Here is a 72,089-nt window from a genome sequence, read left to right as displayed (position 1 = left end):
TACTGTCAGAGGGATTCGTTGTCAATGCATTGATGTTATGTTGTATCAGTTTGGACTGAATTTCTTGGAATCACGAGCCATTCTATTTAATTGCAAATTATAAATCGCAGTGTTGATGGTGTAGTTTTGTTGATTGAGCAAATCCACAATCTAACTCTGGACTTTAAAATTACAAGAGATGAATTTTCAAATAGCATGGGTTCTGGTCTGGAAGAGGTACTCAATTTTATGTGTTCTATGTATTGCAGATAGATTGAACAGTGCCAGCTGTGGGAATGAGTGTCCACCCTACCTGTGTAAATGAATGTCCTGGGTTATTTGTGGGATGTGCTCACGATGAGGTCAAACAGCTTTCGGTACCTGTACATACAGTTCTATATTCACAACACTGAAACCAATTATACCTTCGATCTCTACATTACATGCATACTACCACTAAACAATAATACATGGAAGAAACAGATACTGGAATCTTTTTATGTGATGTGCAGTTACGGACCGAATTCTCTACCGTAACATGAGCTTCTTGTGCACTTTGGTGTTTCAAGTAAATATTTGAATTGAAGTAAGAAAGCAATCCAATACAGGATGATATTATTCGTGCCTCCCAGTGATCTGGACTGAGGGCACAGCTTTTCACTGTATTTCCACATAATTTGAATTAAGGAGCCGAGGTCCATACATCTAGGTTTGCTGACGACTGTAAGTTAAGTGACTCAGTAAATAGTTTCGATGGAAAGAAAATTGTACAAATGGGTTTTCGATAGCTTAAATGATTTGATAAACTGTGGGATATGGAGTTTACTGTGGGGAGGTTTGAGGTCATTCACTGTGCACCAAAGAATGATAAATCAGAATAGTGTTACGATCTGGTGAGAAAGGGGTCTAACTTTCCCTCTCAGCCTTCACCTGATCTTAACGTAACAGGGTTTAATTATAAACACACCCTGTTTAAAGCTCCCCCTTTCTGAATCCTTGTTCACTGCTTTCCAATTATAAGGCAAGGAAACCATCCCAAAACATGTTCTCTTAGGTTTAAAGAAGAAACGTTGAAATTCTATTAAACTTAACGCATAGGGATACAAGATGCGCCCACGCAAGCGTGCATACGCAATACACGCATGCAGCAGAGACAGAAAAGAGCAGAAACAATGAAGTGGAAAAGTTTGAGGCAGTATCTGAACACGAGTTTTTGTTATGGTTCTTCGAGCTCGCTGCAGAGTCCCTGTTTGTAGTTAGACCTTGCTTTTCCTTGGGGCCCAGTATTATTCTTAAACCTTTCTCTGTGCAGGAGACCTTTCTCTCTTGGGGTTCATGTGTCTTCAGTGGAGTTGGAGTTCCATGAGAAAGGGAGTGAGAGCAGGCCAGAAGAGGTGTTTTCAGTCCAGTGCCATTCAATCTCTGTGACTTCAAACGTTTTGCACAATTCAGATAACCCAGGTCGCCAAGCAGGTTAGTCATGAGACTAGTTGGTTTGGCCATGTCTGTTTGTGTATTCGGCCATCTTAGCATTCAACCTGGAATGTCTTTTCGACACCATACCTTGGTGCTCAAAGTCCATTTTCAGATAAATGGATAAGGGAAGCAACCCGTTTGTCCCTCCAAGCACTATCTGTCAGTCTGCAAATGATTCTAAAGGCAAGCGTCTGTTTATTTGCTTTAACAAGCCCTTTTTTCACTCCAGTAACAGTTTAAAATGGCAAATTTAATATGCCTCATTCTTGGCAGGTGGGGGTCTGCTTGACAATAGCTTCTTAATCGTGAGAAGCTCGGAGCTGGGGACAAGCTGGGAAGTTTGCAAGTCAAATACGTATACCATTAGGGGACCAATAAACATTAGAGAACTGAGGTTAATAGACTTTTTGAGGCAATCATATCAAGAATTAAGGAAACAACGCATTGGAATAAATTAATAGGGATAAATGGATTCTGTGTTGGTTTGAAATGCAAGGAAGGAAAAATAAACTGGAGACGTTGGGATTCTCCATGCAATGCAAGTCAGCAAATAGAGCAGTGTTTCTTGAGAGGAACCGGGTATGGGATAGGATAAAGGCAGCAGATTGCTAAATCCTCAAGTGAATGGATGTTGGGGGTGGTGTGGGGGGTCAACCGCGTGACGATTGGTACATTCCAGTCTGGATGAGACAAAGGCATGGATGTACGTTTCAGTATCTGATGAACTGAGACAAGAGTGGAACCAAGCGTAGTGATGCTGTGATGTGGAAGGAGGGGATAACTGTTTCGGCATGACACATGGTGTTATGAACGTGATTTAGTTTTGTTAAAAACATATATTATTAAAAAATATATAGTTACGCTAAACAATGTGACAGTTTTTTTTTAAAACAGGAGGACTGAGGGAGCCGGATTAGCAACAGTGTTGCTGTTTGTTACATGGCTTGGGTTAAAGACAAGCAGAAGCACTGACAATAGGGGCAGAAATGTGACAAGCACTCCTTTGAATGGACAAGCCCAGTGGGAACAGAGAACATCTGGGTGGGCAGAAAACTGTCAAAAGGTTTGGTTGTCAGTCACTGTGTTTGTGTGTTTGTGATACCTTCTGGAAGGAGACGAAAGTCATGTTTGCTGAAGCAGAAGGAAAGTATTCCAAGCACGAACAGAAGACCACTGCCCAGCTCTTTATTTCGCAATTCCCAAAAGAACTCTGTGAAGTTTAATGTGCCTATTCCTCTTGTTTCCTGTCTTTCAAGAAGGCTTGTTAAATTCCTTTTCAACGGCGCCTGTAGACAGCAAATTCTAGAATATTCTAAAGACCTTGCCTTTATGTGCTCGGAGTTTGGACTTTGCGGCCGTTCGTCGCAGCGTGTCTCATCTGCTATTTACTTTTTTCAGGGGTGGGCAAGTACATATATATACACAGGTATATATATTTATATATATATATATATAGATAGATATATAAGTGTGTGTGTGTGTGTGTGTTTCTGGGTGTGCGTATGTGTGTCTATGTGCACGTGCGTGAAGCGTTAAGGTACCAAAGGGGACTTTAAAAAATAATGTTGGATTTTTAATAATTTGAACGATGTGATATTATTTTAATTTATTACTAATTATGAATTGTTCTATAATAAACAGTTAATTTTGCTGCTCAATAAAGAAACATGGTTAGTACATTCTATTCTGGGTAAAATAATTGACTGGGTCCGTAACTGAGAACATTTTAAGAATATGTTGTGACCTGTGGAAAGGAGGGAGTGAATGAACAGTGCACACCTCCAGCCTCGGTCGCAACATGAGTATGAAGCATAACCTGGGGTCATATAGTGTTCTGAGGGTCATTCAAAGACAGCAGCCATCAGGTGGATTGGAATGAATACCTGGGATACAGTTTCTGGATTGGAATAAAGGTGATGGATTCAGTCCTGCCAATGTTAGAGAAACGACAATTATGACCGTTCCATAGACATTATGTTGGATAAGTAAATAAAAGCAAAATATTGCAGATGCTGGAAATCTGAGATAAAAGCAATAAGTGTTGCAAATACACAGTGGATCAGTCAGTATCTGAGGAGTGAGAAAGAAGGTTAAAATTTCAGGTCCGTGACCTTTGATCAGAACATTCTGTGTTGTCCACATGCTGGATTGTGGAGGGTGATTTACCTGAGTTATCATGTTGAGTGAGCATGTGGACGCTTGGATAATCTGGGGAAGCGATTGGACAGGGTACGAGCTGTGGATAGAGAGAGATGTTGAGTGTGAGAGAGAGAGCAAGAGATAATGAATAGGGAAAATGAAATAGAGGGAGAGAAAGAAGGACAGAGGGAGAATGAAGGAAGAAGGAGAAAGAGGGAGAGAGGCCACAGTATGAATAATTCACGAATATGAACTGCTAAATTTTCTGCAGCAATTATAGTGAAACTGTGAGTTGAAGGTATGATTAGGATTTTGCTAGATTGGGTGAGATTTACTGCTGGACTCACTCCCTGTTTGTTACTCCGGTCATATCCTCAACCTGTTTTAGTGAATATTCCTCTGAATTATTTCTGAGCTGAGTAAATAACGTAATGGAAGCAGTTATTTACCGAATCAAATGGTGCTTCACTTTGTTCGCTTTACAAACCCTTCAGGACCTGCCTCCTCCCCTTTCCCAAATGTCATTTTCTTTGTCTCCCTCCAAGCCTCTCTCTGGCTCAGCCTCCATCGGCCTCTTCCCCTGACCTAAAACTGTCTAAAACTCACCACAGCGGCACTCGACATTTTCACTTTTCGGGTCAGCCCACGTTAACTCTCTTAACCAGTAAGTAAAAAACAGCTTCCCTGCTCCTCACTTACTCGGCCATTGGTCTGGAGGCTAAACTGGATTTAAACCATTGGATTCCTTCTTTGAAAAACCCTTCACCCTTCCACCCTGGCAGCGCGCCCTCACCTAGACCTTCCACTGTATCCAATGATCATTTTATTTCACCTTTATTTTTACAAATCAATTATTGATAAATGTGTTCAAAAAATATTCTGAGCGAAATGCTGGATGCTGCAACAAAGCTGTCAATTTAATACCAGATCATGTCAAACTACTGTTTTAATTTGAGGTCCAGTCAGTAATTTCTCTGCATCCCTTTCCATCTCTTTCAGTTAACGTGGTGGCGCTTCTGATCCTGTCCCGAGGAAAGTGCGGTCTCTCCAAATGTATCACTCGCTACCTGATGGGAATGGCAGTGTCTGATCTCCTCGTCGTTATCACAGATCCTATTTTGAGGTGGATTCCAAGTATTTATTTCACAGATTCATTCCTGTCCATTACTCCCATCTGTAGTTCAATTTTTTTCCTGATTTTTGCAACCACAATGATTTCTGTCTGGTTGACAGTCGCTTTCACATTTGATCGATTTGTGACCATTTGTTGTGAGAAACTAAAGACGAAATATTGCACTGAGAAAACAGCAGCTGTGGTTATCGGAACAGTAAGTGCGCTGTGCTCTTTGGAAAGTCTTCCCTGGTACTTTAAAATCGAACCTTTATAGATAATTGATAATGTTCCCTGGTACTGTATCACCCAGGAAATATTCAATACTTCCCCCGCATGGAGCGCGTTTGAGTTGTTTCATCGCGTTTTAACTCCTTGTGTCCCGTTTTGTCTGATTTTGCTACTCAATGCTCTGATTGTGAGACGTATTTTAGTGGCCAGTAGAGGCCGCAGGGAACTCCGGGGCCTCAGCAATGGACAGAATCACAATGACTCAGAGATGGAGAATCGAAAGAAATCCATCATTTTACTGTTTAGTATATCTGGCAGTGTTATACTGTTGTGGGTGACGCAGGTTGTATTTTACATCTATCAGCGAATTACAAAACAATATCCTTCCACCGCCAATGACCCTCTTTATATCACAGAAGACACAGCAGGAATGCTGCAGCTTCTCAGTTCCTGCACCAACATGTGTATTTACGCTGTGACCCAGACTAAATTCCGAGAAGAGCTGAAAAAGATCCTGAAATACCCACTTAATCTAATTGTTAAGTTAGTTAAATCATAGAAAAAGTGAATATTTCGTGTTTTAGCACGAAGATCCGCTCCAGATTCCACAAATCTAAGCCTAATACAGGGTTATAAATTTTCTATTCACAGTCCAGAGCCCGAATATTATTGTAAACTTGATTTTGTAATATTTTATGAAACATTGGACCTACTGAGAGCGGTTATCTTTTTGGAAGGCACAAGAATGGTTTCTCAAAAATGACGGTGCTGAAGAGCACAGCTGACCATTAATTGAAGCAGCTCTCAATCAAAGGGGCTTCTGTTGGATTGATGACAGAGAGAGAAAGTGGTGTACTGATAATATCACTGAGCTGCTAATCCAGATGCCCATGTTAATTACTTGGGAATACAGGCACACCTCACTGCATGGCCGCTGGTGGAATTCAAATTCAATTAATTAATAAAAATCTGCAATTGAAAGGTCGTCTGAGTAATAGTGCCGTGAAATAAAAAGTGGAATAGTCGAACAATGTTCTTATGGAAGATGCGGCGGCAATGGTTATCACCGCAGCCTCACAGCTCCAGCGGCCCGGGTTCAATTCTCGGTACTATCTGTGTGGAGTTTGCAAGTTATCCCTGTGTCTGCGTGGGTTTTCTCCGGGTCTTCCTGTTTCCTCCCACAAGCCAAAAGACTTGCTGGTTGGTAGGTAAATTGGCCATTATGAATTGCCCCTAGTATAGGTAGGTGGTAGGGAAATATAGGTACAGGTGGGGATGTGGCAGGAATATGGGATTAGTGTAGGATTAATATAAATGGGTGGTTGATGGTCGGCACAGACTCGGTGGGCCGATGGGCAAGTTTCAGTGTTTTATCTCTAAACTAAATGCCTGGGATACATGAAGTTCTACTCACTCATGCTGACAGAGAGAGACAGAGGGAGAGATGGTGTGAGGGAGAGAGAGATGGAGTGAGAGACAAAAGGAAGGACAGAGAGAGATGTAGATATTGAAACGTGGAGAGCAAAAGAAAGATTGAAAGATGTAGAGAGAGACAGTGGGAGCTGGATATGTACATACATGACAAATGGAGAGACAGAGGGAGGATGACACAAGTTGCAACAATCAGTAACAATCCCCATTCTCTGCCCAGTCATGTGTTCAGGTTTATTGTGAATGTTTTAGGGGCGAGTGTTGCAAATGTCTTCTGCAAATGCCTATTGATGCTAAATCAGTTGTTCCATTTTAAATCTAAGATTGACCTTATTGAATGCATTTCGGAAATTGAAACATTCTTCTGTCACTCTCTGTCCCTTGGTCCGTGTGTGTGTGTGTGTCTGTCTGTCTGTGTGTCTGTGTGTGTGTGTGTGTGCGTTGTGTGTATGCCTGTGCGTGTTTGTGTGTGTCAATGCCTGTTTCTCTCTCATCTCTTGGAACATCAGTAAAACTCCACTTACGTCTGTTAGTCATTTTATGTTGGCTGCTTTTGGAGAGACCACAGATGCAGTGGGTGCACTTCTTATGCAGGCTGGTCAGAAACCCATATCCCGCTATTTAATGGCATATTCTCCATGCTTTAAACACTTTCATTGATTAATTCATAACAATTGATCAAATCTGACATTAATTACTGGTTGATGGTCTCTCGGTTTTCTTTCCTCCCAGGCTTATTACAACCACTGATATTAGCGTCGAGAGAAGTTCGACTATACCTCAGTGTTTTGAAAATCTCAATCCCTGATTCTACATCCAGCAAAGCACATTATGTGATGCGAGGCAGCAAATGTTGTTACACTCAGTATGCACAGTACTTTCATGTTGCAATAAGTTGTTATAATGTCTGTTCAAACAACTGTCATCCCACGCGGGCAAAATTTCACTGGGTCAACATTCTCAGCAAACACTCATGCATTCAATAAGGTCAATCTTAGATTTAGATGGAGGAAGAGAAAGCGAGGCAGATCTAGAAGCTGCTTTACTCTATATCTAACCCACACTATACATGCCATGGGAGTGTTTGATAGAACAGAGAAGACAGAGATTTACTCTGTAGCTAATTCCGGTCCTCAATCTCTCCATCTCACTACCTCTCTTTCCTCTTTGAAGACGCTCCCTCAATCCAACCTCTCTGTCCAGGTTTTTGGTCGGCGAGGCTAATGGTTCCTTCAGCGGGTTGGTGCCATTATTTTAGTCATTCGTGGGATGTGCGTGTCCCTGGCAATGGCAGCATTGATTGCCCATCCCTAATTTCCCTTTGAAAGGTTGGGGTGAGCCACTGTTTGTACAAGTGCAGTCCATGTGGGGTAGGTGCACCCACTGTGCTGTTATGAAGAGAGTTCGAGGACGTTGACCCAGCGACAATGGAGGGACGGAGACATAGTTCCAAGTTAGGATGGTGTGCGACTTTAGTTGTTGTCTGCAGACAATATTTTCAGTGCGCAGGCTCTATAAATATTTAATTAATATTTTTAACATGGTTAATTGTAAAGTTTCTCTAACATTCTGTCTGTCTTTCCCCGTCTCCCCCTTCCTCTTTCTACACGTCTCTCTCTCCCTCTTTCTGCCCATCTCGCCCTCGCTCTCTCTCCTTGTCTCTCTGATGAAGTCCAAGATCACATATATTTTGCGAATTACTCTCTTGAAATGTCCTGCAGAGTTCAAATATGACTGCAGGTGAGCCTCCGGGCCCCTCTGTACGTGTGCAGTCTTGAGAAATGTGCTATAATAGAATCAAACTAATAACATGGTTTCATGAAAAGTAAATTGTGTATTTTGAGGATGTAACTGGTAGACTAGTTGAAGATCATCCAGTCGGTGTTTCAAACTTGGTTTTCGAAAAGGCGCGACACAAAAGATTAAAATGAAAAATAAGTACACATGGAGTTAGGGGAATTATATTCGCATGGATGGAGAACTTGTTAACGGACGGGAATCAAAGAGCAGAGATGAACAGGACATTTTTAAGTTTTAAGTTGGCAGACTGGGACTCCTGAAGATGAGTTCTCGGGCCTCATCTATTTGTCCTGTGCATATTTGTTCTGAACCCTCACTAACTCTCACTGCCTCTCTCGGTCCTTCGCCCACTCTGTCACTTTATCTATCATCTTCTGTCTCTGAATGCCTGTCTGAATCCTCACTCAGAACTTCAGTCACAAAACACAGTCACAAAATTAGCCATTCATTCATTTAACATTAGTTTACTAACATCCAACAGCGATTTTAGGTTTGTTCACGATGGCCCTGTTGTGTTACCACAGGACGGGGAAATTTATTTCCGAGACTGACTCCACACTAATGTAAGGTTAATGCTTAAAAAGTGATGGTACAGAGACATGGAGACGTTGAGGCATACAGCAGTAGACAGGAGTGAATTATTTTTTGTACCCAGGTGTACTATATGTGCACAAGAGCTGACTCTGTATTAAATTCAGTCACGGGATATGGGGAAAACTGGCAACAACGGAATTTATTGCCTAATTTCCCTTGGAAGGTGGTGATGAGCAGCTACCCTCATCGAGCCTACTTGTTACCCCACGAAAGAATCAATTAAGTTAGTCTGACACGATCTTCACTTAACAAATACACGCTGACTGTGCTTGATTAATCTGCACCTTTCTAAATGACGATTCATATTGTTCACCAGAATGTTTCCCAATGCTTTACCCTCCACTGAGTTTAGGCTGGGTGGCCTGTAATTACTCAGTCTATCCCTTGCTCAATTTTAAAATCAATTTGCAGTCTTCCAGGCCTCTGGCATCATGCCCGCAAGTGGAGAGGATTGGAAAATGATGGTCAGAGCCTTCGCTATTCCCTCCCTTGCACCTGCTAACAGTCTGATGCAGTTCAATTATCAGCTTTCAAATATGCAAAACCGTTTAATATTCCCTATCTCACTGTCTATCCCTTCCAAAATTTCAAACATCTCCTCCTTGACTACAATAACAACATTGTGGCCTCTTTTGTGAAGACTGATTTAAAATATTCACGAAGAACTATGCCGACATCTTGCAGCTCCTCAGGTTAATAGAATGAGGAGAGGCATTATAAACTAGAGGATACAATTATGAAGGAGGTGACGGAGCAAAGAGATCTGGGGGACAAAAGTGCAAACATCATCGAAGGTGGCAAGGAAGGTTGGAGAAAGTGGTTCAAATGTCATACGGATCCTAGGTTTATAAATTGAGGGAGGCGTGGAGTACAAAAGCAAGCAGATTGTGATGAGCCGCTGTAAAACATTAGGTCGGCCTCAACTGGAGTACTGTGTCCAATTCTAGGCACCACAAATTGGGAAGAATGTGAAGGCTGCAGAGAGTGTGAAGAAAAGATTGACAAGAATGTTTTCATAAATCGAGGATTTCAGTTAAGTCTTTAGATAGAGATGCTGGGTTTGTTTTCCTCAGAGAAGAGGTTAAGGAGTTTTCATTGAGGAGTCATCCTTCTTAGCTGAAACGATTCCATGATATGAGAAAAAAGTTGTATTTCTATTATTCCCGCCATAGTGAACACACAGACTTTTCTCCACAGTATATTCCATCAGCAACTTTCTTGCCCACTCAGTGAACCTGCCCATATCCTATCTGTGCCCTCCTCACGGCTTACTGTCCCACTCGAATTTGCGTTATCAGTTAGCTGGATACATTACACTCCATCCCTTCATCCAACAATCAATTAGCCCCACGATTGTCTTCATCTGTTTTAGATCAACACCGTGCTTCAGTTATTACTGCACTATATCCTGCCTCTGTTCTTAAACACTGGACCCTGCCTCCGTTGGTATTGTACTAGACTACATCTTGGTTTGTTCCACTGCGCCAGGTATTTGCTAATGCTGCGTTTCACCCTGTCTCAGTTTACACTGCACAAGACCATTTCTCTGTTTATAATACAATAGGGCCTGTCTCTACTCTATATCTAACCCCATGCTGCCTCTGCCCTGGGAGTGTGAGATTAGACAGTGCAGCTGGGAATTTACTCTGTAGCTGACACGGCACTGTGCTTGGCTTGGGAGCATTTAACGGGACTGTGTAGATGGAGGTTTACTGTGTATCCCTGGAATTTGGGAGGTTAAGGAGTGATTTAATCAACGTTTTCAAGTTAATAATGGAAATTGATAGGGTAAACGGAGAGAAACCATTCCCATAGAATGTGGAGTCTTGGAAATGGAGGCATCGTCTAAAAATCGAAACATATTCTAAATGCTTTTCAGGAGTAAAATGGAGAAACACTTCGACACACCAGGTGTAGTATCAGTTCGAATCTCTCTTCCACAAACGGCAATTGATGCTGCACCACATGTTTACATTTACATTAAATCTAATGTTGTTGAAAAATATAATTAACAACTGACACACTTTAGAGGCAGAGCGAAGGGGAGACAGAGTGCGAGGGGAACTTGACAGAACCTCATTGTTTGCTCAGAACTGCGTTGGGGGCTTAGTGTAAGCGATTTTCGGGGCGAGTGTTGGATCAGTGTTTGATACTTTCAAAATGTAGTGACATTTCCAGCAAGGGCAAGAGTTAAAGGTTCAAAATTAACGAATAAATGGCTGGTATGTCCTGGGAGAGACAGAGAGGGATAGAGAGATGACAAGACTGGGAGTGGGTGAGATGGTGTGAGAGAGATACAAGCAGTCATGTAAAGAGGCAGAGACAGGGAGAGAAGAAGAGACATGGAAAGAGGGAGAGGTCGAGACAGACAGAGATAGAGACAGACAGGGAGAGGGGGAGACAATGGCAGAGGGAGAAGAAGCGACAGAGAGAGAGGGAGAGTCAGAGACAGACGGAGAGAGGGAGAGATATAGACAGTGATCAGGAAAGACAGTGAGAGACACAGAGATAGTGGAGAGACAGAGACAATCGAGAGACAGAGGGAAGGGTTGTGTTCAAATAAATGGAGAAGGAAATGAAGTTCTGTGTAACTCTCATTCTTTGAATATCGTCAGGGGCCCCTGGGGTTACATTACGCAATAGTGAATCTGGGCACATATAGACACACACACACATCACATCAAACACACACACACTTTACAAGTCCCACCACCTTTCACACATGCAACTGAGAAAGCCTAACTTCACTGGTAAATGCACGTGTCTTGATTCTTACAGTTCCATGTGCCATAAGATTGATCTTATCGCCAACCTTGTAAATAAAGCCCAAGCCTTTTGCTCACCATGCAAGCTTGATGCTGAAAAAGGTTGAATCAAAGGCATCCTGCGTGACAATGGCTACCCTGATCAAATCATTTGTTGCTGTATAACGCATAAACTTAAAAACGGGCCTAAGGCCCTCATTTTCTTTCCCAAAATGTGCACAGCCTACCTCGGATTCGCCTGGAATGGTAATGTATCCCAACAATTTGAGCAAGAGGTGAAGCTAGCTGTTTCACGCTGCTACTATGCATCAGCAACTCGTGTGATATTCACAACTAACAGGATGCTGCTGTGAAGCCAAAAAAGACATTCTGCCAATCACACAATGAGTAATGTGATATATGAATTTCAATGCCAGTGTGATGCTCAATACATAGGCCGTACATCCCAAGGAATGGCAGATCGTATTACACAACATGTCCCTTCTGCTGTTCGCAATGGGTAAGGTACAGGACATATCCAAACAACTCGTGCTTGCAGAACTCAAAACACGATGTCCGACATCAGATGTGATTCCATGATTGGGTAGCACTTGTTGAATTATTCTCAGTGTGCTAGGAATTATGCTGACAACTAATTTAAGATTGTCAGCCAGGCCGCAGCGTGGCATATTTAAGCGTACTGGAAGCTGCACATAATAAATCACAGATCCTTGTACTATGCAGACTGAAGGAACATGTGCACATATTGTGCCTGTTTCAAAATAAGTGACAGCCATTCGCTGGTTCATTCCTCAGGGCTACGCCTTGACCAATCATAGTCAAGCTGGCTGATTTAAATTTCAAAGAAAGCTTGGCAGTTAACTGTCAATCATCATAAACTGGTGCATTCTCCATGACAGCACCTCTATCAATCAGAGTCTACTAGCCAACCAATCAACAGTCTCTTCCCATACTGTATTAATTTGGTGGTTTCCCTTACATTGGTATTCTCGCAATTTGTCCTGAAGAGTGCAAGAAGAAAATCGTTGACAAAATGTCTGCATTTTCAGCAATGCTCTATTTCTGTGCTACCAAGCGTTTATTATTAAATGATTCACAGGTACAGATGTGATCCAGTTTGCATTGTTGTTAAATGCTTCACGTTTACCAGATTAGGTCCGGTTTGCCTTATTAGCAAATCGTTCACAAATACTAGATGTGCTTCAGTGTGCATTATCAATAAATGCTTCCCATTTACTTGATGTGGTCCAATCTTTATGAAATTCTTCACTATTACTAGATGTGCTTCAGTCTGCATTATTATTAAATGGTTCACATTTACCAGATGACGTCCGGTTTGCATTACTATTAAGTATTCATGTTTATCTTATGAGGACAAGAGTGCATTATTATTCTTTTCTTTTGGGCCTCCTTATCTCGAGAGACAATGGATACGCGCCTGGAGGTGGTCAGTGGTTTGTGAAGCAGCGCCTGGAGTGGCTATAAAGGCCAATTCTGGAGTGACAGGCTCTTCCACAGGTGCTGCAGAGAAATTTGTTTGTTGGGGCTGTTGCACAGTTGGCTCTCCCCTTGCGCCTCTGTCATTTTTCCTGCCAACTACTAAGTCTCTTCGACTCGCCACAATTTAGCCCTGTCTTTATGGCTGCCCGCCAGCTCTGGCGAATGCTGGCAACTGACTCCCACGACTTGTGATCAATGTCACACGATTTCATGTCGCGTTTGCAGACGTCTTTATAACGGAGACATGGACGGCCGGTGGGTCTGATACCAGTGGCGAGCTCGCTGTACAATGTGTCTTTGGGGATCCTGCCATCTTCCATGCGGCTCACATGGCCAAGCCATCTCAAGCGCCGCTGACTCCGTAGTGTGTATAAGCTGGGGATGTTGGCCGCTTCAAGGACTTCTGTGTTGGAGATATAGTCCTGCCACCTGATGCCAAGTATTCTCCGAAGGCAGCGAAGATGGAATGAATTGAGACGTCGCTCTTGGCTGGCATACGATGTCCAGGCCTCGCTGCCGTAGAGCAAGGTACTGAGGACACAGGCCTGATACACTCGGACTTTTGTGTTCCGTGTCAGTGCGCCATTTTCCCACACTCTCTTGGCCAGTCTGAACATAGCAGTGGAAGCCTTACCCATGCGCTTGTTGATTTCTGCATCTAGAGACAGGTTACTGGTGATAGTTGAGCCTAGGTAGGTGAACTCTTGAACCACTTCCAGAGCGTGGTCGCCAATATTGATGGATGGAGCATTTCTGACATCCTGCCCCATGATGTTCGTTTTCTTGAGGCTGATGGTTAGGCCAAATTCATTGCAGGCAGACGCAAACCTGTCGATGAGACTCTGCAGGCATTCTTCAGTGTGAGATGTTAAAGCAGCATCGTCAGCAAAGAGGAGTTCTCTGATGAGGACTTTCCGTACTTTGGACTTCGCTCTTAGACGGGCAAGGTTGAACAACCTGCCCCCTGATCTTGTGTGGAGGAAAATTCCTTCTTCAGAGGATTTGAACGCATTATTATACTGACTAAGCAAGTACCAAGTATGATCCAATATGCATGATCATGAAAATCTTCACATTTGCCGTATACAGCTCTGTGTGAAATGGGAAATGTTGGCTTTGTGGTAATGTAAATGAGTTAATTATCCAGAACCCAGGCTAATACCCTGGGATCACCGAATCAAATGCCATCATAGTTGCTGGTGAAACTTAGATTCAATTAACTACCAAAAATTTGGAATTGAAAGCTCGCCTCACAATAGTGCTGTGAAACTATCCTTACTTGTTCCGGCATACATGTCACTCCAGACCCACTGCAATGTGGTTGACTGTTAATTGTCCTCTGAAATGGCCTAGTAAGTCAGTCAGTTGTCAAGGTAAATTAGGCATAGGCGACAAATGCTGGCCCCGACAGTGATGCCCACATTCCATGAAAGAATTAAAAAAGTCTTAACAATTCATATTTTCCAGGTATGCTCCAGTTGGCATTCTTATTGAACACAATGTGCACTATTGTAAAACAGTTCATATTTACCACGTATGGTCTATTGTGCTTTATTATTAAATGCTTCATATTTCCAAGATATCGTCCAGTGTGCATTATTAAACATTGGACATTTACCAGATGTCGCACAGTGTACATTATTATTAAATCATTTACTTAACCAGATTTGGTACTGTGTGCAATAGTATTTAATGTTTCACAGGTACCTGATGTGGTCCAGTGTGCATTGATATTAAATCTTTCACATTTATCAGAAGTAATCTTCTGACCATTACTTTAAATGCTTCAAATTTACAAGATGTGGTCAAATTTGCATTATTACTGATCGCTTCACATTCACCAGATTACGTCAAATCTGCATTATTTAATGCCTCACACTTACCAGATGTGGTCCACTGTGCATTAATATTAAATGATTCACATTTACCCGATGTGGTCAATCTGCATTATGATTAAATGCTTCACATTTACCGGATGTTGTAAAATGTGCATTATTATTCAATTATACAATGTGTTACGTTTAGCAGATGTGATGCAATGTGCATAATTTTTAAATGCTTCACATTTACCAGATTTGGCAACGTGCAGATTATCATTACATGTTTCCATTTTTACCAGATGTGGCCAGTGCGTATTCTAATTAAATAAATCATATTTCCCAGATGTGTCCAGTGTGCATTATTATTAAATGCTTCACATTTACCAAATGTAGTCACGTTTGCTTTGGCATTAAATGCCTCACACTTACTAGATGTGGTACAGTGAGCACTATTTTTTATTGACGCGCATTTACCAGATGTGGTCAGTGTACACCATTATTAAATGCTTCATTTTTAGCAGATGTGGTCGAGTGATGAATATTATTAAATGATTCACGTTTATGAGATGTGGTCCAGTGAACAGTATTATAAATTATTTACTTCACCAGAATTGATTCAGTGTGCAATATTATCAAATGCTTCACATTCACCTGATTTGGTACACTGTGCAATATTATCAAAAGCTTCACATTCACCTGATGTTGTCAAGTGTGCATTATTATTCCATGCTTCACATTTACAAAATGCGGTCCAGTTTGCAGTTTTATTGAGGATTAAACACTTACCACACATGACGCAATATGCATTATCATTAAACTCTTCGCATCTTCCACAGTTAGGTCTGTGTGCAATGCAAGGTGGTGGTGTAGTGCTGATGTCACTAAGTTATTTATCTCGAGACGCAGTTGGATTCTCTGCGCCTATGGTTTCAAATGCCACCATAGCAGTTGGTGGATTTTTAGTTTCAGTTAATTCATAAGAATCCAGAACTGAAAGCTAGCTTCAATGCTGCAGCCATGAAACTTTATTTGATGATCTAATCAGACATCTTGTGCACTAATGTCCTTTGGGGAAGAAATTCTGCAGTCCTTAACTGGTCTGTCCTACTGTGAGTCCAGACCCACAGCAATGTGTTTGGCTCTTAACTACCCTCTGAAGAGGCCCATCCAGCCACCCAGTTGTCAAGAGCTATTAAGGATGGGCAGAAATGCTGTCCTTGCCAGCGATGCCCACACCCCATGAAATAATTAAAAATTACTGAACAATTCAGATTTTCCACGTGTGTTCCAATTTCCATTATTTTTGAACAGTAGATATTTACCACGTATGGATTATTTACCAGTGTGCATTATTTACATTTATCAAATTTTGTTCCATTTGAATTATTATTAAATGATTCACATTTACCAGATATTGCACAGAGTGCATTATTATAATATTTTTTCATAATCACTAAATGTGTTCCAGTGTGCCTTATTATTAAATGGTTCACATTCATTAGAAGTGTTGCAGTCTGCATATCACTAAAGTTAACAGATTTACGAGAGGTGGTCCAGTCTGCATTACTAATATATTCATCATATTAATCACATGTGGTCCCGTGTGCAAATTATTCAATGTTTCACATTTACCAGGTATGTCCCAGACTGCATTATTATTAAATGTTTTGTAACAATTAGCTGAGGTCCAGTGTGCAATATTATTATATGTTTCACATTTACTAGATGCCGTGCTGTCTGTATACTAATATATTCATCACATTTACCATGTGTGGTCCAATGTGCATTATTGTTAAATGGTTCACATTTACCACTCGTGGTCCTTTGTGCATTATTATTAAATGCAGACAGAAATGAAAATTGAAGGCAGAAAATTCAGAAATGAAAATGGAAGGCAGCAAATTACTGGATGAGTCTGGAAGACAGAGCCAGCGACAGTTCGACAATAATAAAAGACTTTGGCAGTGCTCAAGGGTATCTATTTCAATACAAGTAGTATAGAAAATAAAGCAGATGAGCTGAGGGCACAGATAGACACGTGGCAGTATGATATCATAGCTATTATAGAAACATGGATTAAGGAGGGACAGGAATGGCAGCTCAACGTTCCTGGTTGCAGGGATTTCAGATGCGCAGGGAGGAGGATAAGAAAGGAGGGAGAGTGGCAATTTTGGTCATGAAAACTATTGCAGCTGCGAAGAGGGATAATATTTTGGAAAGTTCATCAAATCACGCCATATGGATTTAGCTAAGGAACAAAAAAGGGGCAATCCCACTGCTGGAAGTGTAATATAGTCAACCCAAACAGTCAGATGGAGGTAGAAGAGCAGCTTTGTCGGAAATCTCTGAGAAGTGCAAGAGCAATAGGGCATTAATAGTAGGGGACATTAACAGCACCAATATTAACTGGGATAGATTTAGTGTGAAAGGAATTGAGTGAGCAGAATTATTGAGGTGCATTCAGAAGAAACTTTTTGCCCAGTTTGCAGCAAGTCCATAAAGAGAGAGAGCAGTTTTAGACTGAGTGTTAGGAAATGAAGATGGGCAGGTGGAAAGGGTGGCAGTGGGAGAGCATTTTGGTGGTAGTGATCACAATTCAGTCACTTTTAACCTAACTGTGGAAAAGGACGGAGATAGAACAGGAGTTAGAGTTCTCAATTGGGGCAAGGCCAATTTACTAAACTGAGAAGTGATTTAGCGAACGTGGACTGGAAACAGCGACGTGAAGGTAAATCAGTGTCAGAACAGTGGGAAGCATTCAAAGGGGAGATTCAAGGGGTTCAGCGTAAACATGTACCCACAAATAAAAAGGGTGAGACGGCCAAACCTTCCCGCCCCCCCCCCCATGGATGTCAAGGAGCCCAGAGCTAAGGTGGAAAAGAAAAGCTTATGTCCGACGCTGAGAACTCAAAACTACAGAAAGGCGAGGGGAGTATAGAAAGTGTAGGAATTAAATCAAAATGGAAATAAGGAAAGCAAAGAATGGGCATGAAAGAATATTGGCAAGCAGATTAAGATCAACCCAAATATGTTTTACCGATACATTAAGAGGAAGAAGATAAGGAAGGAGAGAATAGGGCCCACAAAAGACCAAAAAGATAACCTTTGAGCAGGAGCAGAAGATAGTGGTATGGTTCTTAATATATACATTGCGTCTCCCTTCACAAAAGAGGGGGACGATGCAGGTATTGTAGTTAAGGAGGAGGAGTGTGAATTATTGGATGTGATAAACATAGGGAGAGAGGAAGTATTAATGGAATTAGTATCCTTGAAAGTTGATGAATCATCAGGGCCGGATGAAATGTACCCCGGGCTGTTAAAAGAAGCAAGATAGAAAATAGTGATGGTCTGACTATCATTCCCCAGTCCTCACTGGATACAGTTGTGGTGCCGGAGGATTGAAGAATTGCTAATGTTGTACCTCTGTTTGAAAATGGAGCGAAGGCTACACCGAATAATTACAGGCCAGTAAGTCTAATCTCAATAGTGGGCAAATTACTGGTATCTATTGTGAGAGACAGGATAAACTGTCATTAGAAAGGCATAGGTTAATCAAGGATAGTCAGCATGGATTTGTTAAGGGAAGATCTTGTTTCTGCAAATTGATCGAAATTTTTGAAGATGTAACAAGAAAAGTAGATGAGGTTAGTGCAGTTCATGTGGTCTACACGGATTTTCGGCAAGGCTTTAGACAAGGTCCCACATGGCAGACAGATTAAAAAAGTAAAATCCCATGGGATGCAGGGAAATGCAGCAATGTGGATACAAATGTGGCTCAGTGGCAGGAAACAAAGGATAATTGTTGACGGTTGTTTTAATGACTGGAGGGCTGTTTCCAGTTCCAGTGCCGTTCTGCAGGGCTAAGTTCTGGGTCCCCTGCTTTTGTGGTATATATTAACGATTTGGACGTAAATGTAGGGGGCATGATCAAAACGTTTGCCGACGACACAATGGCTGGCCTTGTGGTAGATAGCGAGAAGGGCAGCTGCAGGCTACAGGAAGATATTGATGGTCTGGTCAGATGGGCAGAAAAATACAACTTGGAGAAGTGTGAGGTGATGGATTTGGGGAGGTCAAACAAGGCAAAGGAATACAGAATGAATGGCAAAATACTGACAAGTGTGGAGGAAGTGAGGGACCTTGGGGTGCATGTCCACAGACCCCTGAAGGTCGCAGAACAGGTCGATAAGCTGGTTACGAAGGCATATGTAATCCTTTTCTTTGTTAGACGAGGTATAGAATACAAGAGCCGCGAGTTTTTTCTGGAAGTATCTGACTCATTGGTTAGGCCACGCCTTTAGTACAGTGTGCAGTTCTGGTCTCCTCATTACAGGAAGGTAGTAATTGCACTGGAGAGAGAACAGAGGAGGTTTGCGAGGATGTTGCCAGGACTTGAAAAATGCAGCGATGAGGAAATATTGGATGGGCTGGAGTTGTTCTCCTTGAAGCAGAGCAGTCTGAGGGGAGATCTGATGCAAGTTCCAAAATGGTGTGGGCCTGGATAGATTGGAGGGGAAGGGTTTATTAACATGAGGTCAGTGACTAGCTGGCATAGATGTAACGTGATTGGTACAAAAATCAGAGGGGAGATGAGGGAAACCCTTTTTCACCCAGAGGGTGGTGGTTGTCCGGATCTCATTGCCTGAAAGGATAGTTGAGGCAGATACACTCAACGTATTCAAAAGGAGTCTGGATATTCATCTCAAGTGCCGTAATCTGCAGGGCTACGGACCGCGTACTAAAAGGTGGGATTAGAATAGATGGATCTTTTTCCCCAACACAGACGTGATGTACCAAGTGGCCTCTTTCTGTCCTTGAACTTTATATGATTCTATGATTCACATATAACAGATATGATCCAGTATGCATTATTGTTCATGGTTTCATATTTAACCGATGTGGTCCAGTGTACATTATATTTGTGCACTTGACATTTACAAGATCTGGTTGGATCGAGATTATTATTGCCTGCTCTAAAGTGACCAGAAGATTTTCCATTCTTTTTATTCCTTTTTTTCTGAATTCGTCATTTTTGTTGTATTTGCCTTACCTGCGTTCTTTCTTTCTATTTTATTTTAAGTGCGGGGGCAGACCCAATGCAGCTGCACTCTGCTTCTGAGCTGGTTTATTGGCCATCTCTCACTCTCAAGAGAGTCAGCCTGTTTCCTCCCATCACCTGCCAGCGTGGTGTTATGGAATATATATGGTAATGAACTTTTATAGTCTGGAATGCATTTTACACAGCCTGGTGCAACTTTCTGATCAAATTTTTGCTTTTTCACAATCTCCGATTCAGTGTAACCCTATGTGTCATTCCTTTCTTCAACTCTTCCCTGAACATTCTTGCTGTCAGTCCACAGATACATGTGTTGTTACAACAGCTGACAAGCTGCAGCATGCATCCTGTTTGCTTGGTTTTGTATGTTGGCTTACTGTAGTATTGTTTGTATAATTGTGACCCCTCCCACCCCCACCACCTCAGGCAATGCACAACACATGTTAGCCAGTGAATAATGGAATTGCCAGACATAGTAAAGAACAAGATCATTGATCTCTTCCAGTTCTTGCTGTCTGTATCATTTTGATCATCCATGCTGCGTAGCAGTGCCCTGCTGGAATATATTGGACGCTATAGTATGTTGGACAGTGAGAGCAATGAACAACGGGATGAAAACGTTCGGCTGTAAATGGGTTAAAATTCTATCAAACCACCCGTTCGCCACCCATAAATATGCCTCTGATCTCTCCCTCTCTGACGCCGAACGTTCTGTTCTCAGCAAAGGACATAACGTTGAGCTCTTCTTCCATCGTCTGCATCTCGGAGCTCACATCTTTGAGCAGGAATCCCACCCCCATCGATCAGCAGACCCATTCACACACCTCCAGCATTCTCCTTCTACTTGGACCCCTCCCCCTGGTCTCTTACCCACTCTTGATTTTTTCATTGAAAACTGTTGGCGAGACATTGGTCATCGCAATTTCACTGCCCCCCCGGAATCACTCTAACCTGTCCTCCTCTGAACTTGAGGCACTCCGTTCTCTCAGGTCTAACCTCGACATTGTCATCAAACCTGAAGACAAGGTTGGTGCTGTTGTTATATGGCGTACCGACCTCTGCCTTGTAGAGGCTCAGCGCCAACTTTCAGACACTCCTTCCAACCTCCCTCTGGAACATGACCCCATCACCGAACATCAAGCAACTGTCCACAAAACAATCACTGACATCTTCCAACCTCATCATCCCGCAATCCTGGACAACCCACTTCTACCTCCTTCCCAAGACCCACAAGCAGGAATGTTCCAGCATACCCATTGTGTCAGGTTGCTCCTGCCCCACTGAACTCGTTTCTTCCTATCTTGCCTCTATCCATTCTCGGCTGGTCCAGTATCTTCCGACCTACATCTGTGACTCTTCTGATGTCCTATGTCATTTTCACAATTTCCAGTTTCCTGAACCCAACCGCCTCCTCTTCACTTTGGACGTTCAATCTCTCTACATTTCACCCCAGAAGGGCGATTTGATGACTCTCCGTTTCTTCCTTGAACAGGGGCCCAACCAGTCCCCATCCACCGCCACCTTCTTCCATCTGGCTGAACTTGTTCTCACATTGAACAACTTCTCCTTCAACTCCACTCACTTCTTTCAAGTAAAAGGTGTTGCTGTGGGTACCCGCATGGATCCTAGTTATGCCTGCCTTTTTGTGGGATGTTTCGAACATTGATTGCTCCAGTCCAACTCAGGCTCCCTCTCTCAAGTCTTTTTCCGGTACTTTGATGCCGTTTCCTGCTCTCGCCCCGAACTGGATAACTTTATCAACTTTGCTTCTCTCAGGTTTACATGGTCCATCTCTGACACTTCCCTTCCTCGTCTTCTCTATCTCCATCTCTGGAGATAGGCTGTCTATTAATATATGGTAGAAGCCCAGCGACCCCCACAGCTACCCCGACTACACTTCTTCACACTCTGCCTCCTATAAAGACACTATTTCATTCTCCCAGTTTCTCCATCTCCGGCGCATCTGCTGCGATGATGTTACCTTCCATGACAGCGCTTCTGATACGTCTTCCTTTTTCCTCAACCGAGGATTCTCCCCCTCTCCCACTGTGGTTGACAAGGTCCTCAACCGTGTCTGGCCCATATCCCGTAGCCTACCTTCGCCCTTTCCCCTCCCTTTTGGAACTGCGACACGGTTCCCCTTGTCCTCACTTTCCACCCATCAGCCTCCATATCCAAAGGATCATCCTCTTCCATTTCTGCCACCTCCGATGTGATGCCACTGCCAAACGCAACTTCCCCTCCCTTCCCCTATCAGCATTCTGAAAGGGTTCGCTCTCTCTGCGACAGCCTGGTCCACTCCTCCATTACCCACACCACCTCCTCCCATTACCACGGCAATTTCCTGTGCAATCACAGGAGGTATAATAACTGTCCATTTTCCTCCTCTCTCCTCACTATCCCAGGCCGCAAACATTCCTTTCAGGAAAAGCAGCGATTTACTTGTACTTCTTTCAACGTAGTTTACTGTATTCGCTGCTCACAATATGGTCTCCTCTAAATTAAGGAAACCAAACGCAGACTGGGTGACCGCTTTGTGGAACACCTCCGCTCAGTCTGAAAGCATGACCCTGGGTTTCCAGTTGCTTGCCATTGCACCACATCCCTTTGCTCTCATGCTCACATCTCTGTCCTGGGCTTGCTGCCGTGTTCCAGTGAACATCAACGCGAGCTTGAGGAATAGCATCTCATTTACCGATTAGCCACACGACAGCCTGCTGGACTGAACAGTGAGTTCAATAATTTCATGGCATGACTGGCCCCCATTTTAACTTTAGTTTAGTTTAGTTTAGAGATACAGCACTGAAACAGGCCCTTCGGCCCACCGAGTCTGTGCCGACCATCAACCACCCATTTACACTAATCCTACACTGATTCCATATTCCTACCACATCCCCACCTGTCCCCATATTTCCCTACCACCTACCGATACTAGGGGCAATTTTATAAAGGCCAATTAACCTATCAACCTGCAAGTCTTTTGGCATGTGGGAGGAAACCGGAGCACCCGGAGGAAACCCACGCAGACACAGGGAGAACTTACAAACCCAGAATTGAACCCGGGTCGCTGGAGCTGTGCGGCTGCGGTGCTAACCACTGCGCCACTGTGCCACCCGAATTTTTAGTTACTTTTTTCTTCTTTCTTTTTGAAATATTTTTTGTCTTTATTTTATTTTATTTTACCTTAGTTTGTTCAGTTTTCCTACCTACTGCTTTGCTTTAAATATATTTGCTTGTGGCTGTTCAGTTTTAATACCATTAACACCCTATCTGTACTAATGCTTTGTCTTTCAAAACACTGTTAACATACTTTTTGCCTTTGTTCCATGACCTTCTGGTCAGTTATTCTCTGTGACCTTGTCCTATCTGCACCTTCGCCTTTGCTATCTTTCGCCCCACCCCCGCTTTACTTGCTTAAAACCTTTCACATTTCTAATATATGCTAATTCTGAAGAAGGGTCACTGACTTGAAAGGTTAACTCTGCTTCTATTTCCACAGATGCTGTCAAGCCTGTTGAGTATTTCCAGCATTTCTTTTTTTTATTGCTGCAAATTTTAAGACAAGTCTCATGGCGCCTACAGAAGTGATGAAAAAGACATTTATCAGTAAGTAAGTATTGTTAATTCACTTCAATTTGATTTCAATGATCGCAACCATTAGGTGCACCACTGTCAGGGCCACCAAATAATGAGTGCCATATTTGGTGAGACGGCACTTCCCTCTGGACAGGATCACAATCCCCAGCAAGTTCACTCCATGAGAGAGAAAAAACAAATTAACAATAAACCAACCCAAGAACCAGCCGTAGACCCTGCTGCTTGGCATTAATTCCAGGCTTGATATTGCCTTTGCTGATTGTAAAGAGTTCTGCATACAAAACTCATCTGGTATTGCAATGAGGGCAATTCAAATGAACAAATCACCGTTAATGAATTGAATTTTACAGAAATTGAGTTAAATAAGTGATTGAGGAAATAACTAAGAATGTGGAAAATTCTGATAAAGCAACGTTAAAGGGAGTTATACCAGCAAAATATTGCATTGAGGATGAACTGAACAAGGCAAGAATAATGTGAGAATCCAGATGGGTGTGACTGTTCTTTACCTGTTCCATTCTTACCGATTCAATCACAGCCTGAGAATTGTCTGCAGTGGATTCTCTTCCTGCTCCAACACCGTTACCACTGGTGTCCCCCATGGATCTATACTTTACCCACTTATATTTCTCATTGGCATGCTGCACCTCAGCGACATCATCCACAGTATAGCATCAGTTTCCACATTTCTGTCGACTACACCCGGTTCTACATTTTCATATGCATCTCTCTCAACTCCTCCACAGCCTCTAATTTCTCAGGCTGTTTGTCTGACATCCATAATGGAGAGACATTTCCTCCAGTCATATATTGGGAAGAGTGACAGTTGTGTTCTTCCCTTGGCACAAACATCGGCCCCTGGCCATCAAATCCAACCCCCTCCATGGCAACTGTCTGAGGTTGAACAAGACTGTGCGCAACATCAATGTCACATTTGACCTTGAGATGAGGTTCGGAGCACATAACTGCACCATCATTAAGACCACCTATTTCAACCTCTGTCTGTTACCCAACTCGGCCCCTTCCTCAACTCATCTGCTGCTGCAATCTTCTTCCCTGCTTATGTTACCTGCAGACTTGAATATTCCAATGCACCCCTGACTGGCCTCCCACATTCTTCCTTCCATAAACTTGAATCATCCAAATATCTGGGGCCTTTGTCTGAACTGATACTGAGCCCCGTTCTCCTATCAGCGTGGTGATCGCTGGCCTACATTGGTTCTCTGATAAGCAACGCCTCGATGGTAAAAATGTCATATTTATTTTAAATGTCTTCGATTGTCTATCCCCTTTCTAACTCTGTAACCTCCAACAGCTCTAAAATCTTCCAAGATATACTAACTTGCTTGAGTTTTTTGACAAAGTGACGAAGATGATTGATGAAGGAAGGGGAGTGAATGTTGTCGATATGGACTTCAGTAAAGCCTTTGGCAAGGTCCCTCATGGCAGACTGGTACAAAAGCTAAAGTCACAAAAGAGAAGAGGTGAACTGGCTCAGTCATAGAAGACAGAGGGTCGAAGTGGAATGGTGCTTTTCCGAATGGAGGGCTGTGACTAGTGGTATTCCGCAGGGATCAGTGCTGGGACCTTTGCTGTTTGTCGTATATATAAATGATTTGGAGGAAAATGCAGCTGGTCTGATTGGTACGTTTGCAGACGACACAAAGGTTGGTGGAGTTGCGGATAGTGATGAGGATTGTCAGATGTTACATCAGGATATAGATCGGTTGGAGACTTGGACGGAGAAATGGCAGATGGAGTTTAATCCGGACAAATGTGAGGTAATATATTTTGGAAGATCTAATGCAGGTGGAAATTATACAGTAAATGGCAGACCCTTCGGAGTATTGACAGGTGGAGAGATCTGGGCGTACATGTCCACAGGTCACTGAAAGTGGCAACACATGTGGATAATGTAATCAAGAAGGCATACAGCATGCTTGCCTTCATCGGTCCAGGCATAGAGTATAAAAATTGGCAAATCATGCTGCAGCTGTACAGACCTTTAGTGAGGCCACACTTAGAATATTGCGTGCAATGCTGGTCACCACACTATCAGAAGGACGTGGAGGCTTTGGAGAGGGTACAGAAGAGGTTTACTCGGGTGTTGTCTGGTCTGGAGGGTATTAGCTACGATGAGAGGCTGGATAAACTCGGATTGTTTTCACTGGAACGACGGAGGTGGAGGGGCAACATGATAGAGGTTTACAAAGTTATGCGTGGCATGGACAGAGTGGATAGTCAGAAGCTTTTCCCAGGGTGGAAGAGTCAGTTACTCGTGGACATAGGTTTAAGGTGCGAGGGGCAAAGTTTAGAGGGGATGTGCGAGGCAAGTTTTTACAAAGAGGATGGTGAGTGCCTGGAACTTGCTGCTGGGGGAGGTGGGGGTAGCAGGTACGATAATGCCGTTTAAGAGGCATCTTGCCAAATACATGAATAGGATGGGAATAGAGGGATACGGTCCCCGGAAGTGCAGAAGTTTTTAGTTTAAGCATGCATCAAGATCGGCACATGCTTGGAGGGCCGAATGGCCTGTTGGTGTGCTGTACTGTTCTTTGTTGCTTGTTCTTTGTACCGCAGGCTTCATGATGCAGGCACATCGGGGCCGGTCTGCTCTCCCCCAGGATTGGTGATGCAGACACAATGGGGCCGTTCCGCATTCCCCTAGGCTCAGTGATAAAGATACAGTGGGTCCAGGCTACTCTCCACCAGGGTCATTGAGGCAGACAAAGTGCAGTACCGCTGCTCTCCCCCAGGCTCAGTGACACGGTCAAAGTAAAGCCTGTCTGTTCTCCCTCAAGCTTCATCATGTAGACCGAGTGAGGCCGGTCTTATCTCCGCCAGGCTCAGTGATATTGATACAGTGGGGCCAGTCTGCTCTCCCCTGGCAAAGTGGAGCCGGTCTTCTCTCCCCCTGGATCAGTAATACAGACACAGTGGCACAGTCACATCTTTCCACAGGCTCAGTAATACAGACACAGTGGGGCCAGTGTACTCTCACCCTGTCTAAATGGTACTGTCACCGCGGGGAAGGTCTGCTATACCTCTGGACCAGTGATACAGACACAGTGGGGCCGGTCTGCTCTCCCCCAGGCTCAGTGATGCAGACACAGTGCGGACAGTCTGCTCTCCCCCAGGCTCACAGATCGAGACACAGTGAGGCCGGTCTACTCCCACCCAGGGTCAGTGATGCAGGCAAATACTCAGTGATATCGACACAGTGGGACGGGTCTTCTTTTCGTCAGGCTCAATGATACAGACACAGTGGGGCCGGATCCTCTCCTGCAGTTTCACTGCTACAGACACAATGGGGCCAGTCTGCTCGACCCAAGACTCACTGATTCAGACACGTTCCGGCCGGTCTTTTCTCCCCAAATCTCAGTCCGACAGACACAGTGGAGCCTCTCTGCCCTCTCCCTGGCTCAGTGATACAGACACTGTGGGGCCGTTCTGGCTCTGCCACAGGATCACTGATGCAGACAAAGATGAGCTGGTTTGCTCTACCCCAGGCTCGGTGATATAGACATAGTGAGGCCATTCTGTTCTCCACCAGGCTCAGTGATGCAGACACAGTGGGGCCATTCTGTTCTCCACCAGGCTCAGTGATGCAGACACAGTGGGGCCATTCTGTTCTCCACCAGGCTCAGTGATGCAGACACAGTGGGGCCAGTCTGCTCTACCCCACGATCAGTGATACAGTCACAGTGGAGCCGGTCCGCTCTCCCCCAGGCTCAATGTTAAATGCACAGTGGCTCTTCCCCAGGGTCAGTGAGGCAGACAGAGTGGAGGCACGCTGCTCTCCCCAGGCACAGTGACATAGACATAGTAAAGCCGGTCAGGTCTCCCACAGCTCAGTGATACAGACACAGCGGGAACAATCTGCTCTCCCACAGGCTCAGTAATAATGTCACAGTTGAGCCGATCTGCTCACCTCAAGGCTCAGTGATGCTAAAACCGTGAAGTCGGTCTGCTCCCCTTCAAGCTCACTCCGGTCTCCCCCAATCTCAGTGATACAGACCCAGTGGAGTTGATCTGCTCTTCCCCAAGATCAGACACACAGACACAGTGGCGCCAGTCTGCCCACCACCCCCGGCTCAGTAACGCGGATACTGATGGGCTGGTCCACTCACCCCCAGGCTCAGTGGCACAGACACAATGGGGCCAGTCTGCTCTCACCAAGACTCACTGATACAGACACGTTGGGGCTGGTCTACTCTCCCCCAATCTCAGTCATGCAGCCACAGTGGTGTCTGTCTGCTCTCCCCTGGCTCAGTGATACAAACACGTAGGGGACTCTGCTCTCACCCCATCTCAGTGATGTTGACACAGTGCGGCCAGTCTGCTCTCTCCCAGGCTCAGTGATACAGCCACAGTGGGGCCAGTCTGCCCTCCATCTGGGCTCAGTGATGCAGGCTCGGATGGGCCGGTCCGTTCTCCCCCCAGGCTCAGTGACACAGAGTGGGGCACGTCTTCTCTCCGTCAGGCCCAGTGATACAGGCACAGTGGGGCCAGTCTGCCATCCTCCCAGTCTCAGTGATGCAGACGTTGATGGGCCGATCTGCTTTTCCCAGGCTCAGTGACACAGTCACAGCAGGGTCAATCTGCTTTCCCCAAGGCTCAGTGACACAGAGTGGGGCGGGTCTTCTCTCCATCAGGCTCAGTGATACCGACACAGTGGGGATGGTCTGCTCTATCGAGGCTCAGTGATACAGACACAGAGGGGGCCTGTCTGCTCTCCCCCAAGCTCCCTCCTACTAACACAGGGAGCCCGGTCTGCTGTGCCCCTGTCTCAGTGATGCAGAAACAGTGGGGCTGGCCTTCTCTCCCCCAGGTTCAGTGGTACACACACAATGGGGCCGGTCTCCTCTACCCAAGATTCATTGAAACAGTCACGTTGGGGCTAGACTGGTCTCCCCCAATCTCAGTAATGCAGACCCAGTGGAGTAGGTCTGCTCTCCCCAGGCTCCGTGATACAGACACCGTGGAGTTGGTCTGCTCTCCCCAGGCTCCGTGATACAGACACAGTAGGGCCGCTCTGCGCTCTCCCAGGCTCAGTGATACAAACACGTAGGGGACTCTGCTCTCACCCCATCTCAGTGATGTAGACACAGTGCGGCCAGTCTGCTCTCTCCCAGGCTCAGTGATACAGCCACAGTGGGGCCAGTCTGCCCTCCATCTGGGCTCAGTAATGCAGGCTCGGATGGGCCGGTCCGCTCTCCCCCCAGGGTCAGTGACACAGAGTGGGGCACGTCTTCTCTCCGTCAGGCCCAGTGATACAGGCACAGTGGGGCCAGTCTGCCATCCTCCCAGGCTCAGTGATGCAGACGCAGATCGGCCGATCTGCTTTCCCCAGGCTCAGTGACACAGTCACAGCAGGGTCAATCTGCTTTCCCCCAGGCTCAGTGACACAGAGTGGGGCGGGTCTTCTCTCCATCAGGCTCAGTGATACAGACACAGAGGGGGCCTGTCTGCCCTCCCCCAAGCTCCCTCCTACTAACACAGGGAGCCCGGTCTGCTGTGCCCCAGTCTCAGTGATGCAGAAACAGTGGGGCTGGCCTTCTCTCCCCCAGGTTCAGTGGTACACACACAATGGGGCCGGTCTACTCTACCCAAGACTCATTGAAACAGACACGTTGGGGCTAGTCTGGTCTCCCCCAATCTCAGTGATCCAGACACCGTGGAGTTGGTCTGCTCTCCCCAGGCTCCGTGATACAGACACAGTAGGGCCGCTCTGCGCTCACCAAGGCTCAGTGATACAGACACAGTGGAGCCCGTCTGCTCTCCCCCATGTTCAATGATGCAGACAAAGTGGGACCAGTCTGCTCTCCCTCAGGCTCAGTTATACAGATGCAGTGCACCAGTCTCTTCTCCTCCAGGCTCAGTGATACAGAAAATGTGGGGCGAGTCTTCTCTCCGTCAGTCTTACTGATACGGACACATCGGAACGGGTCTTCTCTCCATCAGGCTGCGGGATACAGCCACAGTGGGGCCAGCCTGCTCCACCCCAGGCTCAGTGATACTGACACAGTGGGGACGGTCTGCTCTTACCCAGGCTTAGTGATGCAGACACAGTGGGGCCAGACTGCTCTGCCCCAGGCTCAGTGATACAGACACAGTGGGGCCAGCCTGCTCTACCCCAGGCTCCCTCCTACTAACAAAGGGAGCCCGGTCTGCTGTGCCCCAACCTCAGTGATGCAGAAACAGTGGGGCTGGCCTTCTCTCCCCCAGGTTCAGTGGTACAGACACAATGAGGCCCGTCTACTCTACCCAAGACTCACTGACACACACACGTTGGGGCCGGTCTGGTCTCCCCCAATCTCAGTGATACAGACACAGTGGAGTTGATCTGTTCTACCCCAGGCTCAGTGATACAGACACAGTGGAGCCCGTCTGCTCTCCCCCATGTTCAGTGATGCAGAAAAAGTGGGGCCAGTCTGCTCTCCCTCAGGCTCAGTCATACAGATGCAGTGCACCAGTCTCCTCTCCTCCAGGCTCAGTGATGCAGAAAATGTGAGGCGAGTCTTCCCTCCGTCAGTCTTACTGATACGGACAAATTGGAACGGGTCTTCTCTCCATCAGGCTGTGGGATACAGCCACAGTGGGGCCAGCCTGCATAACCCAGGCTCAGTGATGCAGACACAGTGAGGCCAGCCTGCTCTACCCCAGGCTCAGTGATACAGACACAGTGGGGCCAGCCTGCTCTACCCCATGTTGAGTGATACAGACGCAGTGGGGCCAGCCTGCTCTCCCCCAGGCTCAGTGATACAGACACAGTGGGGCCAGCCTGCTCTACCCTAGGCTCAGTGATACAGACACAGTGGGGCCAGTCTGCTCTTACCCAGGCTCAGTGATGCAGAGACAGTGGGGCCGGACTGCTTTGATGCAGTCTCAGTGATACAGACGCAGTGCTTCCAGTCTGCTCTACCCCAGTCTCAGTGACACAGACACAGTGGAACCCATCAGCTCGACCACAGGTTCACTGATACAAACACAGTGGGGCCGGTCTGCTCTCCCGCAGGCTCAGTGATACAGACACAGTGGGGCCGGTCTACTTTCCCTAGGCTCTGTGATACAGACACAGTGAAACCGTTCTGCTCTCACCCAGGCTTAGTGATGCAGACACAGTGGGGCCAGCCTGCTCTACCCCAGGCTCAGTGATACAGACACAGTGGGGCCGGTCTGCTCTTGTGCAGGCTCAGTGATACAGACACAGTGGGGCCGGACTGCTCTGACACAGTCTCAGTGATACAGACGCGGTGGAGCCAGTCTGCGCTACCCTAGGATCAGTGATGCAGACACAGTCCTTCCAGTCTGCTCTACCACAGGCTCAGTGACACAGACATAGTGGAGCCCATCACCTCTACCACAGACTCCGTGATACAGACACAATGGGGCCAGTCTGCTCACCACCAGGCTCAGTCATACGCACACATCATGACCGGTCCTGTCTGGCCTGTGTTGTGACCTCATAGAGAATGTTATTTTGATCCAACAAGTATGAATTTTCCATTGACCATTTAAAGAATATGACGGCAAGATTCCAAGTTTTCAGACTTTTGCTATAACAATCAAACTGAAAATCAACATTATTCAAACAGTATTTAATTAGCAGCTAATACATCAGATTATAGATAAAACTATTTCCCATTAAGTTATTTCCACACTCGAAAACCCCACACCACATTGATACATTGTATAGTTTTGTCATCGAAAGGGTAATTAATATGGTTACAGAATTAATTGGCCTCGAGAAGAGCAGTGTTGTCACATCCAGTAGACTGGAAGCAACTGTTAGAAGTGTTCTGGTGCGTCAAATCACAATAGACATTTGTGGAGGAATGCCAGTCACTAAATGAATCCTTGCTAAACTTTATGGGAGTTAAAAAAATAAACCATCCCTATTTTCAACTGGACACCCTGTCAGTTTGTAATTAAGGTATTTTTTACTTGGTAAATGTCTTTGTCCTTTTGAGGCCTTTACCTTTCCTTATCCATCTGTGAGTGTGCCTTGTGAACTTAACCACCTCCCGAGTTCAAGAATATGTGTTAATAAACTCTACTGTTTTGACTTAACTTTAAGAACAGTGTTATGACAGTCTGTTACAAGTCAGGTTTCACAAGCTGAGGGAGTGGAGAAATGCGCCATCAGGGTTTTTTTTAAAGAAAAGGAAAACAATTAAATCACAATCCGCTTACAGACAGGTTGCTGAAACTATTGGGAAATGTGTTTGAAAAATTAATTACTTGTTCGCAAGATGACAGCAATAGATATCAGTTAAAATTGCAACAATAAATGCAACATAAGAAGGACGCAGAAAATATCACGTAAAATGATCCCAAAAAAAGAAAAAAATAGTGAAAATGGGCATGGCAAATATAAATTAAAGTGAAAAAAGCAAATATCTCTTAAAATGGACATCGCAAATGTATCTTGAAATGGCCACAACAAATACCACATCAGCTGCAAATCGCAACTGACGCTTAAAGTGGTCCTGGCAATTATGTTTCCAACTGGTCACAGAAAATATCACTTAAAATGGTCAGCACAAATATCACATGAACTGAGCTGCGCTAATATCGCTCAATATGTTCACAGCAATTATCTCTTAAAATGGTCCTATGAAAGATAATGAAAGCAGGAACACGTGTCAGCCTTTATGTTTAAAAAGGCAAGCCCATGGTTTATTTGACCCACGAATTACAAGTAAACAAATAGATCGTTTTCAGTGATCACAGATTAGAAATGATTCATCTAAAATTAATATGGTTGCAAAATTAACATTGGAAAAACGGAAAAGAAAATAATAATGAAAGAAAAAACATCTTATTGCTCCACTTCCAGAAAATGAATGCCTCAGCAACATCGAAGATAAGAATGCTCAATTATTTATTTTTTTGTAGCGATACAGCACTGAAACAGGCTCTTCAGCCCACCGAGTCTGTGCCAACCAACAACCACCCATTTATACTAATCCTACATTAATCCCATATCCCCTACGCATCCCCACCCTTCTCCTACCACCTACCTACAGAAGCTCAATTTACAATGACCAATTTACCTATAAGCCTGCAAGTTTTTGGCTATGGAAGGAAACCAGAGCACCCAGTGGAAACCCACGCAGTCACAGTGAGAACGTGCAAACTCCGCACAGGCAGTACCCGGAACTGAACCGGGGTCCCGAAAGCTGTGAAGCTGCGGTGTTAACCTCTGCGCCGCCCTAATTATGTAATTGTTGTTAACTATGTGATCACACAAAGTGGTCAGTTCCAGTTGTTCAAACATTTTTCTCCTAATGATCAATAATGCTCTTTCACCAATATTCTTCTGTCGATCCACCGTAGTTTCTTCCCCTCGAATGTAGTGAAGATGTATTCAACTGCTTATATCCCTTTTCAGCGGATTGATTTGGGCAAGTCACAGCATACCATGAAGTTTCCTTTGAAAGAACAATACCCAATTAAATTCTGCAGTTTTTCTTTCAACCATGGGGTTTGTACCGGCTCAGGAAGCATGTCATCTTTTTTCCACTTTGTTTTGTTATTTTCAACCACGTGAAGTCGCTTGCAGTCAAGATTCCAGAAAAGATCTTTGTATTTTTCTGGAATACCATGTCCCATATTATTTAAGCTGTATAGTCTTCCAAAGCCTATTTTTGATAAATCCAAATAGCAATGTCTCTTTCTTGCCAGCACAATGCACCCATCAGAACAATCTGCAGGTATACCAAGGTAAGGAAAAACAACAACTGTATACTGAAACAAACACAGAAAGAGCTGGAAAAAAAACTCAGTTGGTCTGGCAGCATCTGCGGAGAGAGAAGTAAAGTTAACGTTTCAGGTCTTTGTTCTGATAAAATGCCAGACCTGCTGAGTTTTTCCAGCACCTTTTGTTTTTTGTTTTGGATATCCAGCATCGCAGTATTTTACTTTTATAAAAACTGTACACTGTAAGGAGAAGAGAGTATGATTGGTTGGAAAGTGAACTCTGATTGATCGAAGCGTTCCCATGGAGAATGTACCAGTTTATGGTGACTGACAGTTAACTGCCAAGATACGTTGAAAGTTGAATGAGACAGATTGATTCTGATTGGTTAAGGCATCGCTCTGAGGAATGAACACTCAAATGGCTGTCACATATTTTATTTCAGTCAAGCAGGTGCGTTGGTTCTTCATATCCATTCTGTCTGCAAAGAATGGCCCTTTATATTAATATATGTTGGATGCAGTACGAGCAAATGCAACACACTGCGAGCCCTGCTGGCAAAGTAAATTGGTTGCCAGTGTAATTCTTAGCACACTGAGGATTATTTAGCGAATTTTGTTCCAATTGGTGAGTCAGGTCTAATGTTGGACGTTGTGTTTTGAGTTGTGTAAGCACGGGATGTTTAGGTCCAGCATTCAACTTGCTCGTTGCAAAGAGTGGAAGAGACATGTTGTTTGAACGATCTGCCAGTCTTTGGAACATAAGTCCTTGATAGCTATCATTACACTAGTACTGAAATTCAGTTATCAAATTACTAATTTGTGTGATACGAAGAACTACGTTTTGTCTTTATGGCAGCATTATGTTCGCAGCAATCACCACAAGTATTGCTATTGCATTGTTGCGGCATTCAACAGAGCTTTACCTGTTGCTCAAGTGTTTGGCATACATTACCCTTGCAGGGTAATCTGAGATAGACTGGGGACTTTTCAGGGCCGAAAATGTCAGCCTTAACCGGTTAATAATTTTGTGCTTTGTACAATAATAAGTTATCTGATCAGGACAGCCATTGGCACGCAGGATGTCTTTTATTCGCCCTATTTCAGCATCAAACTTGCATGACATGACTCGGGCCCTATTTACAAACTTGCTGAAAAGGCCAATATTATAGCGTGTGGAACTGTAAGAATCCCATTTCATGGATCGACCAGTGAAGGTAGGTTTGCAGTAGACTGTGGTAGAGAACCCCTCAACAGATTTCTCAAATAGTACGTCAAGGAAAGGGAGAACATTTCTGCTCCATTTTAAAAGTGAATTTGAGCGCAGGATGGTGCCCATTAAGACGTGAAAGGAAATTATTGAATGCAAATGCTGATACAAATAAATGAAACGTGTCATCTACGTATCAGAAATACGCAAGAGGTGGGACGTTAGGTGTTATTCCCTCGAGGACAAGTTTGGCATGTAACCCAATAAAGATGTTTGTGAGAGCTGAGTCTGGAGGGCATCCCATGGAAACACCATCTGTTCGGGCATAAATGGTGTTGTCATTCTGTCATTCACACTTAATTGTTTTCTGAATTCTGGAGGTGTACTCATGGTTTTCAAGGATTTTCTCTTTCAGAAGCTTCAGGGGCCCCCACACCACTTTCATTTAGCAGGTTTCAGCTAACTAGACCTCTGGCTCATCCAGCTGGTGCACTGATTCCCTCTCACCTAATTAGGCCTGTCTGGCTTGGGACCGAGTTACTATGCAACCATAGAAGATCTCTGGATTTTCTTCCTGTCGTTCAATTTCTCTGGTTTTGGGGCTGGGCTGGTCTAATATTATAAAGGTTGCTATTATCTTGCTGCCAGCCAAGTCATTCCCCAGTAGGACGTCAATCCATGCCACTGATAACTCTGGGACAATTCCTATAGTTATGAGGCCCGAAACTAGGTCGCACTGTAGGTGGACTTAATGAAGAGGAACAGACAGGTAACCTCCCACCAAGCCGCTTCTCAGGGCCTTGTCTTTCATGGAGGTTACTGGAGAAAGACTTAGGCTGTTTTCTAACATTAAGGACTGAGTGTCTTCCGTATCCCTGAACAGTGCAATGGACTAGCTCACATTCTGGGAAGGGCAGGGGGTATGTTTCCTGCAAAAATAATACTCCAATAACTCTTGGGGATTTTGACTGGTTCAAAAAGGCTTAGGGCAATACGCTCCGAGGATCTAGATTCTTAAGAGAGGTCCGCTGTTGTCGTGATGCACCCTGTATTGTACCATCTTCCTTTGGACCACCGTTGAAGAGACCTATTAAATCTGACAGCTTTCCTGTCAAGCATTCGAATCTGGAATGATCGAATTTCTTGCAGTGGGAGCACACGGATCACTGGGGTTTATCTTTGACTGCTTGGGGTGGACTCCTCGCACCCTCCCTTGTTCTCCACTTTCCGGGTGTGGCTTCCTTTGTATCCCACTCTCCCCTCTTATCCATCTAGTGATTTGGGGAGTGGCTTTGACAGTCTTGGTTTCCAGACTGATGTGTGGGGTCATAGTTATCAGCAATGACTGCAGACTCTCTAGCTTTGTGGAATCTCTGCTCCTCTAAGTGCATTCTCAGGTTGGCGAGTAATCATTTTTTGAATTCCTCCAGCAGCATTTACACGCATAATTCATCATAGCTGTGCTGTACATTTGCAGATCGTATCCACTGGTCGAAAACGATTTGCTTTCGCCTTTTGAACACCAGATAGCTCTGCATGGGTTCGTTCAAGCATTCATGAATTGTTGATTATATGCTTCTGGGACAATCCCATATGCACTAAGGATGGCAGCTTTGGTGTGCTCGTAATTAGAGGACATTTCATGGGTCTGGATACAATAGACCTCTTGAACCTTCCCTACTAACTGACCCTGAATCATGAGGGTCCACATTTCTTGTGGCCATCATAGCTATCACGCTACCTTGGCTAAAGTGGCAAAAAGAATTCCACCGCACCCTCTTCAAATTTTCGTACGAATTAGACATGCTTAAGAGCCTCAAAACCGGATTCTGGGTTCGGGAGATTTGGACAGTGACCGGATGAAGAGGAATTTTCTCCTAGCAGCCTTCATCTGTCTTGCATCTCTCCCAGCTTTAGCATTCAGCTCAATTTCCAATTATTTTAAATGGACAACCCTTTTTGTCTCTCTCTCCCTGCTCCCACCCCTCTCTCTCTCTCTTTCTCTTTTATGAAACTGCAGTCGCATCCTGAATTGTTTCCAGTTCCATTCTGGCCATGCGTGATGGTTCAGTTTCAGGAATGAATTCCTCATCTACCTGTTCTGGAATGGGACTGTGCCCTAGGTGCTCAGGACCTCAGTCCGTTTCACCTTCCTGGGCAGTTGCACTTGCCTCTCCATGTCTATACCTTTTAACTGGCCCTTACTCAAGTTTGCCAACGTTTCAGCTGTTACATCACTTTGCTCCCAAAAAAAATATTTGAATCAAAATTTGGCATTTTGAAATGTTAGAGTAAGAGGGTTTGCTGTGGTCGTTTATTTGATTGAACAATTTTTTCAGCGACCAGATTTCCTACTTTGGCTTCCAGTCAGTTCATTTTAATTTATGTGTCTTCTTATTTTCTTTTAATCTCGTGGTTTTATCTGCCGAGCCCCTAATTTCTGTTGCAAATGGGTAGTTAATTTTGAAAACAAACTTTTCCCTATTTCCAACAACCTGTCCATAAGCCGATTGTGATGTAAATGCTTCCTTTTTAAGAACAAGAGAAAACCTGATGGCATATCTCTCCACTGCCCCAGTTTGTGAACCGTGACTTTTTGAAGGACAGCAACAACACTGTCGTTAATGTTAAAACAACAAAGTAATTCATGACAACGCTACTTCATCGGAGAACGTCATCAGCATGCGCCGCGGTGCGCACATGCGCAGACGGTCTCATGCCCCCTGCGCATGCGTTGCGGTCCGACTTACCAGGACCGCTTTGCGCATGCGCAGACGGCGCGGTACGCGCTTGCGCACACAGTCTCTTCATCTATGCGCGTGCGCTGCGGTCCGACCTGCCGGTAAGGTTGTGCGCATGTGCAGAAGACGTCATCGCGTTAATTCGTCTTCCTCGCCGACGCGCCAGTTTGGCCTCTGCGCATGCGTCAAAGCGACGGCGCGACTTTTTGAAAGTGCAAGGAGGGGAGGTTTCGTCGGGTATTTTATCTGAATTATTTATTCGTTTTGGAGACTTGCTTCATTTTTATTTGACACAGGAGATTTTTCCAAGGTAAGTTGCTCTGCCTTTGAAAGTTGCTCTGAAAGCATTTCCATTGTCTGGGCCACCGCATGTTCTCCAGTCCCTGTTGTGAGTTGCTCTGAAAACATTTCCATTGTCTGGGCCACCGCATGTTCTCCAGTCCCTGTTGTGAGTTGCTCTGAAAACATTTCCATTGTCTGGGCCACCGCATGTTCTCCAGTCCCTGTTGTGAGTTGCTCTGAAAACATTTCCATTGGCTGGGCCACCGCATGTTCTCCAGTCCCTGTTGTGAGTTGCTCTGAAAACATTTCAATTGTCTGGGCCACCGCATGTAGCAGGATGAAGGCACAGTGGCTGTGATTTCTGGCGCCAAACAGTACACACTGCAGATACATGATGGCCAGGCTACCTTCAGCTGCATCTTCTCCATTCAGACTTTGTTGCCCTGCAAACATGCTGTTGTTGTGCAGAGGCATCTGGGTCTGCCTTTGGACAGGCTCGCCCCCAATTGTCGTTGGCGTGCATCTCAGACACCAACGACGACAGGCATGGACGCTGCCATTGTGATTACAGAGGAACAGCCAAGGCCCCTCAGCCACAATGAAAAATACCGCTTGCTTTCAGATCAATTGTACCAGCTACAACAGGCCGTTCTGCAGAGTGGAACGGCAGCATTCATGAGGAGACTGGACTGGCTGCGGCAACAGACTCTCCGCTGGCAGCAAGGACTGGCTGATGAGATGGAGCCATTTACTATGCCCAACAATTGCCCAGAAGCACCTTCGGATGGAGGTGGCCGCGCGCTGGACATCAGTCACTTGTCACAAACCCTGGATCCTGAGCGTCTCACCCCCTGGCCTAATGATCTGATGGACCATACGTATGCCTACCTGTTCAAATCTCCACTTCCCGCACCTGTGGTACCCTGTCGTTGCTGCTCAGTTACACAGTCACCTGCTCCGACACCCATCAGGGCAGTGCACATGGACACACAGTTACCTGCTCCTACACCCATTAGGGCAGTGCACATGGACACACAGTTACCTGCTCCTACACCCATCAGGGCAGTGCACATGGACACACAGTTACCTGCTCCTGCACCCATCAGGGCAGTGCACATGGACACACAGTTACCTGCTCCTGCACCCATCAGGGCAGTGCACATGGACACACAGTTACCTGCTCTTGCACCCATCAGGGCAGTGCACATGGACACACAGTTACCTGCTCCTACACCCATCAGGGCAGTGCACATGGACACACAGTTACCTGCTCCTACACCCATCAGGGTAGTGCTCATGGGCACACAGTTACCTGCTCCTACACCCATCAGGGCAGTGCTCATGGACACACAGCCACCTGTTACCCCATCCGACGTTGAAACAACCATGCACAGCCTTGTGAGACTCCGCAATTGCCAGTTGCTGCCTGTCAAGCAGAGAGGACGTCCAAAGGGGTCAAGCACTTGGGGAACATTCAGCAAGAAGCGACTGAGCACTAAAAGAAACAAGCATGCCGTGTCCAGTGGTAGCAGAAATGTGAATGCTCTTGCTGTGAACACAACTGGTGATAGTAGTAGGCAGGATTAAATGGGAATGGATGGAAAGACGCACGAGTAACATAACCACTGGCAGGGAACTGCTGGGCAAAATGGCCAGCTTTATGTTCATAGCCCAAAAGAAATGTGCTTCTTTTCCAGCACCCTCACATCATTCATGTTTTCCCTGAGAGCAGCATTGAACCATCACGAGGTAGGTGCAGTAACATCATCCTGCCTCCAACAGCTGAGGTGGGTACTAAGTGATTCATTGGCGGTGTTATCAGTACATGCCTTTACCGCAGAACACAAAGCATGCTCAACAGTAATTTCATTGGAGGGAGGGAAGCTCTGACACTGATGTTCTTTCCTTATTTTCTTTCATGTAAAACGTGCCCTTGAGAAAACAATCCTTGACACTTAAGGACGGCATTCAAGCAAAGGAGGCAGTGCGGGAGAGGACGCAAGGATGTGCTGATTCCTGCATCTGAGGTGGGTAATAAGTGCTTCATTGGCGACGTTATCAATTGATGCCTTCACTGCAGAACTTAAAAAGGTGTGCACAACTGTAATTTCAGTGGCTGGAGGGAGGCAAGCTCTGACTCTGATTTGCTTTATTTCTTTTCATGTAAAACATGCTGTCGAGAAAACAATCCTTGAGACTTAAGGTCAGCATTCAAGCAACGAAGGCAACTAGATCATGCTGCGGAGCTCATCACGATGTGGAAAGGAACATTGCATTTATGGATGAATTGGGAATGCACATTGGGATGCGCTTGGGGAACATTCACCAAGAATAGACTGAGCTCAGACTCTTGTGACTTTGCCTTCTTCACAGGGACAATACAGTAGTGGAATAGAGAGCCAAGAGTTCATTCACCACAAGGCTCTCCAGGAACAATCTCTTTAGCTGTGCATAGCAGAGACTTGGCCTGTCTGCCTAACGGGAATGCTGGACACAACACTCATGTATCCATGCACAGCAGTTCCTCGGATACTTAATGAACTTAATAAAACTTTTCAATAATTAACCCCAGAATTGTAGAGGTTTTGTTTTGCATGCTATTTCCCCGACTTTGCAACTGCACTTCAGATATTCATCTATGGTGGGGGGGGGGGGGGGGTAGTGGGAGGGGTGTTGGAAGAGGGGGAGGGGTGGGGCGTGCGGGAGGGGTGGGGAGAGGGAGCATGCAAAATGCAGGGACCAAACAGTTGCAATGCCTGAAGTACTGAGGAGAAGTAGAGAAAGCAACTGGGTAGGGGAGAAAGCAACTGGATTGGGCATCCGCAGCTGGAGGGAACGGCTGAATGGAGAGGGCCGGAAGCGAGAGGCCGTAGAGAGCCGCGGGGAGCGAGCGTGCACAGACCTTGGTGTCACCGGGTCCAGGGACTGGCCAGTAAGTCTTTTGCTGTTGTGTTTATGGCGCATGCACAGAAAAAGGCACTCCTCTTCCGTTCCGCTGCTCCCCCCCCACTCTCTCCCCTTCCTCCCTCTCCCCCCAGCTCTCCCCCTCCCCCCTTCCTTACCCCTCCCTCTCCCTCTTTCACCCCCCTCCCCCTTTCTCTCCCTCTTTCTCCCCCTCTCCCTCTTTCTCCCCTCTCCCTCTTTCTCCCCCTCCCTCTCTCTCCCCCCTCCCTCTCCCTCTTTCTCCCCCATCCCTCTCCCTCTTTCACCCCCTCCTCCCTTCCTGACGTCTCCCTCTTTCTCCCCCTTTCCCCCCCTCTTTCTCCCCCTCTCCCCTCCCTCTTTCTCCCCCTCCCTCTTTCTCCCCCTCCCTCTTTCTCCTCCCCTCCCTCTTTCTACCCCCTCCCTCTCCCTCTTTCTCCCCCCCTCCCTCTCCCTCTTTCTCCGCCCCCCCTTCCCTGGCACCGCTGCCGCTGGTCTCCCCGCGCTGCTCTCCCCGGCCACCGCGCTGCTGTCCCCGGCCCCCGCGCTGATCTCCCCGGCTCCCGCGCTGATCTCCCCGGCCCCCGCGCTGCTGTCCCCGGCCCCCGCGCTGATCTCCCCGGCCCCCGCGCTGATCTCCACGGCCCCCGCGCTGCTCTCCCCGCCCCCCGCGCTGCTCTCCCCGGCCCGCTCCACTCTCTCACTCCGGCCATTGATTTCTGCCACGAGTTTGTTAGGTTTCATCTCTGTGATTTTTTGAGCAGCGCCATCTTTAGTCCTGGCAGCTACAACAGTCGCAGGCTGTGACGTTTTCGTGGCACATGCTGTATCTGCGCATGTGCCAAAACAGCGCCACCTACCGATCGCGTTGTCAACAATTGCGGTCTTAAAACAAATATGTAGGGTTCATTTGCACACAATATCATATGCAGGAGGGTTAGAACTTCGCAACATACGTTCACAAACATACAAAGGAAAATGGGGAGGCATTCGCTTGATATTAGTGTCACTCCACAAAGCAATCCAGAAACTCAGGCTAAAGCTTTGGGGATATGGGTACAAATCGCACCATGGCAAATAGTGAGATTCGAATTCAATTAATAAAAAATTGGAATTAAACGCCTGTCCATTGGTCAAACTAACTTCGATTGTTGTTGAAACCCATCTGCTTCACTAATGTCTTTTAGGGAAGAAAATCTGTTATCCTTCCCTACATGTGACTCTAGATCCACGGCAATGCCGTTGACCCTTAAACGCCACTCAATTCAAGGGATGTACAATAAATTCTGGCCTAGCCAGCGACACCCACAGCCCGTGAACAGTGGAACTGTGAAGATGACGATGATCACATCCGTGATGATGATGTTAAGTTAGCACTGGAGACCGATTTGCACAGGGACCTTGCACAGTGGCGCAATGGTTAACACTGCAACCTCACAGCTCCAGCGAGATGAGTTCAGTGCTGTGTACTGCCTATGCAGAGTTTGTAAGCTCTCCCTATGACCACGTGGGTTTACGCTGGTTCTCCAGTTTTCTCACACAGCCAAAGACTGGCAGGTTTATAACTAAATTGGCCATTGTAAATTACCCCGAGTGTAGGAAGATGGTGGGGATGTGGTAGGGAATATGGGATTAATGTAGGATTAGTGTCAATGGGAGGTTGTTCGTCGGCACAGACTCGGTGGGCTGAAGGGTCTGTTTCAGTGCTGTATCATGAAATAAATAGATTCTTTTTTTAAAATAAGATAAAGTTCAAAGCTGTAACTAACTTACTGGAAATGCCGATTGGAATAGGAATCGCAGGAAATCTCATCTCTTAAACTTTCCTCTTCTTGCAAATTCGAAGATAAGCTGAGGCAGCTTAGTTTCTGATTACCTGTTTTTTTTACGAAGAGAAACTGGCAGTGAGCAGAGAAATTTCTTGCTGCTTTGCAGACGGTGGCTTCTTTGCTTCCTTTTGTGGACAGGCCTCGGAGATGTTGATTTGCAGCTTCAAGGCTGGCAAAGCAGACAGTTTAAAAAAGGATGGTTTCTATGTCATGTGACCGGACCCCTTCAACTAGCTGTCCCAATTCCTGTTGGTGATCTCCCCCTCCACTCAAATCTAAACATGTTGAACATAGATGCAAATAAACCTGACAATGCGGTGTATAATGGCAGCTGACAATAACACCCACGTGCGCAAAAATACGGTAACTAACACTTGGTTTTCATCCATTAGTGACAGTGCAAGTGAAGTTTGTGACGTCCAATTCAAGTGATATTAGCTGTGTTCTGCTTAAGGTATATTTGCTGTGACATTTTAACTTACATTTGCTGTGGCTTGTGCAGTTTACCTGATATCTGCTGTGACCATGTCAAGCAATATTTGCTGTTCCCACATTAAATGATATTTAAATGATGCTTGTTGTGGTCATTTTACGTGCTATTTGCTGTGTTCAGTTTCAGTACTATTTGCTGTGACCGTTTCAATCATATTTGGTTCTTACAGTTTAGCTGATATTTGCTGTATCCCTTTTAAGTTATAGTTGCTGTGTTCATGTTAACTGAAATTTGCATGTGAAAATTTTATGTGACATTTATAGCGTCTAGTTTAAGTGTTGTTTTCTGTTTCCAGTTCAAGTGGCATTTTCTATGGTCATTTTAAGTAAAATTTGCAGTGACCAGTTGAAATAATATTTTCTGTGTACTGTTGAGTTAATATACTTTGCGATTAGCTCAAGTGACATCTGCTGTATCTAATATGAGTAATATTTGCTGGAGTTATCTTAAATGTTATTTTCCGTGGCAAATGTAAGTATTTTGTTGCTGTAATTAGGAGCAATTTACAATGGTCAATGTATTTACCAACCTGCAAGTCTGTGGCTGAGAGAGAAAACCGGAACACCCGGAAAAAGCCTACACACTCAACGGGAGAACTTGCAAACTCCACACATATAGTACCCAGCATCGAACCCGGGAACCTGGAGCTGTAAAGCTGCAGTGCTAACCACCGCGCCGCCCACGTGACATGGTGCTCGCTTTAATAACTAATAAGGTCAAGGAAGCCATTTTAAGATTAACATTTGTCTTTTCAACCGTTTCATACTCTGCATTTTCTATTCTGTGTTATCTACATGCATTGATTCTGCATAAAGTACTACTCATTCATAATTATAAAAGTAATGAAACATGATTAAGTTATAATGAGTGCATTGGTGTATAGGATAAATATATTAGAAAGTCTGTCTATTTATTTGAAATCTTAATTAATAACAACTATTTAAGTTGAAAGTTTCCGTAAAGTTCAATTTCTTATGAAATTAGAATCTTTCTGAACTCTGATAAGTTACTGTACACCATGGCCTTGTAAGAGTCTGGCTTATGAATATCGAGTTGCTTGGCATGAGATTTAAACCGATAGGGTAAATAAAACATTGTTCTCCATGGATAACACATTGCTGCCGATACAAACCTGGTGTAATCAACTGGAAGATGCAATTAAGAACCAACTAAGTTTACCAAACAACAGCTAATACTAAACATTGAGTCATCAATACGCTAACTGTGACATGCATGATAGTTATCAAAGGGATAACAACGAGGGTTCCAGCAGGTTTCTGTGTTGGACAGACTCTGAACTTTCCGGAGCATGCACACCATTTTATTCCTGCAAGCGGGTTCGATATCAAGAGTAGAGACCTGAGAGCTTGACAGTGATCTGTACTTCAACAGACCATGAAACTGCCTAAAGCTGTAAATGTCATTATCCTATCTTTATGAAATATGTCTTTGCTTTCCTAAAATTTCTTATATTTACTATCGAAAGATTCATGTTTCTGTCTTATTTGTTTAATTCTCTTTTGAACAAAAGTACATTTATTAGGTCAATTAACATTGCTAGCAAATTGGAATAACTGAAATTTATCAAGCACCGAATTAAGCTAAACACAAAATATCAGAGTGAAACAAAGCGCATGGGATCATCAATCTCCATTTCCTTGTCCTTTGATTCAGGGATTTACGCATTTCCCAGAATCACTGAAACAGAATAGAGAGAATGTATTAGACCTAGCGACCCTTTTTTCACACCTTGCCTCCTGTAAGGACTCCATTTCATTCTCACAGTTTCTCCTTCTCCGATGCATCCGCTCTGATGATGCAACCTTCCACAACAGCGCCTCTGATATATTTTCGTTTCTCCTCAACCGAGGACATCTTTCAATTTAGTATACTCTACGGTCTCCTCTACTCAGGGGAGATGAAACGCGGATTAGTTGACAACTTTTCCAAGCACCTCCACTCAGTCCAGAAACATAACCCCGATCTTCCTGTCGCTTGCCATTTCAACACACACCCCTGCTGTCATTCCCACATCTCTGACTTGGGCTTACTGCATTGTTCCAGTGAACATCAACGCAAACTGGAGAACAGCAACTAATTTACTGATACAGCAAGCTACCGGCAACTGGAGTGAACATTGATTTCAATAATTTCAGAGCATGACTAGCCACCATTGATTTTATTTTTAGTCTTACCTTTTATTTTTAAATTATGTTACATGACTTTGTTACATCATTCATTTTTTTTTCATCATGTGCCTGTCCAATGTTTTTATTCACGTTTGTGCTTTTGGCTAGAGCTTTCATTATTCAGTCATTTAACACCGTCTCTGCACTAACGTGTTGTCTTTCACCACACCATTAGCGCATCTTCATTGCCTTTGCCTTTGCCGCATGACTTACTTGTCAGTTATTCTCTGTGACCCTCTGGCCTATCAACACCTTCCATTTTGTTCTCTTTTGCCCGACTCCCGCTTTATTTGCTTAAACGCTATTACATTCCTAACCTTTGCAATTTCTGATGAAAGCTCACTGACCTGAAACTTTCACTCTGCTACTATCCCCACAGGTGCTGCCAGACCTTCTGAGTATTTCCAGCACTTTTTGTTGTTATTTTATAACCCTTTCTTTAATCGATTTCCAAACTCAGTTTCCACCCCAAGCTCTTTCCTTTTCTTGTTGCCTCCTTAATTTGTGCCTATCTTTTCCAGAACTCCACGATTGAAGTCCTCCAATCAGACATCCGTCACTGTTACAGTATCATGTCAGCTCTTATCAAAATCACAAATGGCATCCTGTGTGACTGAAATAAACATTAACCTTTCCTCCCCGAGTTCTCGTCCTCTCCGCAGCAATGGACTGAGTTGATCAGTCAATCCTCCAACTCTCTCCACCATCTCTGGAACTGCAATCATCTGTTTCCATTCTTATCATTATAATCATTGCCAGAATATCACCATCAGTAGGTTCTATTCCAATTTCTGCAGCAGTGTCTCTGTTTATCCCGAAGGAGGAGGATGATGTTTTGAAGCTGGAGGCGGTTGGTATGGAAAGTGAGAATAAGTGAATTAATGTCATGGTTATGGAAGGGAGGGAAGGAGGTGTGGACAGTCACTCGGGTGATGGAACAGATAAAGCTGAGGCTACTGCAAAACCTATGTGAGAAATGCACGGTTAATGTGAAATGAAGAGTCTGCGGAAGCTCTGGTATGAAAGATGGCATCGTTTAAACAAACAAAAGGCGATGAGGAAACTGAGAGAATGGCAGTTATTATTTATGCAAAGTGGAGATGGAGGAATTGTGGTCAAGATAACTGTGGAAGTTGGAGAATCACGGTAAATATTGATGCAATGTCTGTCCACTTATATTGAGGGAGGAAATTCGTGGAAGAGAAGTGAGGAGTGCCAGAAGGACCGTTTTCAGGCGAGGGAGGTACAGATAGCTAAATGCAAATTTGATTAAATCTTCGAGCTCGATGTGAACAAGTGTTTGTCACAGCCACAATCATTGATGTATCGGATAAAGAGGTTGAAAAGGGAAACGGAGTAGCTCGGACCGTGTGAGGGAGAGAACAATATTGACAATCCTGCCATTGTGTCCAGTTCAAGGCACCACACTTTGAGGAACAATGTTCCTTTATAGGGGTGCAGAAAATGTTCACGAGAAAATTCCAGGGTTAAGAACAAAGAACAAAGAACAAAGAACAAAGAAAATTACAGCACAGGAACAGGCCCTTCGGCCCTCCAAGACTGCGCCGATCCAGATCCTCTATCTAAACATGCAGCCTATTTTCCAAGGGTCTGTATCTCTTTTCTTCCTGCCCATTCATGTATCTGTCTAGATACATCTTAAAAGATGCCATCGTGCCCGCGTCTACCACCACTGCTGGCAATGCCTTCCAGGCACCCACCACCCTCTGCATAAAGAACTTTCCACGCATATCCCCCCTAAACCTTTCCCCTTTCACTTTGAACTCGTGTCCTCTAGTAATTGAATCCCCCACTCTGGGAAAAAGCCTCTTGCTTTCCACCCTGTCTCTCCCTCTCATGATTTTGTACACCTCAATCAGGCCCCCCCTCAACCTCCGTCTTTCTAATGAAAATAATCCTAATCTACTCAACCTCTCTTCATAGCTAGCGCCCTCCATACCAGGCAACATCCTGGTGAACCTCCTCTGCACCCTCTCCAAAGCATCCACATCCTTTTGGTAATGTGGCGACCAGAACTGCACGCAGTATTCCAAATGTGGCCGAACCAAAGTCCTATACAACTGTCACATGACCTGCCAACTCTTGTACTCAATACCCCGTCCGATGAAGGAAAGCATGCCGTATGCCTTCTTGACCACTCTATTTCCCTGCGTTGCCACCTTCAGGGAATAGTGGACCTGAACACCCAAATCTCTCTGGACATCAATTTTCCCCAGGACTTTTCCATTTACTGAATAGTTCACTCTTGAATTGGATCTTCCAAAATGCATCACCTCGCATTTGCCCTGATTGAACTCCATCTGCCATTTCTCTGCCCAACTCTCCAATCTATCTATATTCTGCTGTATTCTCTGACAGTCCCCTTCACTATCTGCTACTCCACCAATCTTAGTGTCGTCTGCAAACTTGCTAATCAGTCCACCTATACTTTCCTCCAAATCATTAATATATATCACAAACAACAGTGGTCCCAGCACGGATCCCTGTGGAACACCACTGGTCACACGTCTCCATTTTGAGAAACTCCCCTCTACTGCTACTCTCTGTCTCCTGTTGCCCAGCCAGTTCTTTATCCATCTAGCTAGTACACCTTGGACCCCATGCGCCTTCACTTTCTCCATCAGCCTGCCATGGGGAACCTTATCAAACGCCTTACTGAAGTCCATGTATATGACATCGACAGCCCTTCCCTCATCAATCAACTTTGTCACTTCCTCAAAGAATTCTATTAAGTTGGTAAGACATGACCTTCCCTGCACAAAACCATGTTGCCTATCACTGATAAGCCCATTTTCTTCCAAATGGGAATAGATCCCATCCCTCAGTATCTTCTCCAGCAGCTTCCCTACCACTGACGTCAGGTTCACCGGTCTATAATTACCTGGATTATCCCTGCTACCCTTCTTAAACAAGGGGACAACATTAGCAATTCTCCAGTCCTCCGGGACCTCACCCGTGTTTAAGGATGCTGCAAAGATATCTGTTAAGGCCCCAGCTATTTCCTCTCTCGCTTCCCTCAGTAACCTGGGATTGATCGCATCCGGACCTGGGGACTTTTCCACCTTAATGCCCTTTAGAATACACAACACTTCCTCCCCCCTTATGCCGACTTGACCTGGAGTAATCAAACATCTGTTCCTAACCTCAATATCCGTCATTTCCCTCTCCTCGGTGAATACTGATGCAAAGTAATCGTTTAGAATCTCACCCATTTTCTCTGACTCCAAGCATAACATTCCTCCTTTGTCCTTTAGTGGGCCAATCCTTTCTCTGGTTACCCTCTTTCTCCTTATATATGAATAAAAGGCTTTGGGATTTTCTTTAACCCTGTTTGCTAAAGATATTTCATGACCCCTTTTAGCCCTCTTTATGCCTCGTTTCAGATTGGTCCTACATTCCCGATATTCTTTCAAAGCTTCGTCTTTCATCAGCCGCCTAGACCTTATGTATGCTTCCTTTTTCCTCTTAGCTAGTCTCACAATTTCACCTGTCATCCATGGTTCCCTAATCTTGCCATTTCTAAACCTCATTTTCACAGGAACATGTCTCTCTTGCGCGCTAATCAACCTCTCTTTAAAAGCCTCCCACATATCACATGTGGATTTACCTTCAAACAGCTGCTCCCAATGTACATTCCCCAGCTCCTGCCGAATTTTGGTATAGTTGGCCTTCCCCCAATTTAGCACTCTTCCTTTCGGACCACTCTCGTCTTTGTCCATGAGTATTTTAAAGCTTACGGAATTGTGATCACTATTACCAAAATAGTCTCCTACTGAAACTTCAACCACCTGGCCGGGCTCATTCCCCAACACCAGGTCCAGTATGGCCCCTTCCCGAGTTGGACTATTTACATACTGCTCTAGAAAACCCTCCTGGATGCTCCTTACAAATTCTGCTCCATCTAGTCCTCTATCACTAAGTGAATCCCAGTCAATGTTGGGAAAATTAAAATCTCCCATCACCACAACCCTGTTGCTCCTACATCTTTCCATAATCTGTTTACATATTTGTACCTCTATCTCACGCTCGCTGTTGGGAGGCCTGTAGTACAGCCCCAACATTGTTACCGCACCCTTCCTATTTCTGAGTTCTGTCCATATTGCCTCACTGCCCGAGTCCTCCATAGTGCCCTCCTTCAGCACAGCTGTGATATCCTCTTCGACCAGTAATGCAACTCCTCCACCCCTTTTCCCTCCCTCTCTATCCCACCTGAAGCATTGATATCCTGGGATATATAGTTGCCAATCATGCCCTTCCCTCAACCAAGTCTCAGTAATAGCAATAACATCATACTCCCAGGTACTAATCCAAGCCCTAAGTTCATCTGCCTTACCTACTACACTTCTTGTATTGAAACAAATGCACCTCAGACCACCAGTCCCTTTACATTCATCATCTGCTCCCTGCCTGCTCTTCCCCTTAGTCACACTGACTTCATTATCTAGTTCCTTACAGGCTTTTGTTACTACCTCCTTACTGTCAACTGACCTCCTCAATTGGTTCCCATCCCCCTGCCACATTAGTTTAAACCCTCCCCAACAGCGTTAGCAAAAGCACCCCCAAGGACATTGGTTCCAGTCCGGCCCAGGTGTAGACCGTCCAATTTGTAATAGTCCCACCTCCCCCAGAACCGGTCCATATGTCCCAAAAATCTGAACCCCTCCTTCCTGCACCATCTCTCAAGCCACGCATTCATCCTGACTATTCTTTCATTTTTACTCTGAGTATCACGTGGCACTGGTAGCACTCCTGAGATTACTACCTCTGAGGTCCTACTTTTTAATTTGGCTCCTAACTCCCTAAACTCTGCTTGCAGGACCTCATCCCGTTTTTTACCTATATCATTGGTGCCTATGTGCACAACGACAACTGGCTGTTCACCCTCCCCCTTTAGAATGTTCTGCAGCCGATCTGAGACATCCCTGACCCGTGCACCTGGGAGGCGACATATCATTCGGGAGTCTCGTTTTCGACCACAGAACCGCCTATCTACTCCCCTTACAATCGAATCCCCTACGACTATAGCACTTCCAATCTTTTTCCCGCCCTTCTGAACAGCAGAGCCAGCCACGGTGCCATGAACCTGGCTACTGCTGCCTTCCCCTGGTGAGCCATCTCCCTCAACAGTATCCAAAACGGTATACTTGTTTTGGAGGGAGATGACCGCAGGGGACTCCTGCGCTGCCTTCCTGCTCTTTCTCTGCCTTTTGGTCACCCATTTTCTTTCTCCCTCAGCAATCCTAATCTGCGGTGTGACCAATTCACTAAACGTGCTATCCACGACCTCCTCAGCATCACGCATGCTCCAAAGTGAGTCCATCCGCAGCTCGAGAGCCGTCATGTGGTCTAACAAGAGCTTCAGTTGGACACACTTCCTGCACGTGAAGGAGTCAGGGACATCAGCCATGTCCCTGAGCTCCCACATTGAGCAAGAGGAGCATGGCACGGGTCTGAGATCTCCTGCCATTTTTAATCTTAAGCTTAACTTAGTTAAATGAAAAAGGAACGAAATGTTTTTACCAATCACGATAAAACCAGAGAAATAGAAAAATCCTTACCTTATATACACCCCACCGAGTCATTTTTTTGGTTAGAGGAGGAGGGCGGGTGGGAGACACTACAAGTGTGGTGTCTCGGGTTCAGAACCTGCCCAAATATATAGTGTTTTAATTACCCAGCAGCCCCCTGGCCTCCGCCGAAAACAAAAGGAAATTAAATTTACTTTCAAACTGACCTTCCCAGCTGCTCACTCTGCTCCCGAAAAAGCTGCTGCAATGAAAGGAAAGTTATTTTAAACCGCCCAAATATATAGTGTTTTACTTGCCCAGCAGCCCCCTGGCCTCCGCCGAAAACAAAAGGAAATTAAGTTTACTTTCAAACTGACCTTCCCAACTGCTCACTCGCTCGCACTCTGCTCCCGAAAAAGCTGCTGCAATGAAAGGGCAGATGTTTTATGCCGATCAATTAGAGAATCGGGGTTGTTCTCCTTAAAGAGGAAATTGAGAGAGAGTTTGATAAAGTTGTTCCAAACCATGGGCTGTTTAAACAGTGCAGATAGAGAGAAACTGCTCTCATTGGAAAACCTTGCCAAAACCAAATGACACAGGTTCAAGGGACTGGCAAAAGAATCAATCGCGACATGAGGGAAAACATATGTTTCCAAAGCACGTGTTTAGGATATGAAATGAACTGCCTGAGAGTGTGGTGAAGCCAGAATCAATCAGAAGCGAACTGAATGAACAACTGAAGAGAAAAACAATGCAGGTCAGTGAGGAGGAGATGTAGGAGTGAGATGAGCTGAGCTGCCCGTGCAGAGAGCCGACATGGTCGAGCCAGACCAAATGGCCAACTGCTGTGTTGCAACCATTCTGCACTCTTTTTTATTTGAATATATGAATTTTTGAACGGAATTGCAAAGATAAAGAGAGCGTCCAAAGTATAGACGAACATCCATGATAGGCTTCTCTGACGTTAGGAATTAAATTTCTGAATAGTCATGCAGACTGGAGACCATCACGAAAAGAACATTTTCTAGGTCTTCCTTTAATTTTGTTTAACCCAGCTTCCAGTAATGATTAGTTGCTTATTGTGATCAGATTTGTCCAGTCTAGGGGGTGGGGATGGGGATGGGGATGGGTCCAATTCAATTTTAGTGGAAAATATATTCCATCAACAGGGAATTAACACAGCTGTCGTAATCTGTTTGTTCAAAGATTACGAAAAACTGCTTGAACAATTTTGCAACCTCAGTATTCCCATAGAGATCCGGAGGGTATACAGTTAATGCACTGGGAATGTGTCACCACAGAATTTATTTCAGAGATATTACCTGCAGCCCGAACAGACCGATCACTCCAAGCAAAAAATGCACCGACCAATTCAATGGGTCAGGAACATATTCTATGTGATCCTTGCTGTAATTGGCGTTCCTGGTAAGTATCTATAACCAATGAGGTTTTGTAAATCTGTGTATGAGCTGGTTTCTTCCATTACCATGGGAATAATAATATTACATGCGATCGAACGGAAACAGTTACACAGACACACACTCACTAATATAATTGCATTAATTTTCTGAATTATCTGTTCAGTTTTAATCTGTTGTCTCAACTGTTTCTAGATCAAGACACTCTGCATTGTAAAGTTATTGAATTATGTGGAATGTTGTGTTCTGTAGAATCACAGCTCAAAGCAGGAAAATCTCAGAGGGAAAGGATTACTGCAATTATCTGTTAATGTAGTACTGCAGTGTGTGTGTGCAATAAATGGAGTGGAGCACCTGACCTCAGCGATCATGTACAACTGGGAGTCTCTGTCATCTAGAATTGCACTGATTGTGGCTGACTTACTGGTGTGGACAATGTAACACGAGGGACCATGTAATTCCTGGAGTATCTGTCATTGTATTCAGTGCGGGTCCCCATCTTACTCTAATTCTAAGTAGAGTTGTTGACAGCACCATCTTAATTTCCTTCCCGAGCACAGTCCTGAGAAGCGTTTGGTCACAAGTGCAACGCAATAATAAATAATCCTCTTCAATATTACGAAAAACATGATGACTATGACATGTTAATAGACAACGTATTGATTTTGCAACACAGAATCTGGGCATTCGGTACAACTAGATTTGGACTGTCTTCCTGCTCTGCACGAGCCTCTCTTCATTCCAGCTCATTTATCCTATCAGCATATCATTGCAATCCTGTCTCCATCATGTACTACCCTCGCTTCTTCTTATTTTTTCTTCCATTGTAACTACTCCAAGAGGTCTCAATTCCATGTTCTCAGCAGTGCAAGTAAATCTGTCTCTCTTGAATTGCATCGCGCATTTATTGATGACCATCTTATTTTGAAGAAATGCCGAACTGGTCACCAGCAAAGGTGGGAATATTAGGTCCACGTTTTCCCTCTCTAACCATTTTTTTAATTTTAAAGGCCTCTATTAGTTCAACAATCATCCTTCTCTTCTCGACATAATAGATCCGCAACATATCCCAATAATTATAATCTCCCAGTTATGGGATTATTTCTGTCAAGAATACGTGCACCTGCTGGTTACCCTGGATAATTTTATCATGTGTAGTCCAGAGGAGTACACATTATTCACGTGTTCATTCACCACCTTTCTAATACATTATTATAACACTATTCTTTTAATGATATTCCTGTAGAAATGAAAGCCCATGCTCTGATCACATTTGCATTGACTCAGTAAATTCCTTTTTCAATTTAACTCATTTAGACATCAGAGGGCGTGGTCAAAGACGTAAGAATGTCTCCTTTCCGAGGGACTGGTTCGAATCAGGGAGCAATTTCTTCGACCCCAGGGAGTGGTTCGAGTCCGGGATGGGTTCCTACACCGGGAGTGGTTGGAGACGCGGTGCAGTTCTCCAGTCTACCCATTCCTGGGCTCCTCATTGTTACATTTAACTAGTTTACCAGCGTCCGGTGAGCGGGGTGCTGTCCCTCCCCGTCCAGGATTTGTTAAATCTGTAAGTGCTGGGGTTGGAGGCAGGTTAATGTTATGGAGCCGATCGGACCCGATCCAAACCCACACGGTTTCGGTGGTAAAATCCTTCCTGCCAGGGTTGTGGAGCGGAGAATGTTTTTCAGTAATTTACAGCCACTTTTCCCTTCTCTCCTTTACAGTTAATTTGGTCTCAATTGTGATCCTGTCCAAGGGAAATTGTGGACTCTCCAGCTGCACCACCCGTTACCTTGTGGCCATGTCAACGGCGGATCTACTGGTCATTATCACTGAGATCATACTCCAGAGAATCAATGATTATTATTTCCCATTAAATTTCCTGGATCTTACCTTTGTGTGTCGCTCTCTCTATGTCCTGATCCGTGCAGCCATTGACTGTTCGGTTTGGTTCACCATCGCTTTCACATTTGATCGATTTGTCGCCATTTGTTGCCAGAAACTGCAATCGAAATATTACACCAGGAAAACTGCGATTGTGGTTCTAGCAACAATCAGCATTTTGCTCTGTATAAAAAATACTCCCATCTACTTTAGATATAAACCTAGACGGATAATCGACAATGTAGAATGGCGTTGCTCCAATAAGCGAAGTTATTTTACTGACCCTCGATGGATTGGATTTAGAATGTTTGAAAAAGCTTTAACACCATTATTGCCATTCATTTTAATTCTGTTGCTGAACGCTCTGACGTTCAGACACATTTTAGTGACCAGTCGAGTTCGTCAGAGACTGAGGGGTCAGAGCAAGAAAGATAATCACCGTGACTCTGAAATGGAGAGAAGAAGGAAGTCTCTGATTTTACTCTTCACCATATCTGGCAGCTTCATATTTCTGTGGTTGGTGTATGTGTTATATATTTTTCGTATTGATCATTTCTTAGATGATGATTCTTATTATATCTTTGAAAATGTAGCATATATGCTGCGAAATTTAAGTTGCTGTACGAACACATTTATCTATGTGGCCATTCAGTCCGAGTTCAGAGAGCAGTTAAAGAGCGCAGTGAAATATCCAGTTACATCAATTATTAAATTAATTAATAAGCAAAGCAACTGAGACCAGCTTAAAGATCCAGTGGTTTATGGACAAGAGGTGACCGCTGGAGGTCCAGACGAAAATGGCCTGTAGCAGTAAAGACAAACACTAGAGCTGTTAGTGACGGGAAGTGGGGGTCGAGAGCAAGAGGATGGGAAGTAAATTAGCAGGAATCAAAAAAGATAACGAGCAGTGAGCAAATGGAAAGAGATGACCTTCGTAAAGGGGTCAGGAGGAGAGTGATTGCGCTCCCTAATGGAACTGATGTGAAAGAAGCTTGAACTGGTTATGACACCTGTCATTAAACAAGAACCATGCAGTTTAATAAGTATGCTAACTGACTTGATCAATTAGCTATATCTGGAGAAGAAAACATTTATATTTAAAAACAACATTGCTTCCTGATATTCCACGAGGCACATTTATTCTTAATTGCTTTGGCATCTTGGGAATGTTGAGGTGAATTGTCTACGATAGTTGGCATTGTTGATAAGAAGATGAAACATTGATTGTCCAAATGCTTTGTATCTGCAAGGATGTGTTATTTGTTCACACAGTGAAATGCTTTCTCTAGGAGCCTATTAAATAAGAGATGGACATGCTTTTAGCGTACTCCAATGTAATTACAGAAGTGCAGTGACGGCAGTTGAACCACACGGTAAACTAATGGAAGAGGTAATTCAAAGGAATCGGAAGCGCAAAAGATGGAAACTCAGAGTCTTTGCTGGTACAGTTTACAATGGTGTCTGTGCTGTAATTATTCTGAAACACAGTTCAACGTAATGTCAATTCAGTGACAGGAGAACAAAGGCATCGCCTGTGCTGGCAACATTCAAGGAATCCTGGTCTTGAAGGATAAGAAACGTCCATGTTGTCGTCAGTGCCTTTTTGTTAAGTATTTATAACATCTTTTTTAATTAGTTATACTGGGTTCACAACTAGCCATTATTTGTAACATGCTAGGTCACGTACAATTGAGAACACCGTTGTAATAAATTGAAAATTAAAAGGAACTGAGAATTTTTAAATAAAAGTGTTTGAGCCTCAAAACCCCAAAAGATACAATGGTGAACCTTGTGGCCAGACGTTGGAAAGGCTAAAACGAAATGACTGGTTGTGTCGTTGAGTGGCATCTTGCTCTGATTAGTCTGACCAACTTGTTTCATTCAAGGAAGGGAATCCTTAAGGGGAACAACCAGACATAGATCCGCAAGACCTGTGAATAAGATATAATTTGAATTATGAGGTAAAAAATTGGCCAAAAACTTAGAACGAATATCAGTGCAAAAGAGGAACAATTTAGCATTTTAAGCAGCCAAGAATCATAGACTCATAGAAACATAAAATGTTTAAGGCACAGAAAGAGGCCTCTTTGACCCATCGTGTCTGTGCCAGCTGGTAAAGGATCCACCTATTCCAATCCCACCTTCCAGCATTTGGCACTTAGTTCTGAAGATTATGGCAGTTAAGGTCCATATCCAGACTCCCTTTCAATGAGTTGAGAGTCTCTGCCTCATCTGCCCTTTTGGACAGTGAGATCCAGATCCCCACTACCCTCTGGGTGACAAACGTTTTTCCTCATCTCTCCACTATTTTTCCATCAATCAGTTTGTAGCTATGCCCCCTCGTCACTGACCTCTCTGATAAGGCAAATAGATCATTCGCCTCCACTCTATCCAGGCTGCTCAAGATTTTGTACATTTCAGTCAGATCTCCCCTCAGCCTGCTCTGTAACAAGGAGAATAACCCCAACTTATCCAATATTTCCTCCGACTTGCATTTTTCCAGAATTATCAACATCATCGTAAATCTCCTCTGTACCCTCTCCAGTGCAGAGAGAACTGCTCACAGTACTCAAGTTGTGGCCTAACCAATCAGTTAGTACTTTCCAGCATAACCTCCCTGTTCTTATATTCCATATCATAGCTAATAAAATAAAATATTCCCGATGCTGTCTGAACCACCTTATCGACCTGCCCAGATACCTTCAGTGATCTGTGGAAATTGTCTCCAAGGTTCCTCACTTCCTCTACACTTCTCAGCATTTTCTCATTTATCTTGTACTCCTTTGCCTTGTTTGACCTCCCAAAATGCATCAGCTCGCATTTCTCTCGCTGGAATTCCATTTGTGGTATCTGGCCAGGACATCAGTAACTTCCCGCAGCCGACAGCTATCCTCCTTGCTATCTACCAAACAGATAATCTTCGTCTGGTCTGCAAGCTTCTTGATCATGCCCCCTACATTTACATCCAAATCGTTAAGATATACCGCAAAACGCAGGGGACCCAGTACTGAATTTCACTGAATACCACTGGAAACAGCCCTCCAGTCATTAAGACATCCTTCAACAATTACGCTTTGTTTCCTGCCACTTAGCAAATTTAGTATCCACCTTGCTGCATTTCTCCGTATCCCATGGGGACTTTTTTCCAGTCTGCCATGTGGAACCTTGTCAAAAGCCTTGCTCAATTCAGCTGTTCTCCCCTCATCTAGCTTCTTTGTTACTGCTTCAAAAATGCGATCAAGTTGCTCAAACAAGATCTTCCCTTAACAGATCGAAACTGACTATCCTTGATTTACCTGTGCCTATTTAAGTGACAGTTTATCCTGTCTCTCTGAATAGATTGCAATAATTTGTCCTCTACTGAGGTTAGGCATGTCTGGCCTGTAATTCAGTTTAACCTTCACTCCCATTTTAATCAGAGATACAACGTTAGCAATTCTCCAATCCTCAAGCACCGCACCCCTGTATCCAGTGGGGACCACGGTGCTGAGGACGCCGTGGATAGCATGTTTAGCGAACAAATGGCTGCATCGGCAGAAAAGAGATGTTTTTCCACCAGGAGGAGTATTAGGCGGAGGCAGGCAGAACTGGAGTCCCCTGTAGACATCCCCCTCTCAAACTGATATACCGCATTCGATACTGTTGGGGGTGGGGGTGGAATTGGTGAGAAGGGTGTGGGGAGGGGATGACCACATAGGGGAAAGCAGCAACAGCCAAGGTCGTGGCACCACAGATGGTTCTGCTGTGCAGCAGGGCAGGAAAAAGACTGGGAAATCCACAGTGACAGGCGAGTAAATTGTAAGGGGTGCAGACAGGCGTTTCGGTGGCCGCAAACGAGGCTCCAGGATAATGTGTTGCCTCCATGGTGCACGGGTCAAGGATTTCTCTGACTGGCTTTTTCAAGGACAAATCATGTGGTCCCTTAAGCATTCTCCCTCGTTCAAAAGTGGTTTGAATTGGGTTGAACATGTTTTTATTTGTCCTTTGCTTTGAAAAAGAGAACTAGATGTCACTACATCCAGAGAACGTTTGCTTCACAACTGTAAAACTAGTAGAGTTGACCCTTTCTGCGAGCAACATAACAATCTGCTGAATGGTATTTTGTGTGTGTATATATATATATATATATATATGTGTGTGTGTGTGTATATAGTAATTTAGAAACAGTAATTACTGTTTCTAAATTACCACATATATGTACTGAATGAAAACATCTGGCTCCAAGCCGAATGGACCTTGTGTTCCTTGTTTCTCGAAATAGGTGGACCATTTGGTCACAGAGATCAATCAACTCCAGCATCTTAAACATTTGCAACATTTCTGACAGCATGGTAATATTGTGATCTGAAGGCTTGGCCTTTTTTAAAAAGTCAGGAATTGGCATTAATTTATTCACACATTTGTTTCTATTTGTTATCTTTCTGGAGAAAGTCTTTGTAATTATTTGCAGACATCTTCCATAACAACTGTAGACACTACTTTCTCTGATAAATTCATCTGAAACCACGGAACATGGAAATAATTGTTTATGACATTTAAATCAATAATAAATAAATTAATATAGTTGCTATTCCAGGCACTCAAAAGGAAATTTACCTGAGATTAAAGAGATATAAACATAAATAATTTTCAAAAAAGTTAATGGAAACACTGTCTTGGTGGTTGCTGAGTATTGAGGAAAACCTTTTTTTAAGATAAATGAATGAAAGATATTGTCAACTGATGACACCATTACTTGAATTTGGGAAACTTAGATTTTTTTAAAAATCAGTACAATTCGGTGCATTTCCTATCAACAGTAAAGGGGTATCTGAGGTAAATAATAAGCCAGCGTGCAGAATCTGTTGTTTTAATTGTATGTACTTACATGATAATAGTTTAGGAATTAACAGCACTCCTGTGAAAGGATAATAACTGTCATCGAGTGAGGTGATCTGCAGGTGTGGTGACAGTCTTCAATCTGAGGAGTGTCAATGAAGTTTTAACAGATAATAACATTCTTCATCATCAGAAGTCATTTGGGGTTATGATATTTTAGAAGGTAAGAAAATGTAAAATTTGTGCAGATCGCACCATTCATGAGCTAGAGAATAGAAAAAGTGGTCAACAACAAGAATGAGATTAAGGCGGAGGCAGATTTTGTCCTGTGGGGAATTGGAGGTTCTTGGAATGGTGTTTTGATATGACTAACTTTATTTAATCCTCATAATAATTAATGAGTGGACTCATTAAGAAAGGAATCAGTCAATTTCATACTTTATGAATGACAACATAATCTGTAAATGTTTTGTAACTTTTCCTTGGATTCACAATTAAACATCTATCTTCAATATAAATGTGCTCAGGATCGGGTAAAATCAGTTGACCTGCATTTATCTTTAAATAGGCAACTATTTTGTAGCAACTTGCAATAAGTCATTCGAATTATAAGAGAATCCAGTTTCTGTTTTAACATAGCTTATATCAAGCAGATAGGAGAGAAAATATTTGAGAATCGCCACTGGGAATTAGAAGTGCAACAACAGCTGAGACAACGACAAATCAATTGGAGGAATGAAATGAACACAACATGGTAAGGAATGTTGTTTCTTGAAACAAAAAAAAGCATTTTAAATGTTGTATTGGATAATAAAGTTTATTCAATGCTCAACAGTTGGCGAGTAACAGTTGTTACAGAATAACTCCAAATAGCTGGGTTGGTAACTAAAGGTAAAGGGAAAGGTCTACAGTTTTTTTATGTAGTCGGATGTTTTGTTCAGGGACTCAAGGTCCTTAGAATTAGAATTTTTAGAATTAGAACATTCCAGCGCAGTACAGGCCCTTCGGCCCTCGATGTTGCGCCGACCATCTGACCTACACAATTCCATTTTCATCCATATGTCTATCCAATGACCACTTAAATGCCCTTAAAGTTGGCGAGTCTACTACTGTTGCAGGCAGGGCGTTCCACGCCCCTACTACTCTCTGCGTAAAGAAACTACCTCTGAAATCTGTCCTATATCTTTCACCCCTCAACTTAAAGCTATGTCCCCTCGTGTTTGCCATCATCATCCGAGGAAAAAGACTCTCACTATCCACCCTATCTAACCCTCTGATTATCTTGTATGTCTCTATTAAGTCACCTCTCCTCCTCCTTCTCTCCAACGAAAACAACCCCAAGTCCCTCAGCCTTTCCTCGTAAGACCTTCCCTCCATACCAGGCAACATCCTAGTAAATCTCCTCTGCACCCTTTCCAAAGCTTCCACATCCTTCCTATAATGCGGTGACCAGAACTGCACGCAATACTCAAGGTGCGGCCTCACCAGTGTTTTGTACAGCTGCATCATTTCCTCGTGGCTCCGAAACTCGATCCCCCTACTAATAAAAGCTAAAACACCATATGCCTTCTTGACAGCCCTATTAACCTGGGTAGCAACTGTCAGGGATTTATGTACCTGGACACCAAGATCTCTCTGCTCATCTACAATACCAAGAATCTTCCCATGAGCCCAGTACTCCGCATTGCTGTTACTCCTTCCAAAGTGAATCACCTCACACTTCTCCGTATTAAATTCCATTTGCCATCTCTCAGCCCAGCTCTGCAGCCTATCTATGTCCCTCTGTACCCTACAACACCATTCGACACTATCCACAACTCCACCGACCTTCGTGTCATCCGCAAATTTACTAACCCACCCTTCTACACTCTCATCCAGGTCATTTATAAAAATTACAAACAGCAGTGGCCCCAAAACAGAACCTTGCGGTACACCACTAGTAACTAAACTCCAGGATGAACATTTGCCATCAACCACCACCCTCTGTCTTCTTTCAGCTAGCCAATTTCTGATCCAAAGCTCTAAATCACCTTCAACCCCAAACTTCCGTATTTTCTGCAATAGCCTACCGTGGGGAACCTTGTCAAACGCCTTACTGAAATCCATATACACCACATCCACGGCTTTACCCTCATCCACCTGTTTGCTCACCTTCTCGAAAAACTCAATAAGGTTTGTGAGGCACGACCTACCTTTCACAAAACCGTGCTGACTGTCGCAAATGAAATTATTCTTTTCAAGATGATTATAAATCCTATCTCTTATAACCTTTTCCAACATTTTACCCACAACCGAAGTAAGGCTCACAGGTCTATAATTACCAGGGCTGTCTCTACTCCCCTTCTTGAACAAGGGGACAACATTTGCTATCCTCCAGTCTTCCGGCACTACTCCTGTCGACAATGACGACATAAAGATCAACAACAACGGCTCTGCAATCTCCTCCCTGGCTTCCCAGAGAATCCTAGGATAAATCCCATCTGGCCCAGGGGACTTATCTATTTTCACTCTTTCCAAAATTGCTAACACCTCCTCCTTGTGAATCTCAATCCCATCTAGCCTAGTAGGCTGTATCTCAGTAATCTGCTCGACAACATTTTCTTTCTCTACTGTAAATACTGACGAAAAATATTCATTTAATGCTTCCCCTATCTCCTCTGATTCCGCACACAACTTCCCACTACTATCCTTGATTGGCCCTATTCTAACTCTTATCATTCTTTTATTCCTGATATACCTAATGAAAGCCTTAGGGTTTTCTTTGATCCTATCCGCCAATGACTTCTCGTGTCCTCTCCTTGCTCTTCTTAGCCCTCCCTTTAGATCCTTCCTGGCTAGCTGGTAACTCTCAAGCGCCCGAACTGAGCCTTCACGTCTCATCCTAACATAAGCCGCCCTCTTCCTCTTGACAAGCGCTTCAACGTCTTGAGTAAACCACGGCTCCCTCGCTCGACAACTTCCTCCCTGCCTGACAGGTACATACTTATCAAGGACACGCAGTAGCTGCTCCTTGAATAAGCTCCACATTTCGTTGTGCCCATCCCCTGCAGTTTCCTTCCCCATCCTACACATCCTAAATCTTGTCTAATCGCATCATAATTTCCTTTCCCCCAGCTATAATTCTTGCCCTGCGGTATATACCTGTCCCTGCCCATCGCTATGGTAAACCTAACCGAATTGTGATCACTATCGCCAACGTGCTCACCTACATCTAAATCGAACACCTGGCCGGGTTCATTACCCAGTACCAAATCCAATGTGGCATCGCCCCTGGTTGGCCTGTCCACATACTGTGTCAGAAAACCCTCCTGCACACACTGGACAAAAACAGACCCATCTAAAGTACTCGAACTATAGTATTTCCAGTCAATATTTGGAAAGTTAAAGTCCCCCATAACCACTGCCCTGTTACTCTCGCTCCTGTCGAGAATCATCTTCGCTATCCTTTCCTCTACATCTCTGGAACTATTCGGAGGTCTATAGAAAACTCCCAACAGGGTGACCTCTCCTCTCCTGTTTCTAACCTTAGTTAATATAATATATGTTTTGGGTAATTTAAGGGGATAAATAAAGAGTAAGTCATGACAGAGCAGCTCGGCAACGTGGTGTGCTCCTCCTGTGCAATTTGTGATGTAAGGGACACTTGCAGTGCCAAGGGAGAACACGTGTGTAGGAAGTGTTTCCAGCTGCAGCGACTCGAAATCGGCGTTTCGGATCTGGAGCAGCGGCTGGGGACACAGTGGAGCATCCGGGAGGCTGAGGTCATCGTGGATAGCACGTACAGGGAGGTGGTCACACCGCAGGTAAAGACTGCTCATGAAGAAAGGACATCGGTGGCCACCAGGCGGAGTAGAAGAACTAGGCAGGTTGTACAGGAGTCCCTTTGTTCCATCTCCATATCTATATTCCGCTTTGGACACTGTTGGAGGCGATAGTTCCTCAGAGGAACGCGGCAAGAGTCAAGTCTGTGACACCACGGGTGGCTCAGCTTCACTGGAGGGGAGGAAATGGAGTGCGGGAACTATAGTGATAGGGGATTTTATCGTAAGGGGTATAGACAGGCGTCAATGTGGCCGCAAACGTGATTCCAGAATAGGTATGTTGCCTGCCTGGTGCTAGGGTCAAGGATATCATGGAACGGTTGCAGGACATTCTGAAAGGGAGGGTGAACATTCAGAGGTTGTGGTGCACATTCGAACCAATGACATAGGTAGAAAGAGGGTTGACGTCCTGCAACACGTGCTTCGGGTGCTAGGCAGAAGATTAAAAAGCAAGACTTCAAACGTTCGATTCTCTGGATTACTCCTGGTGCAACGCGCGAGTGAGTAGAGGAATAGGAGGACAGAGCAGATGAAAGTATGGATGAGGAGATGGTGCAGGAGGGAGGGCTTTAGTTTCCTTGATCACTGGGTCTGTTTCTGGCAATGGTGGGACCTGTAAGGCTGATGAATTGAGGACGCTGTTTCGCACATATTATTGCTATCACTGTAGTTCTGAGGTTAGCTTTGTCTCTTTCTCCACATTTTTAGTTTAGTTTAGTTTAGAGATACACCACTGAAACAGGCGCTTCGGCCCACCGAGTCTGTGCCGACCATCAACCACCCATTTATACCAATCGTACACTAATCCCATATTCCTACCACCTCCCTATATTAGGGGCAATTTATAATGGCCAATTTACCTACCAACCTGCAAGACATTTGGCGTGAGGGAGGAAACCAGAGCACATTCTTTCCCTGTGTCTCTCTCTGCCCCCATGCTTTCTCTTCTCTGCCTCTGTTTCACACTTGCCTTCTCCATTTAAACCTTTAATAAATAAAAAAAAATGCCACACACAGCAATATGATTTTTCGTTATTTGAAATGGTGAGGCAGATTCAGCAGCTTGTTCTCAGTTTAAAGAGGGAGTTTCGCCCTTTTGGGGGACTGAAGTCTAGCTATTTTCACATTGCTGCTTATGGGATCTTGCAGTATATCAAGTGCTCTGCAGCATTTACTGCATGACAACAATGAAGAAACTTTAAAATTCAGCTTCCTGAGCGTCAGAGTGTGGATTTCGTTTTTTTTCCAAGAATTTTACAACAATTACAAGAGCTGAATGTAAAGCTGTATAAAGGCTTGTTATACGTTTAAATATGGATTTTGCCATTTTCTGAGGACTGTGATGGGATATCTGGCCATTATCACATTGTGGGATCATCCTGTGCATACAATCGCTGCATCAATTCCTACATTACAGATGAGGCGGAAACAGATGGAGAGAAAAAGAGGGAGAGTGAGAAACTGGAGGTGGCAGGTTGAAGGCAGAGAGAGAGACAGGCGGAGGGTGGGTGAAGGAGGGAAGGCAGAGAAAGATGAAGAAAGACAGAGAGTGAGAGATAGAGAAAGAAATCAACACTTAAAACCTTGGTCAACTGAATTTTGAAGTGTCACCATTGCTGGGATCTTGCTGTGCACAGCTTGCCCGCCGAATTCCCTGCATTGGAACAGTGAATGCATTTTAGAAGTGAATTCATTGCGTGTAAAGCTCTCCTGAATTCCTGGAATTAAAGTCCTGAGTTTGATGCCAGTATAACTCCCCAATAATGCTGGTGTTTTGGGCAGTGCCGTGAATGACAAGGTGGAAAGAAATGTTCAGCAGCCATTTGAATTGAGAGTGTGGTTCTGAGGGTGGATTTCTTTGTATATCTGCCTCTCTCTCTCTCTCTCTCTGTCTCTCCATCTGTCTCTCTGAATCAGAGTAACAGGAGGGAGAGAGATGGAGGATAGTGAGGGAAACATGGAGGGAATAGAGGGGGTGAGAGGCGTATCACACTGCTGTTTGTGGGATATTGCTATGCACAAACGCCACACAGCATTTCCAATATTGCAACAGTGACGGCCACTTTAAAAATTAATTAATTTGATTGCCAAAGACTTCTGTGAATCAGCAATGAAATGGCTGAAATGTGAAGGTTTGTAAAGTTTTGTTATCATTCCCAAATATTGCGTGCGTTTTCCGCTGTGGGCTGAATTTGAAACGCCTGGGGGCCATTTGATTTCAAATTTTCAGGAATGGGAATGTGGATTTCTCTCTCTATCTTTCTATGGGAGAGGGGATGGAGGTCGCCAGTATTTGTGTGTTTTTACAATGATGCAGACACAGATGCAGAGAGTGACACAGATAGAAATAGAGAGAAGAGAGAGAGAGAGAGAGAGACAGTGTGAGGGAGAGAGAGAGAAGACAGGGTGAGGGAGGGAGAGGTAGAGTGAGGGAGAAAGAGAGAGAGGGAGATAGGGTGTGAGAGAGGGAGAGAGAGAGAGAAAGTGATAGAAAGAGAGACAGTGTGAGGGAAAGGGAAAGAGAGGCAGAGAAAGAGAGAGTGAGTGAGACAGAGATGGAGATTGACAGAGACAGAGAGAGAGAGGCAGAGAAAGAGGGAGAGAAAGAGTGCAAGGGAGGAAGAGATACAGAGACAAGGCGTGATGACGTACGGGAGGCACAAATAGAGTCAAGGACAGGGACAGAGAGAAAAATACAGACAGAGAGAGGGAGACAGAGAGAAATAGATCGTGACAGACAGCGACAAAGGGAGAAGGAGAGAGGGGGAGAGGGAGGGAGACATAGAGAGAGAGAGATAGAGAGATAGATAGAGAGAGAGAGAGTCAGAGATATCGTGAGAGAGGGAGAGGCAGAGAGAGTGGGAGAGACACAGTGAGAGACAAAATTAGAGACAGTGGAGGAGATGCTGTAAAGAAGGCACAAATGGAGTCATGGAAAGAGACAGAGCTACCCCTATACATAGAAGACAGAGAGAGAGAGAGAGAGAGAGAGAGAGAGAGAGAGAGAGAGAGAGAGAGAGAAAGAGAGAGAGAGAGAGAGAGAGAGAGAGAGAGAGAGAGAGAGAGAGAGAGAGACTGTGTGAGGGAGGGAGAGAGAGAGACAGACAGAGTGAGGGAGACAGAGAGTGAGACAGGTTGAGGAAAGGTGAGAGAGAGCCAGTGTGATGGAGCGAGAGAGAGAGAGAGACTGTGTGAGGGAGAGAGAGTGAGACAGGGTGAGGGAGGGAGAGAGAGACAGTGTGAGGGAGAGAGAGAGTGAGCGAGACAGAGAGAGACAAGGTGAGGGAGGGATAGAGAGAGGGAGACAGGGTGAGGGAGGGAGAGAGAGACAGTGTGAGGGTGAGAGAGAGAGAGAGTGAGCGAGACAGAGAGAGACATGGTGAGGGAGGGAGAGAAAGACAGAGTGAAGGAGAGAGAGAGAGATAGGGTGAGGGAGAGAGAGAGAGAGAGACAGTGTGAGGGAGACAGAGAGGGAGAGAGACAGAGTGAGGGAGAGAAGGGTGAGGGAGAAAGAGTGAGTGACAGGGTAAGGGAGAGAGAGACAGAGTGAGGGAGACGTAGAGAGTGACAAGGTGAGGGAGAGAGAGACAGAGTGAGGGAGAGAGATGGAGAGAGAAATTGGAAGGCAGGGTGAGGGAGAGGAAAGGAGAGACATTGTGAGGGAGACACAGAGATTGACAAGGTGAGGGAGAGAGAGACAGAGTGAGGGAGAGAGATGGAGAGAGAAATTGGAATGCAGAGTGAGGGAGAGAGATGGAGAGAGAAATTGGAAGGCAGGGTGAGGGAGAGAAAAGGAGAGACATTGTGAGGGAGACACAGCGATTGACAGGGTGAGGGAGACAGAGAGAGAGACAGGGTGGGGGAGGGAGAGAGAGAGAGACACAGTGTGCGGGAGACAGAGAGAGTGACAGGGTGAGGGAGACAGAGAGAGAGAGAGCGAGTGTGAGGGAGAGAGAGAGAGAAACAGGGCAACGGAGAGAGGGAGAGAGGGGGGAAGAGAGATAGAGGTGGGAGAGAGAGATAGAGGGAGGGAGAGAGACATAGAGGTTGGAGAGGCAGACACAGGGTGAGAGAGAGAGATGGAGCAGTAGAGAGAGAGAGATAGAGGGGAGAGGGAGATAGTGGGGAAGAGAGATGGAGGGGGAGAAAGAGATCGGGAAAGAGAGAGAAAGAGAGAGACAAGGTGAGGGAGAGAGAGAGAGAGACACGGTGAGGGGGAAAGATACAGAGTGAAGGAGAAAGAGAGATAGACAGGGTGAGAGAGAGGTAGATAGAGGGGGAGGGAGAAAGAGGGGAGAGAGAAATAAAGAGGGGGAGAGAGAGATAGAGGGTGAGAGAGAGATAGATGGGAAGAGGCAGGTCGAGGGGGAGAGTGACATAGAGGGAGAGAGAGAGAGAAACAGAGAGACATGGAGAGGGAGAGAGAGATAGAGTGTGGGAGAACGAGAGAGGAGACAGGGTGTGAGAGAGAGAGAGACAGAGACAGAGACAGAGAGAGTGCGGAGAGAGACAGAGAGAGAGGGAGAGGGGGGAAGCGACAAGATGAGGAAGAGAAACGGAGGAAGAGAAGGACAGGGTGAGCGAGAGAGAGGTAGACTGAGGGAGAAACAGAGAGAGAGAGAGAGACAGGGTGTGAGAGAGAGAGAGAGGAAGAGCGAGAGAGGGAGCAACAGCGAGATAAAGGGAGAGGCAGTGACAAAGAGAAAGAGAAACAGAGAGAGGCAGAGAGTGAGAGAGAGAGTGAAACAGGGAGAGGCAGAGAGAGGGAAAGAGAGATAAAGAGGGAGATAGGGTGAGGGAGAAAATGGAAGAGACAGGGTGAGGGAGAGAAAGAGAGACAAAAACAAGAAATGCTGGATTCACTCAGCAGGTCTGGCAGCATCTGTGGAAAGAGAAGCAGAGTTAACGTTTCGGGTCAGTGACCCTTCTTCGGAACTGGAAAGAGAGAGACAGGGAGAGGGAGAGCAATAGAGAGACCGTGTGTGAGAGAGAGAGACAAGGTGAGTGAAACAGAGACAGGGAGAGGGAGAGGGAGAGAGAGAGAGAGAAAATGGAGAGACAGGGTGAGTGAGAGAGGGAGAAAGTGTGAGACAGTGTGAGTCAGAGAGATACAAAGTTAATTGAGAGAGAGACAGGGAAAGTGGAGAGAGATAGAGTTACAGGGTTAACGATAGAGTGAGAGAGACAGGGAGAGGGGAATAGGGAGTGTGAGTGTGAGGGAGGGAATGAAAGAGACAGGGTGAGGTAGAGAGAGACAGTGAGGGATGAGAGAGAAATGGGACACAGGGTGAGGGAGGGAGCGAGAAAAAGTGAGAGACAGTGTGATGAAGTGAGCGACAGGGTGAGTGAGAGAGAGAGAGAAAGAGAAGGGGGATGGGGACAGTGAGAGACAGAGTTAAGGAGAGAGAGAAAGACAGAGACAGGGTGAGGGAGAGAGAGAGAGATGGTGAGGAAGAGAGAGAGAGAGACAGGGTGAGGGGCGAGAGGGAGAGAGAGAGAGACAGGGTTTAGGAGAGTGAGAAAGGGTTAAGGGGAGAGAGAGAGAGAGAGACAGAGACAGAGAGACAGAGAGAGAGGGAGAGGGAGGAAGCGACAGGATGCTGAAGAGAAAGGGCGGAAGAGAAGGACTGGGTGAGTGAGAGAGAGGTAGAGTGAGGGAGAAACAGAGAGAGAGAGAGACGGGGTGTGGGAGAGAGAGGGGGAGAGCGAGAGAGGGAGCAACAGCGAGATAAAAGGACAGGCAATGACAACGAGAGAAAGAGAAACAGAGAGAGGCAGAGAATGAGAGAGACTGAAACAGGGAGAGGCAGAGAGAGGGAAAGAGAGATAAAGAGGGAGAAAATGAGAGAGACAGGGTGAGGAAGAGAAAGAGAGAGAGAGAGAGAGAGAGGGAGAGAGGGAGAGAGAGAGGGAGAGAGATAGAGAGAGAGAGAGGGAGGGTGAGAGAGAGAGAGAGAGAGAATAGAGAGACAGTGTGAGTAAGAGAGGGAGAAAGCGTGAGACAGTGTGAGGCAGAGAGAGACAAGGTGAGTGAGAGAGAGACAGTGAGAGGGGGAGAGGGATAGAGTTACAGTGTTAGCGATGGAGTGAGAGAGACAGGGAGAGGGGGGTCGGGAGTGTGAGTGTGAGGGACGGAATGAAAGAGACAGGGTGAGGTAGAGAGAGAGACAGTGAGGGATAAGATGAAATTGGGACACAGGGTGAGGGAGGGAGCGAGAGAAAGTGAGAGATAGTGTGAGGGAGAGAGTGGCAGGGTGAGTGAGAGAGAGAGCGAAAGAGAAGGGGGAGGAAGACAGTGAGGGACAGACTTGAGGAGAGAGACAGAGACAGGGTGAGGGAGAGAGAGAGAGAGATGGCCAGGGAGAGAGAGAGAGAGAGGGGCAGGGTGAGGGGGAGAGAGAGAGAGAGAGAATCAGGGTTTAGGAGCGAGGGAGAGTTAAGGGGGGGAGAGAGAGAGAGAGAGAGAGAGAGAGAGAGAGAGAGAGAGAGAGAGAGAAAGCGTGAGACAGTGAGAGGCAGATAGAGACAAGGTGAGTGAGAGAGAGACAGTGAGAGGCAGAGAGAGACAAGGTGAGTGAGAGAGAGACAGGGAGAGGCAGAGAGAGGGAAAGAGAGATAAAGAGGGAGATAGGGTGAGGGAGAAAATGAAAGAGACAGGGTGAGGGACAGAAAGAGAGAGATAGGGAGAGAGAGCAATAGCGAGACTGTGTGTGAGAGAGAGAGACAAGGTGAGTGAAAGAGAGACAGGGAGAGGGAGAGGGAGGGGGGAGAGAGAGTGAGAGAGAATTGAGAGACAGGGTGAGTGAGAGAGGGAGAAAGCGTGAGACAGTGTGAGGCAGAGAGAGACAAGGTGAGTGAAAGAGAGACAGGGAGAGGGAGAGGGAGAGGGGGAGAGAGAGTGAGAGAGAATGAAGAGACAGTGTGAGTGAGAGAGGGAGAAACCGTGAGACAGTGTGAGGCAGAGAGAGACAAGGTGAGTGAGAGAGAGACAGGGAGAGGGAGAGAGAGAAGGGTGAGGGAGAGAGAGAGAGATGGTCAGGGAGAGAGAGAGAGAGAGAGAGGGACAGGGTGAGGGGAGAGAGAGAGAGACAGGGTTTAGGGGAGAGAGAGAAGGTTAAGGGGGAGAGAGAGAGAGAGAGAGAGATAGAGAGAGAGAGAGCGCGAGCGCGGGAGAGGGGCTATCCCTCTCTATGGAACAAATGGAGGGAGCTATCCTTTTACATACAAAATGGATGGGGATCACTTTGTACTTATAAAATTGAGAGAGATCCCCCGCTACATATAAAAGGGAGGGAGCTCCCCCTCTACATATAAAGTCGAGGGAGATGCCCCTGTATGTACAAAATGGTGGGAGATGCCCTCGGCATATGAAATGGAGGGGGATGCCCTTGTATGTATAAAATGTAGGGAGCTCCCCCTCTACATATAAAGTAGTGGGGCACTGCAAAGAGACAGAGAGAGATAAAAGTATGCTGAACAGGCAGATGTCCATTCACCAAAATGAGGAAGCCGGTGACAGTCTCTGATCCACAACGGTTTAATTGAAAATTCATAGTTCAGTCCAAATACCTGTTTTTACTCTTCGCTCCTGAACTAACTCTCTGTCCAGAGGTAACTCCCCAACTGGGCAAAAACCCAGCCCTTAAATGTAAAACCAGAATGAACATCACCTGATCTCGATTAACACTGAAATGAAACCAGTTTCATTAAAGGCACCTGGATTTTCAATATTGTCAAGATCGAGAGACAGAGAGAAAGAGAGAGGCAGAGACAGAGAGAGAGAGAGACGGAGAGACAGAGGGAGATAGAGAGAGACAGAGATAGAGGGAGTGACAGATACAGAGATAGATAGCGACAAAGGGAGACAGAGGGAGATACAGAGAGAGAGAGGGAGATACCGAGAAAGAGTGATAGAGAGAGACAGGGAGAGAGGCAGAGATGGGGTCAGAGAGAGACAAACAAAGAAATGGAGGGAACGGGAGTTAGAGAGAGAAAGGGATTGACAGAGAGAGGGAGAGGCCGTGGCAGAGACAGAGAGTGGGAGACAGAAGGGGAAAAACAAAGACAAAGGGAGAGACAGGGCAAGACAGAGAAAGGAAAATGTTTGTGGTTGTTGGAGGTCAATCATCTGAGCTGTAAATCTGAAACAGAGACACAGAGAGAGGGAGATATGGAGAGCGGGAGGGAGAGAGGGAGGGAGGGCAGGATAGAGAGAGGGAGTGAGGGCGAGAGGGAGAGAGACAGATGTGGAGAGAGGGAGGGAGGGAGAGAGAGAGGGAGGGAGAGAGAGAGGGAGGGAGGGAAGAGAGGGAGGGAGAGAGAGAAGGAGGGAGGGAAGAGAGGGAGGGAGGGAGGGAGAGAGGGAGGGATGGAGAGAGCGGGGGAGAGAGAGGGAGTGAGGGAGGGAGAAAGGGATGGCGGGAAAGAGGGAGGAGGTAGAGAGGGAGGGAGAGAGAGTGAGAGAGGGAGGGGGTGAGAGGGAGGGGGAGAGAGTGGGAGAGGGAGGGGAGAGAGGGAGATACAGGGGGAGGGAGGGAGAGAGGGAGGTACATCGAGAGAGGGATAGGGAGATACAGGAACAGAAAGGTAGGGAGGGAGAGAGGGAGGGGGAGAGGGATAAGGAGGGAGAGAGAGAGGGGAGGGAGAGAGAGGGATACAGGGAGAGAAAGGGAGAGAGGGAGGTACATAGAGGGAGAGGTAGGGCGATACAGGGACTGAGAGGGAGGGAGGGAGATAGGGAGGGAGGAAGGGAGAGGGAGGGAGATACATGGAGAGGGAGTGAGGCAGATACAGGGAGAGAGAAGGAAGGAGAGAGAGGGAGTGACAGAGAGGGAAAGACAGATGGAGGGAGAGAGAGAGAGACGGAGAGAGAAGGAGAGATAGGGAGTGACAGAGGGGGAAAGACAGATGGAGGGAGGGAGAGAGAGAGGGAGAGAGAAGGAGAGATAGGGAGTAACAGAGAGGGAAAGGCAGATGTAGGGAGAGAAAGAGACAAAGCGAGAGAGGTGGAGACAGAGATAGAAGGAGAGAATGAGACAGAGAAGGAGGGATAAAGAAAAAAGGAGGAATGGTTGAAAGCATTGCTGCTGTGGGAGGAAGGGAGAGATGAAGAGAGAGAGAGAGTGGGAAAGAGAAAGGGAGAAATGGTATCATGGGCACACAGATAGAGTTATGGACACAGGCAGAGAAAGAGAGTGAGAGACGGAGAGACAGAGACAGAGACAGAGGGAGAGGGAGAGGGAGATACGGAGAGGAAGAGGCAGAAATAGACAGGGAGACGGAGATAAATAGAGGGAAATACATGGACAGTGAGAGAGGGAGATACAAAGAGAGAGAGAACGGGAGAGAGGAGCAGATATGGTGTGAGAGACACAAACAGAGTCATGGATAGAGGCACGAAGAGAGAGCGAGAGAGAGCGAGATAGAGAGAGAGATAGGGGGAGAGATAGATAGTGGGGGAGACATGGATGGGGTAGAGAGATAGACAGAGGGAGAACGAGGGGGAGGGAGATAGAGAGGGAGAGGGCGATAGAGAGGGAGAGATTGATAGAGGGGGCGAGGGAGATAGAGGGGGAAAGAGAGATAGAGAGGGAGAGAGATAGAGGGGGAGAAAGGGATAGAGCGGAAGAGGGAGAGATCGATGCGGAGAGGGAGATAGACTGAGATTGAGGGGGCTGGTGTGAGATAGGGGGGAGAGAGAGATAGAGGGGAGAGAGAGATGGGGAAGACGGTGGTGAACCTGTGGAATTCTCT

The 72,089-nt window shown here is 45.2% G+C and overlaps 1 protein-coding gene across 1 annotated transcript; it reads left to right on the top strand.

Moving 5' to 3' along the window:
- Positions 1-51,753: 51,753 nt before the first annotated feature.
- On the top strand, positions 51,754-59,378 carry LOC137364002 (probable G-protein coupled receptor 139). The gene is made up of 5 exons (XM_068027495.1): positions 51,754-51,820; positions 53,538-54,385; positions 57,117-57,261; positions 59,155-59,269; positions 59,351-59,378. The coding sequence occupies exons 1-5, from the start codon at positions 51,754-51,756 to the stop codon at positions 59,376-59,378; spliced, it is 1,203 nt and encodes a 400-aa protein (XP_067883596.1).
- Positions 59,379-72,089: the final 12,711 nt, after the last annotated feature.

Source organism: Heterodontus francisci, unplaced genomic scaffold (assembly GCF_036365525.1).
Source record: "Heterodontus francisci isolate sHetFra1 unplaced genomic scaffold, sHetFra1.hap1 HAP1_SCAFFOLD_198, whole genome shotgun sequence".
In the NCBI taxonomy this organism is placed as follows: domain Eukaryota; kingdom Metazoa; phylum Chordata; class Chondrichthyes; order Heterodontiformes; family Heterodontidae; genus Heterodontus; species Heterodontus francisci.
The sequence above is the reverse complement of the archived record's forward strand: the minus strand, read 5'-3'. Positions and strand labels throughout refer to the sequence as shown.

Excerpts from the sequence above, each read along its gene's own strand:
- LOC137364002 (XM_068027495.1), top strand. The coding sequence starts at position 51,754 with ATGCACCGACCAATTCAATGGGTCAGGAACATATTCTATGTGATCCTT. Across the intron at positions 51,821-53,537 it reads TGCTGTAATTGGCGTTCCTG|TTAATTTGGTCTCAATTGTG; the intron begins GTAAGTATCTAT and ends TCTCCTTTACAG. Across the intron at positions 59,270-59,350 it reads AATGAAATGAACACAACATG|TTGGCGAGTAACAGTTGTTA; the intron begins GTAAGGAATGTT and ends AATGCTCAACAG.